General features: G+C 34.1%; 1 protein-coding gene across 1 annotated transcript; it reads left to right on the top strand.

The window, feature by feature from the left end:
• The first annotated feature begins 24,970 nt into the window (after positions 1 to 24,970).
• LOC137223022 (UDP-glucuronosyltransferase 2A2-like) lies at positions 24,971 to 71,309 on the top strand. The gene is given in 8 exon segments (XM_067734633.1): positions 24,971 to 25,686; positions 36,297 to 36,557; positions 36,559 to 36,920; positions 42,777 to 42,981; positions 63,144 to 63,297; positions 65,796 to 65,883; positions 66,351 to 66,570; positions 71,030 to 71,309. Coding segments are annotated over 8 exon segments (2,286 nt in total).
• The last annotated feature ends 780 nt before the right edge of the window (positions 71,310 to 72,089 follow it).

Raw genomic sequence — 72,089 nt, 5'->3', positions numbered from 1 at the left:
TCTTTGTGTCATGCTAAATCCTATACTTCCTGCAAAATGCTAGAGCTAAGTTTGAGAAATAAAACTGGTTGATAAGAGATGAAGAAAGAAAGATGGTATATTTATATTTGGGAAATTTGCTGATCTGTTGGGCTAGTTACTTTTCAGGGCAATGTTAACTTGAAAAAGAAAGTCCTTATCTACACTGAAAGCAATGAGGAAAAATGTCTACTTCCACTATTGTTACAGGGCATAAGATGTAAGTTTTCACTTTTATAATGATTTTATTTTAACTAAATCTCTTTAGTACTCTGGAACTTATTCAAGGGGGTTGGGCTTGATATCTAATTTAGGGTTGCAACAAAGGTTACCCTCAACAGTCCCCCGGGAATGCTGAGTAAACTTGAACATCTGTACCTGCTACCAGGATGAGTGAGTAAGAACCTTAACCATAATGTTTATGCCTGGTTTTGTCCCTTGATGGATAAGAACTCTTACTTAAAGTCCTGACAAGCAGCCCTAAAGTGTACAGTCACTTTACATTATCATGAAGTCCTCACAAAATTGAATCTGGGTAGGCTCCACATAAAAGCCATATAAATATATTGGCCATATGTTTGAGTTGACTAAATACATCATTTAGTACACCACCCCCATCATACTCTGAATAATGGGGGTTAAAACATTTTTACAAAAAGAAAGACTAGGATGGGTGCTTAAACAATAAAAAGAGAAAGCAAAGGAAAACAGCAAAGAAGATATGAAATGGTTTTCTAGAAGAGGAGAGTGAAAGATAAGAAAATACAGAAAGACACCTGTGGGCATGGACATGGCCTTCAACTTGAAGTGAAACCAGGTACCATGGTAGTGTGGTTTTCTCAAGCCTTGTTTAGGCATAAAATAGGTGGAATGTTGAGTTTAATTATGGTTAGGATTGTGCAAAACAAGTAAGATGAAGGGTGAGAGAGGGAGCAAAGTTTAGTGAGTTAAAAAGTGGGTGATTAGAATGAGCTGTCATGAAGTGTTTACTGAGTAGTCTCTAGGATATGGCTATTAAAGTCATAAATTTAACAATGATAACTAGAATAGAATATGTTTTTGTACCAAGCAGTGGGCTGACCTTGTAACATTTCATTTAGCTCCATTTTATAAATGGAGAGACTGAGCAATTAAATACTCTAAATCAGCTCATTTACTTAGCTATTAAGTAAAACATAGCCATAAAACCTATAAGAAATAGAACTAGGGTGAAATCAAGGCTGTGTAAAATTTTTAATTAAATAAATAAATAAGTACATTATTTGCGGTTGGAAAGACAGATCTTGTAAAAAATGTAGAAAATTGGAACTTAACCAATGATTATTGAGAGGTGTAGAAGAAAATGGGCAACCTGACCAGCAAAAGTAAGTTGTTATGAAAGAACACTTTTGGAGATTTAACCTCTTCAAGCAGGAAGGTCACATGAAAACACACCAGTAGGAAGATCTTATTTAAGTAATACTGAGAGAAACAACAAAATAGGAAGATCCTACTTAAACAGACTTAATGAAAAAAAAAAAAAAGGAAAATTTTAAATAATGTTTTAAAATTCTTAGAAATGTAAGAATTTAAAGATTTCAAAGGAAAGATAATTTAAAAAATCATACTTTCTAAATTAAAATATTCAATAGTGAAACATAAATAGATAGTCATGAAAACTGAGTTATCCTGAAAGTTCAATGAAAGAGCTATTTTATAAAGAAAAATACCCCAAACTGAAAAATGTGTCAAGAGAAATGCAGGAAAGATCAGAGCACTCTGTAAAGAACAACAAGGGATTCAGAAACACAGAAAGAAATGAGACAATAAAACCAATAATCAAAAACTGATTTTAAGAAAAAGTGTTTTACTGTGCTAAAGAATCGATTGAAATTTAAGTTGAAATGTGCCCAATAAATTCAAGGTAGGATTTGAGAAACAAAATCTCACACTGGAAAGATTTCAGAATTTGAAGATAAAAAGTTTATGTTCTGTCAGATAGAATAAATTGGTTGATTTTATTTCAAAGGGAGAACAACCAGACCACTACTGGTTGGAAACTATAATGTCTACAGCTTTTTAGAGAGATAAATGTTTATTCCTTAAGAATCGTTTCCACTGTCAAAATATTATTCATGTAGTAAGACCAAAGCAAAATATTTTGGGAACATTTAATGGTTCAAACAGTATTCCATTCATTTACATTTTTGAGAAAATTATTAAAAGTGTTTATAACCAAAAATAACTCAACCAGTGCAAAGATCTCGAAATAGAATGAAATGAGCCTGAAACAGTGCTGAGCAGAAACTAATGAAAAAGTAGTAAAATATACACAATGTTAATGTGCCTGGAAACTGCTTGAATAGGATTCTTAAAATAGGAAAGGTAAGTATTGTGTATTAATAAAAATATTTGTAACACATATGAGTGACAAGATACTATTACTCAAAATATAAAAATTGACAAAACAATCTTCTTAAAAATGTGTGAAGATTAGGGGTAGAAAATTTTTCAGGAGATGTCGGAATGTCCATTAAACTCATTATTTCTAGTATTACAATTCAACAATCTTTCAACACATTGGTATAAACAATCCACTGACTTTGCCACTTGTCACTATCATGCATTTTCTCTCATATCCTTATTACATCTTTACCCAGCAGAGATTTTATGATGCATTACATGAATCACTCTTTTGTATCAACCATATACCCATTAGCTCCTTTACCCCATTGCAGGGAAAGGTGGCTGGAGAAATCCACACAATCATGCTGAATAGTACCATTTATATTCGTAATCATGATTATGTTGACACAACATTTTGGTTTCATTCACTTTTCCATTCTTCTAGAAGACTGTTCCATTCTTCCTCTGCTGTTCTCAAACCTCCAAAACCACCTCTGATTTCTGACAAAGGCAGTCAGAAGAGAACATCCAAGTTTCTATATACCAGTTTGTGTGTGTCTGATCCCTTATGATTTTCTCACCTTTTTCTGTGGATGTACTGTCCAGGTTGTCATACAATGCCAACCCTTCCAGAACTGCACTAGATCCCATGCCCTCTTACTCTCTAGACTCTTCGATTCTCTTCTTCCTCCTCAAATCTACTCTAGTGCAGCTTTCACCTCCACCACCTCACACGTCTGCTCTTTCCAAGTTCACCAAAAGCCTCCATATTGCTAAATTGTATGGCAAACATTCACTAGTTTATTATCAACATTGGACACAGTTAATTATTTTCTGCTTGAAAACTGACATTTGGCTTTTGGAACACTACTCCCAATTGGTTCTCCTTTTACCACATCAGCTGCTCTTCCTCAGTCTCCTTTGCTGCTTTCCCCTCATCATGACAACCTCTAAATATTGGAGTCTTCTAGGACTTAGCTTTAGGACCTCTTCTCTACCCACATTACACCATAGATGATCTCATCCAGTCTCACTGCTTTAAAAATCATCTGCAAGCTGATGACTTCACAGTTTATATTTGCGTTCCGGACTTTTCATCAGAACTCAAAACTTCTGTCTCCAAAAGTATACTCAGTACATGTACCTGAATGTCTAACAAGCATTTCAAATACAGTGTGTCTCAAATTGAACTCTCTATTTCAACCTCCAAACCTGCTCCCACCACATCCTTCTTCATTTCAGTAAATATCAACTCTATCATGTCAACATAATCTTAAAATCATTTCCAACCCCCTTTTCTCTGAGATTTGCAGAGCTACCTTCAAAATATATCCAAAATTAACCTCTTCTTACCACATCTTCTACTGTTACTTTTTCCCAAACTTCTGGTACCAATTGCTTTGATTATTGCAACAATTTCCTAACTGGTTTGCATATTTTCAGCCCTTGTCCTCTGCAGCCAGTCATCTTATTGAAAGGCTTCTCTGACCACCCTATAGAATCTAATAATCCCCAATTCATTCCTTCTTGCTTACCTTTTCTTTTTCTCCACATTACTTATCACCATCTATCATATTATATAATAATTTTATCATTTTTTTAGAGACAATCTTTACCCAAACAATGTAAACTCCATGAAGGAAGGAACTTGATCTGTTTGTATACCACTGTGTGTTCAGCATGTAGAATAGTAAGTAGCAAGTACTCAATTATATACACTAAATGAATGAATGGACACATGAAAAGATGCTCAACCACACTAATAAGAGACTGACTACTAAGATAGTAAATTTCACCTAGTAAAATGACAAGGAAAATTATTGAAGCATCTGCTGCTCGTGGTAGAAATATAACAACAGGCTTTTAAAAATGTTTATTATAACTAAAAATACCATATTTTAACCTAGTAATCTTATTATTGGGAAATCTCTTCGAAAGAAATAGAAGCAACAGTATTTGTTTGTAGTGGTAACAAAAGATGCTTTTCTATTGTCCACTGATATGGATTTGGTAGAATAAATTGTGGTAAATGTATACTACAGAATAGGTCAATATAATATCATATATAGGTCATGAGGATGCTCATGATACATAGCAAATTTAAAAAGCAGACTATGATATCATTTATGCGTAGAATCTGAAAAAAAGGATACAAAGGAACTAATTTACAAAACAGAAATAGACTCACAGACAGAGAAAAAAACTTCTGGTTACCAAAGGGGAGTGGGGGCAGAAGGATAAATTAAGAGTTTGGGATTAAAATATACACACTAATATATATATATTAAATAGATAGCAAACAAGGACCTACTGTATAGCACAAGGAACTATAGTCAATATCTTGTAATAACGTATAAAGGAAGAGAATGTAAAAAACATGTATATATATATATGTGTGTGTGTGTGTGTGTGTGCGTGTGTGTATAACTGAATCACTTTACTGTATACCTGAAACTGACACAACACTGTAAATCAACTATACTTCAATAAAAATTTTTTTTAAAAAGCAAACTGTAGAGTGTTAAAGGCCACCTGTCAAAAAGTTAATTATTTACTGAATCAAGAGAGTACCTGGATTTGTTTTAAGTGATTTGGGGAAGGGTTCAAGGAAGCTGGGATTTGTCCAATACTAGGCCAGTAAGAAAATGGAAACAATTCTATGATGAACATCTTAATATGTTATCTAGAAGGTGGGAGGAATAGAGTGAGGCTAAAACTGTCATTAGTAAAGAAATATCAGTCACTTATATTAGCAGAGAGATGTTTAATTACTTTCATGGTTCCACAGCGTTTTTGTTTTTGACTGGGCTTAGACATAATTACAGCATGATCTTGCTTTTGTTTCACTTATCCAGTCACAGAGTGATTTCATCTGATACTGGTGTTCTGTGAAATCTTTTATATTAAACAGGAAACATGGCCAAGGTGATATGCTCAGCCAGTTGCCAGTTGCCAGCTGTCAAAGCTACCTTTTTCTTTTTCAAGATTACCGTGCATAATGTGATATCTTTTTAATTAAAACATATCATAGACAATAATATCAATAAATCATAAATATATTGTATATATCTGTGTATATATATATGTACATATACATACCTGTATACATATAAAAGTGTATGTCAGTACATATGAGTAGGAGTATAGAAATAGGAAAACTACACAACAAGTGATTAACATTAGCTGAAGGAATGGGAGTAATAAAATTTTGAGAAGAGGAGAAGGAAAAATTATCAAATTTTTCGCTAAATAACTTTGATATCCTTTATTGGTTGCCATAATCATGTACATGTAATATTGTAAATCAGAATGAGAAAGCTAATAAAATTTAAAGGCAAAAGAAAAAGAACAATTTTTAGGTCTAAGGAACAATTTACTTATAACCTAGGACCAGGAATCCCAGAGTTTTCTAACAAAACCCAGGAATTGTGAGAGGGGTTAAAAGCGGGAAAGATTCTCAGGCACAGAAGTGACTCAAGAGCTTGGTACTTCCAGTTTAATATGTCCTGTAGTCACTGCTGTGCCCAGGTCAATGAATTTAGGTGAAAAATGAAGCCAGAACACTGTCTGTTTATCTTCTAACTGGGTCATGAAAGAGTTTATTAAAGGGGATAAGGAATGGAGAAGTGCAAGCCACAAATTCGTCCATTTAGCAGAGATGGTAGCTGCTGGTTAAAACAGAAGTAGTAGAAGGGCAGCATGTTACAGAGCAAAGATTACTGCACTTACCGTCAGACTTCAGAGGCCTGAAGTCTCTGTTAGTTTTGCCACCTTCCCTTGCTGTTTGCAGCATGATTTTATGTATATCACTTATCATGTCTCAGTTTTAAACTTTCCTTTGGTATTGAGGAAACTAGAAAAAGGGTGTTGATTTTACAACATACAATTCTCTAGCATCAACTGAATGCCCTACAATTCAATTCACTTCTCCAACTAATTATCCTCACAGAGGGTAGCTCAGGAATTAACTCAGACCTCACAGGTTAAGGGCTCAGTTCCACCAACCTGCCCCCACTTCAGATGCCAGCCACAAATGGGGCCCCCAGGCTACTTGAACTTCAGCCCAGCCAACTAGAAATCCAGAGGGGTTTCCAAAATCTCATAATACACCCCTTAGCTTCAAAATTTTGCTACAATGATTCACAAAACTCAGGAAAACACTATACTGACAATTACAGTTTTATTATAAAGTCTACAGCTCAGGAACAACCTAATGGAAGGGATGCATAGAGCAAGGAATTGGGGGAGTGCGGGTGTGCAGTTTCCATGCCCTCACCAGGCACACCTTTCTCCCAGCACATCAGTGTGTTCACCAATCTGGAAGTTCCCTTAGCCTTGTGGCTTCAGAGTTTTTATCAAAGTTCCATTACACAGACATGATTAATTAAATCATTGGTCATTGGTGATTAAACTCAATCTCCAGCTTCTTTCTCCTCCAGGGAGGTTGGTGGTGGGACTAAAAATTCTAATCCTCTAATCTGGTGGTTCATTTTTCTTCTAGCAATCAGCCCCATAATGAAGCTATCTAGGTGCCCACCAGGAGTCACTGCATATGCATAAACTCAGGTGTGGTCCAAAGGGACTCATTAAGAATAAGACATTCTTATCATCCTGAGAATCCCAAGGGTTTTAGGAGCTCTGTGTCAGCAACCAGGGACAAAGTCCAAATGCATATTTTTTATTATGTCAAAAAGGGCAATCAACTAGATTATTTCTAAGTCCCCTTCTAGTTCTAAATATTCTTCTATCGATTTTTATTTATACTCCAGTTTCTAAAGTCAGGTTCAGTACTACTGAGCACAAAACCACATAGCCATAGGTGTGTGAGGACTACATGAATCTTAACACAAAAACAGGATGAAAATGCTTAGCTCTGCATTCCTTACCACCGTCACAAAAAGACAAGATTCTCAATGCTAACAAAATTTCTCAAGATTAAGTAGAAATAAATAGAAATAGAAACAAAAATAACAATTTTGGGGGTGGAGAAAGAAAAGAAGTTCATACAATAAATCTCATTATATTGACTTCTCTGTGGATTTTGCTATATCTTAGACTCCAAATAATAGCAAACTTTTTTTCCCCACAGACAATTCAAATAAATAGAATAAATATATTTTCTGACACAGCTACTTAAAATGTATTTAAGATAATTAAACAATCAAAATTATATACATATTCATGAACAAAAATATATATATAATGATATACTGTTCACAAAAATTGTCATCAAAACGCAAATTCCCAGAGTCCCACATTAATCTATAACTTTACAAGTTTAACACAATAGGAGAATTTAGTTCTTATAGATTTCATCATTTCTTTTAAATTATAAAATTTGAAATTGTAAAAAAAAAACAAAGAAAAGAAGAGGAAAAAATAAACTGGGCTTAGTCCTGGTGAGTCAAACACAGTGAGAATTTTCTGTTCTCATGTTTTTGCTACACTATCATGTTTGTGGGAATTGTAACTAGAGATGTGCTGCTTTGGGATGCATAGACAGCTATATTAAGGATTTTACTCCTGACCTTGAGAGCAAAGTAGATGTTTTTTTCTCTAAATCATTTCCTGTACGTTCTCTCATGACAAGTAACAAGTAATCAGAAAGCCACTGACAAAGGCTTTACTGTTAACTGGCAAGTAACCACAAAACAGCTTGGCGGCTAAACTTCATTACTTCAAAATGTACTAAAGACGTCTTATATTTCAATCAATAAAGGGAAATCACATTTATAGCACCACCTTGTGAAAAAAATAAGGAACTGGAATGCTAAAGTAACAAGCAAAGGGCTTCCCTTCCCTGGTGGTGCAGTGGTTGAGAATCTGCCTGCCAGTTCAGGGGACACGGGTTCGAGCCCTGGTCTGAGGAGATTCCACATGCCGCGGAGCAACTAGGCCCGTGAGCCACAACTACTGAGCCTGCGCGTCTGGAGCCTGTGTTCCGCAGCCAGAGAGGCCACGACAGTGAGAGGCCCGCGCACCGCAAAGAAGAGTGGCTCCCGCTCGCTGCAACTAGAGAAAGCCCACGCACAGAAACGAAGACCCAACACAGCTAAAAATAAATAAATAAATAAATAAATAAATAAAATTTAAAGTAACAAGCAAAAAGCAAGCCCTTCCAAGCTCATTAAAGGAAATGTTTTAAAAATTATTTGTTCTTTCACTGTATATATATATATATATATATATATATATATGTTTATAAGCAATTCAATTTGGAAAACTTTTCTGCTTATTTTCAATGTTTTTCTCTAAGCATAGTTAAATCATTTTGATATTAATCACTAGAGCTGCATGAAATAAAACTGTGTTATGCTTAACAAATATGATTTTATATTCAGGAAAAATATTTATTCCTTTCCTGTCTCTCAGTATTCTCTTCTTTTAACCTCTTCTCTTTACCCCTCCATAGATATGAGGATACAATTTTTTTAAATAAATGAAAAAAATAGAGGTCAGGGAACTCATTTCTAAAGTTGCTCATAGCAGGGCATAAATTCGATCAATATAAATTGTGTGCTTCTTTTCCAGTATTCCAATCATTATTTGTTCTCCAAATTAAAAGTCAAAAATCTATGGTTGCTATGCTTCTTGTTATGAAGTTGGTTTTCTGAATTTTAGGAATAAGAATCAATTCTTTACTCATCAAATTCTATAAAATGTTATTTCTTTTTCTAGTTATTTGCAATGTGTACAGTTACCAAGTCCAGTGGTTTTTCAGACTTTAGTCTGCATAAGAAACATCTAGAGAAAAATAAAAGGCTAATGACACCTTGGAACTTCTTTGGATTTTTTTTTAATAGTGGTTTCTAAATTTAATTTTCCCCTGAAAACTGCTTTCCATATAGGTGGCATCTCTAATTAATGACAATGAAGTAGAGAAAAATCTACACAAGTTTTAGCCATGATTTTATCACTATTATTTTGTAACCAAAATGTAATTGAATAAGAAATATGCAATCGTTGGAATTGAGATGTAATTCCAGCTTCCAATTGTCAGGAAATTCTCTACTTCTCTTGAAAGTGAGGCTGGTCATCAGTTAGATCTCTTAAACTATAACTTGCTTAATAAATAATATGTTGTAACCTGCCTTCACTGACCAACCTTGCTTTAATTGTTCTTAAAAATCGCATAACCTGCAAGCTTCACATAGCTTAGACAATGTATTACAAGATTCCTTTAATGCCCCCTATATTAGTAGATAACACTGTGTGTATGGGTCACTATAGCGACTGTCTCTTAAGTTTTTTTTTCTGGAACATAGAGTTAGTCTTGCCCAATGCAAACCGGTTGAGACCACTGACCATTCATTTGGGCCTGAGTGAGTGTCTGATCTTTCTATGTCAAAGGGCCAAAAACTCCACCCAAAATCATGCCAGTCCCGTTGTTTTCTGATCAAGCATCCCGTGAGGAAGCAAGTAACTCAGATCTAAGTCTGCGCAGAGCAGCTATTACCTTACATTTTTCCTGCCTCCAACCACCATGCTTCTCCATCGCATAAAAATCCTGAGCTCCTCGCCTTGGGGGAGGCTGATTTGAGACTTCTTCTCCTATCTTCTCGAATGGCTGCCTCAGGAAAAACCCTTTCTGGGCTGCATACCGTGGTGGCTGAGCATTTGGCTTGCTGCACATTGGGCAAACAAACCTGCTTCAGTAACAATCTGATGTTGATTTCTTCATCTGTAAAATAAAGGTCTCAAAACTTTTGTGAGGATATACAAATGTGTATCATCTGAAAGATGTGAGTATTAAGGCTTAAGTTAAAGCCAATCTCAGGTATGGCTTCTTTTCCAAGCAGTTTATCTGGCTTTAGGATATGCTGCCCTCAAGCGGATGGTAGCTGATAACACTGACTAGGTATTATGAGTCCAAAACATTAGGATTTTCATAATTTTGTTGATGGAGTAAAAATTAAGTTCATCTAGATGTGTATATTAGATACCTTTTCGTATTTATATAAATATAGAACATAAATATACAGATATATAACATAAAACAAAAATATGAAGCAAATGATATATGTGTACCTGTATACATAGACATAAAAAACCAGTATAAACTCACACAGCATATTTAATAGGAAATGTCATGGCTATTCTCCAATCACTAGAAAAGCCTTTTCAGGTTAGGACTACTGCTATTTAGAAGTTAAAATAATAATATATTAAATGTCTAAGAAGATTTTGTTAGCAACATACAGGGTCCATTTACATGTTGCTTAAAATAATTTGAGCCAGGAATGATATGAATTGTTGCTTATTTTTGCCTATTAACACTTCTAAAAATACTAACAACTTAACTAAGATTGTGTAATGTAATTTTTCAAGACCAATGAAATAAAATATAACTGGGTTACAAAATACAGCTGAAAAATAGTTCTTTCTCACCAAAAAATTTCACTCCCTGGTTCCATGAGAAATTAACAAAATCAACAACAATAATGAAAACAAAACATCAATGATAAACAAGATATCATTATCCTAATGGTATTGTGTTTTGATATGTTTTTCACATTTCACATTCACATTTGCAATTTAATAACAGAGACATTTTTCCAGGTCTTAGGAATTTGTTATTTCAGAACTGTTGAATTAGGAGTCTAAATAGACTCAAATTGTAGAAAAACTGGATTGGATGATTTTATATATAAATTTAACATACATTTCATGTAATCTTCACAATTCTATGAGAAAAATATTATTGCACATGTAAGAAAACTACAGTTCACATGTTAAGACCTCATCCAACTGTGTCTATATGTGTGTGTATGGTGGGGGAAGGTAGTAAAGCTAAAATTGGAGCATTTATCAACGGACTACAACACACTTTTCTTTGCATCCCATTGTGATGCTGCCAGAATTAAAGGCAAGATTCTATCTTTATACTGGACAGCTACATAGATAGAGAAATGCGCAGGGGAGGAAATGTGTGTGTGTGTGTGTGTGTGTGTGTGTGTGTGTGTGTGTGTGTATCCTACAGTTGGCATGCACTGAATTTGAATTTGATGAGAGTGTTTATAGTTCTTTTGAAAAGATTTTTGGGTCATAAAAATAAATAGAGCCTGAAACTCCAGGAATTCAAATTAATCAATCTAATGGGAGATCTCACTGTAAAAGCAGGCAAATGGCATTGCCACATGAGAACAGACTTTAAAAGATCAAAAATTTCTCCAACATTTTAAATAATTTAGTATACATCATTCCTTGTTTCAGAACTAGACTGCTTCAAGTAATTAAAAGACCCCTTAATCACCAATCATTTCCCCTCCTTTTCTTTCTGAGGTGACCACTATCCTCATTTTTTTATAATGAATCTTTTTGGTCTTTTTTCATAATTTTACCAGATATATATACATCACTAAACAATGTAGTTTAATGTTGTTTGTTTTTACATCTTTAAGTGGTTTTTTTTTTAACAAAAGTTTCTTTTTTATAGATACCCTTTATCAGGTTAAGAAATCCTTTATTCTATAGTTTTTAAAAATCATGAAGAGATGTTGAATTTCCCTAAAGACTTTTTTACGTCTAATAAAATTATCATATAATTTTTCCTCCTTTAATCTGTTAATATTGTAGATTATATTAATTGATTTCCAACATTAAATCTGAATTCCTGGGATAATTCTGACTTGTACTTAAAGCTTATTATACATTACTGAAAAGGTTTTTCATTACTGAAAATGTATTGCTAACATTTGTTTTATTATTTGCCTCTATACTTATGACTGTGATTTTTCTGTAATTTCCCTTTTTGTAGCTTTCGAATCATGATTACCTACCCTCTTAGGAGAAATTTTTAAATTACCTGTTCTTTGAATATTTGGTAAAACTTGCCCAGGAATCCATCTGGTCTGGACCCGGAGTGTTTTTGTGGGAATTTATTTAACCATTGATTCAATTTCTTATACGGATATGGGGACAAAGAGATTTATTATTTCTTCTTGCATCAGTTTTGGTAACTTTTTTTTTTTTTTTTTTTTTTTGCGGCACGCGGGCCTCTCACTGTTGTGGTCTCTCCCGTTGCGCAGCACAGGCTCCGGACGTGCAGGCTCAGCGGCCATGGCTCACAGGCCTAGTCGCTCCGCGGCATGTGGGATCTTCCCGGACCGGGGCACAAACCCGTGTCCCCTGCATCGGCAGGCGGACTCTCAACCACTGCGCCACCAGGGAAGCCCAATCTTGGTAACATTTTTACACTTCTTATTTAACTTCATTATTTAACTTATAAATGCTTAAAATTAATCAGTATTTTAACATTTCTCCTGCACAATAAATTATCCTGTGGTACTTTAAATCCATTTGCCCCTCATGACTTACATTCTAGTATTATCAAAAGTTTTATTTCTTTCTCTTTTATGTTTTTCAATTTCATGAGTTTTTTGTGTTGTATTTAATTAATGGTTAGATTGAACCAGTTTCTTTGCTCTCTCTATAAAATATATATAATATATTGTGATCTATAGAAGATTAATTCTCTTGGCTCTTGTAGCTATGGAACAAAGTTTTTGATTGGCCTTTGTTTTTAAAATTACATTTACAGGTTATATAATTTGCTGGGTGTATATATATATTAATTAGAAGAATTTTCTTTTAGTACTTTATAGATGTCACTCCACTGTTTTATAACTTGTATGGCTTATAATAAGTCTGTTTTTATTCTTTAATTTGTTCCTTTGTTGCTAATATGCTTTTCTAACTTTTCCTCTTTTTTAAAGATTTTCTCTTTTTCTCTGATGTTCAGCATATTGATTATGACATGCTAGGGGTGATTTTGTTTGTATGTTTCTTTTTTCTATTTGGTTAATTGAGTTTCTTGGATATCTGTGTATGTGGAATTCATTACATTTGAAAATAGTTTAGCTATTGTGCCTCTCAGTACATGTTTCTGTCTACCCTCCTTTCATCAGGGACTCTTATTCATGTATGGTAAGCTGCTTTGTTCATTTTCTTTCTTTTTTTCTTTTTAAGGGGGGAGTTGGCTAATTTTCTCTGTGTTTCATTTCGTGTAGCTTCTATTACTATGTCTTCAAGTTCGTTAATTTCTTTCTCTATACTATGCCTTATTTTCTGCTAATCCTATCCAATATATTTTTAATTTTAGATGATAGTCTTTATCTCTATGGAGTTTAATATGGATCTCTTTTTATTTCTCTCCTCACATACTTATGCTTACCTCTATCTTTTTTGACCATAATGTATTTATAATAGCTGTTTTAAAGTTCTTATCAATTAATTTTATCCTCTGTGTCATTACTGTGACTTTGTCTAGTGAAAGAGATATATATCATATGTTAAAAGTCATATATTTATAGTTTTTTTTAAATGTCTCATAGCTTTTTATTGTGAGTTTACCTTGTTGAGTGCTGGATTTTTTTGTACTCTTTTAAATATTTGGGATTTCTGTTCTAGTAGAGATAAATTTTGAATTTGATACATTAGAAACTTGCTATTAAGTTAATTAAATCATACTCAGATGATACTTTATTTTCAAATAAATTTCATCCCACCACTGAAGCAATACAGTTTTAAGGACTCTACTTAGAGTGTTCGAGGATCTTTCTACTATGGTGGAGGAAAATATAATCCATCCCTAAACTACCCACTCTTTCTGATGGTTCCTTCCCCAGTCTCAGTGGCATCCTCACATGCATGTGCAGGCTACTATTCATACAAAGACTTGAGGGAACTCTGATTGTTATTATTACTTTTAATTTTAAGAGGCTTTTTCAGAAGCAATATGACATATTTCTCAGAAAAAAGTGAAGTTAATTGAACGCCCTATCAAATTATACTGTTCTTCCTTGAAAGGAAGAACAAGGAAACTATTCTTGAAATAGTTGAACTGGACTTGAAACTATTTTTATAGACTTGTTTTTATTTATAGTTTAATTATTTTTTGTTTGGTCAAATGTTCCTATGGAAAGAAGATAAAGAGTTTTGAAACAGCATTTTATATTATTACATAGTATATAATTATCATGGCTTTAGTATCTTTCTTAAGTTTTGAAAACTAAATCCCGCTCTCTCTCTGTCTCTCTCTCTCTTTCTCTCTCAACTTTAAACCAATAAGAAAGTAAAAGATTACCTTGTGATTCCTCCCCCTTTATATCAAGGAACCGCTTCTACATTGTTACAAGTACCCAGGAAAAGAGATCCTCCAGTGATCCTCTTGTTGTAGGCCATTAAGAGAAATAATGTTGTTCAGTTTTATTTTGTTTTGTTTTTTGCTAAGATTAAGAGATTGTCACATCTATGATTATAGGAAAAGAAGATTCAGACATATTTTTATTACACATTAAATGTGCTATTATTTGAGTTATAAAATATGTCTCCACATGTATGCACCAAATTTTAATAGCTATTGATTAAAACCCATTTCAATGTTCTAATGCTATGATTTTTCTCTCTTTATTCTACATATGTTTCATTTTATATTTTTATCTTTAGTAATGTTTCCTTGAGTTTGTTTCCATTGTTCATGTAATTACCTTTAAATTGATATCATGGTTCTGTATTTGTACTACTATCCTGCTACAGAGATAAGTATGGGTCTTGTTATATTTTTAGCAATTGTTAAATTATTCTAGCAGAATATTTATGTTTTAAACTGAAGCTGATTCAGGTGCAAGTTAATAGGATCTTACAATATAATCTTATTAATATGGAGAGTTGTTCAATGTTTATAAAGTTTGTTATGCTAGATGATAAATTCTAGAAATGTGCTGTACAACATAGTGCTTATAGTTAACCAAGTGGTATTGTGCACTTCAAAATGTGTTAGGAAGTTAGATCTTATGTTAATTGTTCTCTACACACACACACACACACACACACACACACACACACACCACATACACACAAAGGGACAAAGGAAACTTTGGGATGTGTTAGATATATCTATTACCTTGATTGTGGTGATAATATCACTGGTGTTTGTGTATGTCAAAACTCATCAGATTGTACACCTTACATATTTGCAATTCACTGCATATCAATTTTACCTCAATAAAGCTGTTAAAACTAGTGAGAATGGAGGGAAAAAAATGAATTTGAAGAATTTAAAGATAATGGGAAGCAAAAGCACCTATTTAATTTAATGAAATGTGACTATTTTTGTGTACTTCTGGAGTGTTTACAATTGTTCCTCATACAGGTTCTGTGTATTTCTTGTTAAATTTATGGCTACTAATTTTATGTTTTTGTTAGAATTATGAACAGCTTATTCATTTCATTGTTTTACTCACTTCAAACGTTCATTAAATATTTCATGTTTATTCTACTGGCTATTTTTGCATATATAAAATTCTACTCATATTTAAATTTAAATTATATATCTTGCTATTATCCTATACTCTCTTATATGTTGTACTAGTTTTCCAAATACATATTTATATAAACTGCAACTAAAAATAGATTATCTCTTCCTTTCCAATCTTTTTTAACTGGTTATCTTTTCTTGTTTAATTTTATTGTCTGTCTCCAAACACATGTTTCCAAACATGTCTCCAAACACATGTTTCATAGCAGTGGAGATATGGCCTTCATATTTTCTTTTTAAATATAGTGGAGTACCACAATGTTCACTGCAGCTTTATTTACAATAGCCAGGACATGGAAGCAACCTAAGTGTCCATCAACAGATGAATGGATAAAGAAGATGTGGCACATATATACAATGGAATATTACTCAGCCATAAAAAGAAATGAAATTGAGTTATTTGTAGTGAGGTGGATGGACCTAGAGACTGTCATACAGAGTGAAGTAAGTCAGAAAGATAAAAACAAATACTGTATGCTAACACATATATATGGAATCTAAAAAAAAAAAGGTTATGAAGAAGCTAGGGACAGGACAGGAATAATGATGAATGATGCAGATGTAGAGAATGGACTTGAGGACACGGGGAGGGGGAAGGGTAAGCAGGGATGAAGTGAGAGAGTAGCATGGACTACTATATACTACCAAATGTAAATCAGAGAGCTCTTGGGAAGCAGCCGCATAGCACAGGGAGATCAGCTTGGTGCTTTGTGACCACCTAGAGGGGTGGGATAGGGAGGGTGGGAGGGAGATGCAAGAGGGAGGAGATATGAGGATATATGTATATGTATAGCTGATTCACTTTGTTATACAGCAGAAACTAACACACCATTTTAAAGCAATTATACTCCAATAAAGATGTTTTAAAAGAAAATATTAATTGATTTCTCTTTTATTAAATGCATTCTTCGTAAGTTAGAATCGAGTGCCATATTTCATCAACTGCTTTTTTTCATAGAGAGGTAATTATATAAATTTCTCTTAGTTCTATTAATATATAAATTATATTAATGGATTTCATTTTAGTGAATCATTTCTGCAGCAAACCCCACTTAAGTGTGATGTATTTTTTTTTACAATGTTTTTGGAATGTATTTCTAACATTTTACTTGAGATATATTTATGAGCAGTTTACACTTCTGTTATTTATCAGCAACAGATAGATGTCATCTCATTCTGTCAATAAGAACAATATTTATTGCTGCATTCACAATTCACAGGGCATAAAAAGGACAAAAAGACTATGCTTTTTAAAAAGCTCCCTTTAATCATATTATGGTTAAGCACTTGGTCAGTCTCTGTAGTCAGATAGCCTACATTCAAATTGTGGCTGTGTCATTAAATCTCTGAATGACATGAGTAAGTTACATACTTTTCTATGCCTTGGATTTTTCATCTGAAAATAGAGATAATAACATTACCTTCCTCAAAGGGTTGTAAGAATTAAATGAGTTAAGGTACGTGAAGTACTTAGAATAGCACATGGCATATTGGAAATGCTCAATAGATGTTAACTTACAGAAAATTGAAAATGCAATAAGGGATAAAAACTCGTATAGAAATTACTAAATTGTAAAATTGATCACATGAAAAGAGACTCATTCACGAGGATGTTAAATTTGAGAATCTCTTCAATGATGTACCCTGTGGTAGACTGTTTGCAATATGGACACCATGATTCCCCTCTCTTTCTCGCTCTAGGCTTGGCCAGATAACTTGCTTGACCTTCAGAACTCTGCAGAAGTAAAACACGACTTTATAGCATAGGCCTTGAGAAGCACTGCAGGTATTGCCTTCACTCTCTTGGAACAGTACTCTGAAACTGTCATTCCAGTATGCCCTATCTGGCTGGATCCTGGAACCAAACAGTCAACAACCAGAACCAACCACTAGACATACAAGTGAGGCTATCTTACATAATCTAGCTAAAGTGGAGAATATTGGGGTTCTCCAGAGAAACAGAACTAACAGGAAGTGTAGATAGATAGATAGATAGATAGATAGATAGATAGATAATAGATAGACAGATATAGAGGTATATGTAGAGAGAAAGATTTACTTTAAGGACTTGGCTCATGCAATTGTGGTAGTTTGGTAGGTACAAAATCTTTAGGGTAGAACAGAAGACTGGAAAGCCAGGTAGAGTTGTAGTTCAAGTCCAAAGGCAGTCTGTTGGCAGAATTATTTCTTACTTAGGCAAGATCAGTCTCTGTTCTAATAAGGTTTTCAACTGATTGGATGAGGCCCACACATATTATGGAGGATAATCTGCTTTACTCAAAGTCCACCAGTTTAAATGTTGATCTCATCCAAAATACCACTTTACAGAAACAACCAGAATAATATTTGATCAAATATGTGGGCACTGTGGCCTAGTCAAGTTGACACATAAAATTAGCCATCACATAGAGTCACTAGATGACCTTAACAGAAGGAGGGATATCTAGTGAGATCAGCAGAACTGCCCAGCACAAATTGCTGACCCACAAAATTGGTAGAAAATAAAATGATTGTCATTTACTAAATTTTGGAGTAATGTTTTTCACAGCAATACATAAGTGATACACATAGGAAAACAATAACTCAGGTAAGAAAATGTTCAATACAAGTTTTACAATACTGAGATCCAATCGGAATAAGAAAGCATTTTTTTAAAAATCAAAGTTATCAAAGAAAAATTTTTGAGTTAAAAAGAATACACATATATTGAATGAGTTCATTACTGATGGAAGAAATTTTTACATATTAAAGTATGGAGAAGTCATTCTGGCTTACACATGATTTAACTTGAAATTTAGGCTAATCAAAACAGCCTGTTTGTAACCTGATTAAAAAATGGACAGAAGAACTGAATAGATATTTTTCCAAAGAGGAAATGCAGATGACCAACAGGCACATGAAAGTATGCTCAACATCACTATTCATCAGAGAAATGCAGATCAAAACCACAATGAGATATCGCCTTACACCTGTTAGAATGGCTATCATCAAAAAGAACACAAATAACAAATGTTGGCGAGGATGTGGAGAAAAGGGAACCCTTATACACTGTTGGTGGGGATGTAAATTGGTGCAGCAACTGGGGAAAACAGTATGGAAGTTTCTCAAAAAACTAAAAATAGAACTACCATATAACCCAGCAATTCCACTCCATGGTATACAGCCCAAAAAAACAAAAACACTGATTTGAAAAGATACATGCACCCCAAAGTTCAAGCAGCATTAGTTGCAATGGCCAAGATATGGAAGCAACCTAAGTGTCCATCAACAGATGAATAGATAACGAAGATGTGGTATATATAGACAATGGAATACTATTCAGCCATAAAAAATAATGAAGTTTTGCCATTTGCAGCAACATAGATGGACTTGGAAGGCATTATGCTAAGTGAAATAAGTCAGAAAAAGACAAGTACTGTATAATATCATTTATATGTAGAATCTAAAAAATACTACAAACTTGTGAATATAACAAAAAAGAAGTAGACTCACAAATACAGAGAAGAAAATAGTGGTTACCAGTGGGGAGAGGAAAGCAGGGAGGGGAATTATAAGGGTAGGGGAGTAAGAGATACAGACTATTAAGTATAAAATAAGCTACAAGGATATATTGTACGACACAGGGAATATAGCCAATATTTTATAATAACTATAAATGAAATATAACTTTAAAAATTGTGAATTGCTATATTATACACCTGTAACTTACTTAATATTGTACAGCAACTATACTTCAAAAAAACCCAAAAAAACCAAAACCAATAAACAACCTGTTTGTGCCCAATTAAGCATGCATTGTACATCTGATTTAACCATTAAAGAAAAGAATGCATTTAAAAAATCAAAATGTTATAAATATGGTTCAGGAATTCAAAATGGAGCTGCATGGCCATTGTGGACATGGGTTCAGACAATGTACCTGTGTCACTGAGAACTTACTTGAATTCTCTGAACTGTATTAGGCTCAAGGACATCATGAGTCATTCTCAAAATAATATCTACCGGAAGTTGCCAACTGCAACCTTCTAGTCTCAAGGTCTCCCCTTGTAACTATGCAATCATTTCAGACCACAACCAATCTTTGCTTAACAAGCACTCTTCTTGCCAGGTCTGGTTATAATCCTTGACAAACAACTTATGTAATTTTGCACTTTTTGCTTTTATAAGACTTCTCCATTTTGTAGTCTGACAGGACACAACTCAAGTCCTTCTTGAATCTGTGTCTCCTAGGCGATAGTACTCAGTTTGGCTCAAATAAAACGCTTTTCTATTCCTATTATGGATTTTTTATTGATTGTTTCCATCAACATTACCTAGACAAATTATGACAAAATAATTTATAGGAATAATGTAACTCACACACACACCAACAACTGCACACACATTGGCATTTTGGCAGAAAAAGTTGTCGATTTCATTGTTGTCTTTTGTAACAAGAGTTGGAAAACCACAATACAATATGATCTACTAGATATTTAGTGAAAAATGTCAGGGTCAAAGAAATCAGTTATCACCCATGCTGTCATACAGGTGTGAAGGTGAAAAATATATTACTAGGTGTAGAAAGATTCAGAAAAGTTTTTACCTATAGACTTACCTTGAAATATTTACTTAGACTTATTCTATTTAGTTGATAGGTAAATTATATTAGCAATTCAAAGATGGAGAATTATTCTATAAAACATGTACAGTACTGATTTTCTTTTATCTAGATTGAACTTGAACTCCACAAATTGAGAAAGAATACTGGCAGTCACGTGTATGCAATCTAAGGGAACTAAACTTGAAATGCTTTGTGGCACCTCCACTGTTCTCCTTATTTCCCCTCCATTGCCATCACATAAAATGCATCTCTGTGAGACTAATCCCTATTTACAATCCGTTTGAAATTTTTTGCCACATCTGTTTATCAATTACAACAATAAATGGTCCAACAATAAATGGTCATGTTCTATTCCAGTACTTATTTACTAAATGCCATATTTGGGACACTGCTAAAAGACATACTCAGGTATTATTTTTTCCCCTTCAAAATGGTTGCACAAAGAAATTTAATTGTAATTTTCACTCTCAAGGATATTGCATAATGAAAGTATGCAGCTTTAAAACACTTATTTAATGGTCTAAATTAGTACCTTTATTAAATATATAAATGCAAAGATAAGTAAAACCACCAGGATTTTCCAGAGATGGTTCTTCATTCTACAGAGCAATTCAGCTCTGCCGTGGTTCCTGTATTTGAATTAACATAAACTATTATCACCATTACAGGACTCAGCAGAAAAGAAGAAAGACACTTCAAATTTAAAAAATTATTCTCTTTATAAATAATAATAATAATTTTATGTTTCATGAACTTGAGAGATTAATTTTATCTACTTCTTATAATAACCCAATTATTAATCATTACTAGTAATTATTTCAGATACATCCAGAAATACTTGGTTGATGTGGAGGTGGGAGGCCGCAGAGACCATGATAGCAAAGGCAATATTCAATTCAAATAGTCTCCAGGGAACCAGTAGAAGGATACACCTTTAACAAAATGTTAATCTGCTTTATAATGTAATGGGGGGGAATGCAAAGAGTAAAATGATCTGTATAATATTTTCTCCACTTAAGATCATATTTCTCATCATTTATACTTACTCAACTAGCATTTATCTAAGTTCAACTTCTTCCTGGTGGCAAATGAGCACAATTAAAGTTCTGGCTGGAAACTTCAGGTAAGAAATTTTTAAATCTCATGACAAGCAGTACATAAGCAATGTGTAATGTACATGTAGACTTTATATTTTCTTCTAAAAGAAATATCAATCATTACAAGTTTGATGGTTAACTTCTGGTTTGTTTCATTGTTTCCCTTTGAAAAAGTTTTCAGGTTTCTGGAAATAACTTGAGGGTCCCTCCCCAGCTCCAGTTATACAATTCACAATAATTTTATAGATATTGAGGGAATTGTATTATAGAGCAGTAAATTGAGAGTTTTATCTAAACGTGAGCCTAAAGTTCTCTTTCAAACTTCACTTACCTCAGTTCCAACCAGTGGAAAACTTATTTCTTCCTGCATTAGCCAACACATAAAGTAACAAGTAAGATTTATACTGATGTATGGTGAAGGCAAAGGTGATTCTCACAAGTGACCACTATGGTCTTTACGATAGAACATGTATAAAGATCAAGATGACATCCTTCGATAGGTATTTTATTTTCTTAATATTGTGCAGTGGATTTTTTATATCTACATATTTTAAGTATACATATATCTCAAATAAATCTCAAATAAGTTTATGCAAAGTCAAATTTATTTATTAACAAAAGAAAATTTAAAGGTTCTCTAAACAAAATCCTGTTGTGCAACCAATTTCGTTATTGTAAATACTGTGCTTGCTTCCTTTGTGCAATTAGGTAAAGCACATTTTTTATTATCATCATCTATGATAAAAATATTCATATACACTAGCTTCTTTTCAAATATGTTAGCTTTTTCTTTGAATTCAATTGATTTCACAAATATATTAATCATGTTTTTAGCTGTAGTCTCTCAAAAATTTTCTGGAAAGAGTATATTAGCTTTTCAGTGCTCTTAAGGTCAGAATAATTAAAATCACATTTTCAGATCCTCACATTTCAAAAAAACGTTTTTTAACACCCTCTTTAAACGTCTATGGTCAATATAATTTCTTCATTTGGTTTTCTATTAAATTTAAGAACACAAACAAATCTAAAATTTAACCTCAATAGTTTGACAAATTTCTTAACACTTGTCATATTACTAAGATATTTTTTAAATCAAAAAGTTTACGATATAACTCTGGTTTCTTTTGTGCACATTACTCATCACTAATGTCCAGATACTTCAGACTCCAAGATGAGTGTCATATACCACATCTCTCAAAAAGACTCTTGTATCCTTATGCCCCACAAAAAGAAACCTGAAAGCAACTCTACTCTGTAGAGCTCTGAAACAGTTTTTTTAACCGTGTCATTTCATCTGATGGCACTTAGCATTTTCTCTAATTAAGAGAAGGAGAAGGAATTAAAAGAGAGAGAGAATAGATTTTAAACATGTCTTTTACTCCAGGTACTATACTTGTTGCTTAATCAATATTATTTTATTTATTTAAATATATATTTATCTTATATATTGTATATATAATTACATAATTTATAGTATTTATTGTAAGTTATTCATTTATTATATATTTTAATAAATATTATCTATTTTGTTGTATTATTTTATACTCACAGAAGCATCCTAAGTTGTTTTAATTTTCATTTTCCAGATGAAAAACCTAAGCTTTGTAAATATTAAGCAGCATAATGTTGAGCTAGGACTTCTTGGCCTGATTCTAAAAACTAAATTCTTTTTATAATATCACGCTGACTTTAATATGCTATGCCGATTTTTGTTACATTTATGTATGCAATTTTCTTATCTTCCTCTGATAGACTGTAAGATGAATATTAGTATCTCTTTGATTCATCTTTTGCCTAGTAGGGAGTTCTGTGCCTAGTAAGTACCCAGTCAACACATATAACCTGAATAAAGACTATATTTTAGTTGTTTAAACTGGATCTGATTCCCTGCTAGTAAATAAAATGAATAAAATAGTAGTACCCTGTGACCAGTTGTTCATCCTAGTGTATCAACTATTTGAAAGTCTCCTGGCAAGTAACTGTGGACCAGGGTGACAGCAGCAGACAGAAGTTTTGTGCATACCATAAAATCCTACTGCACAGAGGCTTGAATTGAAATCCACCCCATGAACTGTCTGATTACTCTGCTAAGCTTTGAATAGTACTTTGTAAAAGGTAGTAACTGTTTTAATGAAGCAGTTAATGTTTCACTACAGATTATCTTTGGTGATGGGGAGCTCAGAAGAGACATCACTAAAAAAAAAAAATAATAAGATTTCTGATTTCAACAGACATTAAAACAAAAAGATTCATCTCTGCTTACTCATAGACATATGCATGCACATACACAATTTTCATAGAGATTATGTTACTGGGATGACTTGATCCTACATTGTTCAGTGTGACTTACACAAATTTATATTGTGTCTTTTATATTGTCTCAGCATGTTTGGGGCAGTTTATGGTTCATATACATAGGTGTCTTATAGTTGATAAGCAGACATGATATATTCTCATGGGCTAATCTATCCTAGTGTTTGACACAGTAGGCTATGGGAGGCAAGGAACCTTAATTCTGTTAATACCAGTTCCTTCTTTATTTTGCTGTATGAACTTGTCAAGTTACTCAACTTCTCTGAGCAACGGTTCTTTCTTTATGTGGGAATAATTAGAGTAACTGCTTCACTGGATCTTTTCTTTAGTGTAGAAGTAAATGACATTAATGCATGTAAAACACTTTGCACGATGTCTGACAAATAGTGAACACTTAAATGCTAGTAACAATTTTAAAATCTGAGTCTAGATGTAAAATAATTTATTCACATAGGCTTAGCTAGCTTTTGAGCAGCACTTTCAAAAGAAGGATGTTTGAATTAGCAATTCTCTTCAAATAGCTCCTATTCACATGTAACATTACCCATCATCTCTTGTATATATTACTTGCACATAGTTTATTTATTTACTTGTAATTTTTTCTCAGTAATTCATTAACATAAAATATTTTCCTAAACATATTATTAAAGTAGTAATAAATATTGCACTCACTATATTTCTTTGTACTTTGCATTTTGTAAGTATTCTCTTTGCAATAATCTTATCTGTTAACAACTAAGAACTACTTAAAAAGTTTAATTGTTACTAATGACATTATATAAAATGTATTAAATCTTGGAAAATCTATAGCATTAGCAACTCTACATTTCTGAGTAAGTTCTAGCCCTCTCTGAGGTTTTGGTACCTAGGCCTGAGTGTAGAGTTGAGATACACAGTGGCTTTAAGCAGCTTAGTAGTAATAATTTAACAATTATAAGATGCAAAGGAAGGGTTGAAGGATCAACTTCAAGAAAAGGATCAGAGAGCCAGAATCATCACCAAAGCTAAAGCAACAGGTTGAGAGACAAGACACATGATACCCCTAAATCTCCAATTATCACAAAACTATGATTATAGAGCTACCATGACTAATATCATTTTGTAGAGAGAAGGCTCTTAAGAGTATCAGTGGTTTGAATCAAAACTTAGAAATAATCTGTCTCTCCTTTTTTGCTTAACAAGCAGAGAAATTCATTTGTGCCACACCTCATTGAATCTTCTACATCAAGCGACATCATGTTGAAGAAGAACATTCTGCTGTTGGCTCTTCAGATAAGTCTCTTAGGAACCACTCTTGGTGGGAATGTTTTGATTTGGCCAATAGAAGGTAGTCATTGGCTAAATGTTAAGACAATTATAGATGAGCTAATTAAAAAAGAGCATAATGTGACTGTCTTAGTTGCTTCTGGTGCACTTTTCATCACACCGACCTCTAACCCATCTCTGATATTTGAAATATCTAAAGTGCCCTTTGGCAAAGAAAGAATAGAAGGATTGACCAAGGACTTTGTTTTGACATGGATGGAAAATAGACCATCTCCTTTAACCATTTGGAGATTCTATCAGGAGATGGCCAAAGTCATCAAGGACTTCCATATGGTGGCTAGAGAAGTCTGTGATGGTGTTCTCAAAAACCAAAATCTAAAGGAAAAGCTGAAGAAAAGCAAATTTGAGGTCTTGGTATCAGATCCAGTATTTCCTTGTGGTGATATAATAGCTTTAAAACTGGGAATTCCATTTATATACTCTTTGAGGTTTTCTCCAGCCTCAACAGTGGAAAAACACTGCGGGAAGGTACCATACCCTCCTTCCTATGTTCCTGCTATTTTATCAGAACTTACTGACCAGATGTCTTTCACCGACAGAATAAGAAATTTCATTTCCTACCATCTACAGGACTACATGTTTAATATGCTTTGGAAATCATGGGATTCCTACTATAGTAAATCTTTGGGTATGTTACATTTTTTATTATTTAAGTTTGAACAAACAGAGCTTTGTATCACTTCTTCTCTATTTCCCTATGGCTATTCTTCTTCAATCCTACATATTGATTACTGTCTATTACTATCATTTGACAGCAGGAAAGAACATAAAAGACACTATGATTTGCAGCTACAGTGTGTTGTTTTCTAATTTTATGGACTTGAAGGTACCAAATAAGTTCTTTTATGGATAACATTCTGGTGACAAATACCTAAGTTTAAAAATAGGACTAAATTCTCATTTAGATATTGCACTGAAAATAGAAATTGCCTAGAAACTTCAGTGGGGTATGCAAAAAGCTGGAAGAAATTAAGCTGTCTACAAGCCCATTATTGTAAACATTTGTGCGTGTGTATTTAAAAACATACATGTTTATGGAAAATGTTTGATTATTGCACATAGATTTCTTACTGTTTACTAGGCTCTCCCTTAGATAGAGAGGTTACAACAAAGACTGAGACCAAGTTCTTGGATTCAAGGATTTCACAGTCAAGCAGAAGAGATGTCAGACATGAAAAGGAATACTTACAGTATGAATGAGGTGAGTAATGGAAATATGTATAAAGGACAGAGATAGTATAAAGGAGACAGGCAGTATGTGACGAGAGAGAGTGGTATTCTGAAAAACTTCAGAGTTGAGGTGTTGCACCTCAAAAGGAAATTTTTAAACAGTGAATATAAATTTTCCTGCAAATTAAGTGTGGGGAAGGAAACAGTGTGCCCAATATTGTGGAGTCTTAAAATAGCATGTGTGTGCTGTGTATTACTGATGATTCAGTATTTATGAAGGTCAAATTGATTTGCATTTCTTGGATGATTAGTGTTGTTGAACACATTTTCATGTATCTGTTGGCCATCTGTATGTCTTTGGAAAAATGTCATTTCAGATCCTCTGCCCATTTTCAGTCATATTGTTTGTATATTTGCTACTAAGTTGTATAAGTTTTCATATATTTTGGATATTAGCCCCTTATCAGATATATGATTTGCAGATATTTTCTCCCATATGATAGGTTGTCTTTTTATTTTGTTGATAGTTTCCTTTTTTGTGCAGAAGCTTTTAAGTTTGAGGTAGTCCTACTTGTTTATTTTTTCTTTTGTTGCTTTTGCTTTTGGTAGTAAATCCAAAAAACATCATCAAGACCTATGTCAAGGAGCTTAGCACCTATATTTTCTTCTAGGAGTTTTGTGGTTTCAGTTCAAACCACAAAAGTCTTTAAACCATTTCAAGTTAATTTTTGTACATGATGTAAGATAGGGGTCCAGTTTCATTGTTTCACATGTGGTTGTGCAGTTTTTCCAACATGATTTATTGAAGAGTCTGTCTTCTCCACTGTATATTCTTGGCTCCTTTGTTATAAATTAATTGACAGTATATGAGTGGGTTTATGGGTGAGGAGTATGAAGAGGGATGTAAGTTACAACTGGCTGATCATATTCTCTGGATATATTAAATAGTTGCTCCCAAACTCAAAAACAGATATTTATCTCCTGGAATCCAAACAAAAGTCTACCTGTTCTGATTCTTAGAGAGAATAAGCTCAGCTACTATGACAATCGTGAACTACCCTACGAAGATAAAAGTGAATGGTCAACATCATAGGGCTAAAACTGGACCTTAAAAATTAAGAAAGAGGACAAAGAAATGGCAATTTTATAAGGTAACAAAGCTGTCAAGATTTTGAAAACTCTTTAATCTCCTCATGCATGTAGTAAACTAACAGTGACATCTGAACATGTGCAGAATCTCAGTTAATGAACTAGAGGAATGTACATGGAGAGTTCCTTGGTCACAGTATGTGTCTACATTTTCATCTCATCACTTATGTTTTTATCAACTACTTGTTCTCAACTTGAGATAATAATTATCAGGATTATGATGTTCTTTATTTATATTGGTGAAATTATCCCTAGATAATTTCTCCATGCTGGCAATCTCAAAATCACGTTTCATTGTATTTTGCTTGTAAGTTAATACTGGTAATAAAACCACACTATTTCCCCATCTTAAGATATTAGAATAATATTTCTTAACAATTTTTTCATGGGAATGTAATGAAGATTTCTAGAAAGGTTCTTACTCTCTGATTTTGATAATCTCATGTTTCTAATCAAATTATACTCTTCCGGCTTAGAATGGCTATTTAAACTTTGTTGTACTAAAACACAATATTCTTATTGATGTCCAGGGACTTGAGCACTCATATTCCAAAGGTCAGGTAAGAAATGAAAGTACTGACATGACAGAGTAATTTATTTTTTTGCAAGACTTTGTACATGTGGAATGATAAATGAGGATGATGAACGGAACTGACTTGGAAAAATAACTTATTTCCAATTTGTAATTTGAATTTACCTTTTAATTTAGCTTGACTGCTCTAATCAAAGTCATTGCAACAAATCCATATCTACTCAGTTCTCAAATTGTCACACCTGAGTAAATAAATAGAGGACAACTTTCTTTCTATAACATTATTTTTCTGCAGTGGTATGCTATAAGACCTCAGAGTGAGTCCATCTCTGCTAATTGCTAGGAATTGGATATTATCATGTGAAAATTACTTCTTTTATTTCAGGTAACAGGTATTTGGTTGAAACTCCTGGATATCATTATAGTAAGAGCAGGCAATATTTGTTGATAAGTGCTTCACATGTAATATATACCTTAATCCTTGCAATGAACTTGTGAAGAAAAATCTACTATCACAAATGAGAATATTGAGGCTTAGAAATAGTGAACATGTTAAAATCAAATCATATAGCTATTAGGTTGAGAGAATTTTCAAACAATTCTTTCTGACACCAAAGCGTCTAGAACAATTTTTCTCTCCTTTAAAATCTTCAGGTACAAATTCATCAATTATTCAGAATATTTTAGGTTTAAACTTTCTTGGGTACTTTTCTTCTTCCTTTCAATATATTTAGTTTTTACAATCTGCTATTCTATTTCTCACGTATTTAATTTGCTGAATTGAATTTAATTGGGCCATGTTATCACTAGGCACCTTGTTATTCCTTTAGGCATAGCAATTATGTTGCCTGGGATAATTTGCCTGAGGATAGCTTTCTGGTCTTAAGAGAGCTTCACTTTAACTGAAAGTTAGAAACGGCTTCTGCAGATTTCAAATATATTTGTCTAAAGTTGATCCAGGTAAATTTTATTTTTGTTTATATTAACAACAAAAAAGCTGCCACCAAAATTGGGGAAACATTTAGGGAAATGATAATGTAGCATTTTAATGCCAGTAAAAATATTTATAATCCATAAATATTACCTCTTGCTACCAACAGTTTTACCTTGTGGCCACTATAAAAACAAATATTTTTTGTGAGTAACTTTTACATATTAGATTTATATAAATATACAATGTATTTTTATATATGAATAATCTCTAAAAATGAATGCCATCTATAATAACAATAGATAATCATGCAAATATATTAAGTTCAATAGGAAAAACAGTAGACCTTCATAAAAGAAAAAAGCTTGACCATAGTATTCAGATCTTCACATGAACGAGGTACTCACTAAGCACAGGTAATTAATGTAAAATAAAGTGCTAGAAATTAGACATATTTGAGTGTGTATATCTGCACAGTGCTTGATTTCCAGTTGTCATTTTAAAAGAGAAAAAGTATATTGGGATATACTCTTCTTTTCCCTGAAGAGTAATACATTTTGGTTTGGAACATTCTTTTTCTTTCTTTTATTCTCTTCCTGTCTTTCCTTTGCTTCCCTCTCTCCTTCCTTCCTTTCTTCTTCTATTTCAAAATTTAAGTTAACCTTGATTGGTTAGAATTTTTCAAATCACCACTGGTAGCATTCCCTTTTACACAATTACCCATCAGCCAGATGATAGCCATAGGCGGCATGACAACAAAGATGGAACTTGCTGTGGGACATGCACAATTCCCAGAAAGAGCTTTCACTCTTTTTTGCTCCCACTCAATGAAAGGGAATGAAGGTTTTAATCTTTGTAGGTATAATCTTGAGCTTTATATCTGTGTATTTCTTAAATCATTTTTGAACTTTGCAACTGCATATATTGTTAGTGATAGATCATTTGTGATGTGCCTGGAGATTGAGCATGACTGACACTTGTGGGGAAAATTGCAAGTGTTTGGGAACATCTGCACTGAAGCTCAGGTGCCCCAGGGGGCCATTGTCTGAGTAGTGGAAGAGGGGAGGTGGGTCCAAGTGATGAGATCTAGGTGATCTGATCTGGTTAAATTGATCATTTTAAAGTCAGATTCTCTCCCTACAATATCAAATATAGCTAACATTTATTGAGTGCAAATGCTATTCTGAATAATTTACATGCATTGCTTCGTTTAGTACTCATAACTACAGAAAATAGGCACCGTCATTCTCCCCTGGTTGTAATGAGGCTGAGTAACTTGCCTGAGGTTACAATCAAGGAAGTGGTGAAGGATTTAATGCCAGACCCAGGGCTAAAAAGAAAGCTTTAGACAATATTCAGTGTATACAGGATAAAACAAAGGGAAAAAAGGAAAGTTCACCTAAGTTTAAAATTTCAAATTAGATTTCTGTGCATTAATTTTATACCTGGCTACTTTACCAAATTCATTGATTAGCTCTAGTAGTTTTCTGGTAGAATTAATGCACAGAAATCTTTTGCATTCCTATACACTAAAGCTGAAAAATATGAAAGAGAAATTAAGGAAACACTCCCATTTACCATTGCAACAAAAATAACAAAATACCTAGGAATAAACATACCTCAGGAGACAAAAGACCTGTATGCAGAAAATTATAAGACACTGATAAAAGAAATTAAACATGATACAAACAGATGGAGACAAATACCATGTTCTTGGATTGGAAGAATCAGCATTGTGAAAATGATTATACTACTCAAAGCAATCTACAGATTCAATGCAATCTCTACCAAACTTCCAATGGCACTTTTCACAGAACTAGAACCAAAAATTTCACAATTTGTATGGAAACACAAAAGACCTCCAATAGCCAAAGCAAACTTGAAAAAGAAAAATGGAGCTGGAGGAATCAGGCTCCCTGACTTCAGACTATACTACAAAGCTACAGTAATCAAGACAGTATGGTACTGGCCAAAAAAAAGAAATATAAATCAATGGAACAGAATAGAAAGCCCAGAGATAAACCCATGCACATATGGTCACCTTACCTTTGATAAAAGAGGCAATAATATACAATGGAGAAACGATAGCCTCTTCAATAAGTGGTACTGGGAAAACTGGGCAGCTACATGTAAAATAATGAAATTACAACACTCCCTAACACCATACACAAAAATAAACTCAAAATGGATTTAAGACCTAAATATAAGGCCAGACACTGTAAAACTCTTAGAGGAAAACATAGGCAGAACACTCTATGACATAAATCACAGCAAGATCCTTTTTGACCCACCTCCTAGAGAAATGGAAATAAAAACAAAAAAAAAAAACAAATGGGGCCTAGTGAAACTTAGAAACTTTTGCACAGCAAAAGAAACCATAAACAAGACCAAAATACAACCCTCAGAATGGGAGAAAATATTTGCAAATGAAGCAACTGACAAAGGATTAATCTCAAAATTTACAATCAGCCCATGCAGCTCAATATCAAAACAACAAAGAGCCCAATCCAAAAATGGGCAGAAGACCTGAATAGACATTTCTCCAAAGAAGATGTACAGATTGCCAGCAAACACATGAAAGAATGCTCAACATCTCTAATCACTAGAGAAATGCAAATTAAAGCTACAATGAGGTATCACCTCACCCTGTCCATCCTCAAAAAATCTACAAACAATAAATTCTGGAAAGGGTGTGGAGAAAAGGGAACCCTCTTGCACTGTTGGTGGGAATGTAAATTGATACAGCCACTATGGAGAACACTATGGAGGTTCCTTAAAAATTTAAAAATAAAACTACCATACAACCCATCAATCCCACTACGGGGCATATAACCTGAAAAAACGATAATTCAAAAAAAGTCATGTGCCACAATGTTCATTGAAGCTCTATTTACAATAGCCAGGACATGGAAGCAATCTAAGTGTCCATCGACAGATGAATGGATAAAGAAGATGTGGCACATATATACAATGGACTATTACTCAGCCATAGAAAGAAACAAACTGTGTTATTTCTAGTGAGGTGGATGGACCTAGAGTCTGTCATACAAGTGAAGGAAGTCAGAAAGAGAAAAGCAAGTACTGTATGCTAACACATATATATGGAATCTAAAAATATTTAAAATGGTTCTGAAGAACCTAGGGGAAGGACAGGAATGAAGAGCAGACATAGAGAATGGACTTGAGGACATGGGGAGGGGGAAGGGTAAGCTGGGACAAAGTGAGAGAGTGGCATGGACATATATACACTACCAAATGTAAAATAGATAGCTAGTGGGAAGGAGCTGCATAGCACAGGTAGATCAGTTCGGTGCTTTGTGTCCACCTAGAGGGATGGGATTGGGAGAGTGGGAGGGAGACACAAGAGGGAGGAGATATGGGGATATTTGTATATGTATAGCTGATTCACTTTGTTATACAGCAGAAACTAACACACCATTATAAAGCAATTATACTCCAAAAAAGTTGTTTAAAAAAAAGAGACAATCCATCATATTAAAAATGTATAAATGAAGAAAATAAAAACAAATACAATTTCAAATGAATTAACTAAATGCCAATCAAGGAACTCAAATAAAATTGAACTACTAACGTAAGGCTAAAACTTTAAAGTTACTAAAGAGTTGATTACTCAGGTTCCTAAAACAGTGTGAAGACTGGTTTGTAGGCTTTTGTGGCCTCTGGAGCCACCTCCAAATCTGAGTGACAATGAGAAATGATCAGCACAATTAAATCCTAGCATCCAGGGCAATGCACAGAAAGAGGAAAGCTTCAAGGCAGGGCATGTGTTTGGGGAAAAAATTTGTAAGAAAAACTCCTGTACAAAAGTGTTGTTTTAAACATTCTCAATTCAAACTAATAGCATTATACATTTTAAGATACTTTAACTCTAATTTAGTTTTATACAGATGACTAACATTCTCCAACAAAACCTCATTAAATCTTATTCTGAAAAATTTATGTCTGTTTTATTATCCTTTGGAGTCCTCTCTTTCAAAATAGAGAATGAAAAGGAGCAATTGATTCTGAGGGGAACAAAATCTTCCACCCCAAAATGTGTCTCTTTGGCTTGAGGATTATCTGAGGCTGATTGCTTTTAAGAGACAAAGACTCAGGAAGTCTTTCTTTTTACCTTCCCTTTAACTGCTTAAAGGAGTTTAGATACGAGGCCCTGTCCAGGAAGAGCCCTCTCACCAGAGAAATCTACAGAGAACAACACCTACTGTGGTAGGGAAACTCAACAGGGCCTGGAGACCAAAGTCCAATCTGTGTCTCATTGTCTCTATGGCACAGCAAATATTCATTTACCAAATATTTGTTTTTCCATCTCTATGTGAATTGCCTTCCCCCAATGTAAAGCCCCAAACACTTACCCCGTTCTCCTTCCCTCAGGTGGCATATAGGCCTCAGTTGCCTAACTTGTTCTTGGGCCTCATAGTCTTGAGGAGACCCTGCATGTCACTAAATTTGGTTTTTCTCCTGTTCATCTGTGTCACATCGATTTAATTTTTAGATGAGCCAAAATAACCTAGAAAAGGTAGAGGGAAAGTTTTTTTCCTCTCCAACAATTCAAAGTACAAGAACAATATCATAATTGGTGCAAATTTTCTATGACTAATCTATTTTTCACTCATGGTACTTATGTATTGTTTCACAGGCATATGTTTTTAAAATTATTTTCTGAGCTCTTTAGTTATGTTTAAGATGTCATCATCAAATATTCACCATTGTGAAATGTAATATTTTCTAATTTTTACTGTTATAAAATATATCTCAACTATTCAATTTAAAAAGTAGATTATAGAAGAAGGAACATTGGACTGGGAACCAGAATACTTATGCATTTCCAGCATTGTGACTTTCAGATTATTTAAACCTCTCTTAGTCTATTTTCTTACATACAAAATGATGGAGATGGGCAAACTGGACTTATGTTGGCTATAGAATGACAATCCCACATGCTATTACTGAAACCGTATTCAGAAGAGCTATAAGTAAACTCATAAAGCAAACAAATATGTGATTGTTTTAAATTACAGAACTTCATTATTTCATGAAATTATGCATATTTAGCATATTATTTTTTCACTGATGGAATTTTAAATCTAAGCTTATACTGCATATGTCCCCAAACATAATTTATTTTTTAACCTCTTCATCATTTTTGAATTTGCAAATTATGAAGCATTTCAGGTATACAGGAAACCATAGAATAAATGGAACAGAACTCTACATTGATGGTAGTGAGATTAAACATTTTAACATCCAAGAATAATTTTAAAACAAAAATAATATATATATATATATCAGCTACTAATTAATTCTATTATCTCTTATTGTCTTTATTAAATTATATAATTTTATTATTGTCCTGAAAAGACCACCTAACAGTGGAAAGTTAACTCCTTGAACGCTTGAATTTTTTTTTAAATGCAGGGTAATTTAGGGCTGCCTACCTGCATTTGATTCTTGGGTATATTTTGATAAGCTTTTAAATGTTATCATAGCTGTTGCTAGTGAGTAATGGCTAATTAATTATTATACTTACAAGGACTTCAATAACTGAACAAATCTCAGTATTTTATAAATGAACTTTCAGTTATCCTTTATATGTTGTTGTGTTTTGTCTCCTTTTTATAATAAGGTCATGACAGCAACAGATTTCTTTATGAAGCTATTTTAAATTCTCTTCACTAGGCCATTTTAATGGCCATCAAGATTAGTCATACTCTTCTCCTGCTGTTTTGTTTCAAAATGTAATTAATTTTAAAATTACTGCCCCTATAACCAAATTGAGGCTAGCTCTTGAAAGGACACAAATACAATCATTCTAAAAGCATAACTTCTCTCTCTCCTCTTTCCCTTTCTCTGCCTTCCTGGTCCTTTTGTTCCTTAAGGTCCTGAAATGACAATTCAAGGGCAAAAGATCATAAAGAGAAAACCCAGCACTTAATTTCCAATCTCAGTTCCCGGTTTCTATCCTTTTAGTCACTTTATTTGTTCTTATTTTCTCTTTTTAATGGCAGCTTTCAAAGATTTTAACTTTTAAAATAGCACCAGTATATATTTGCCCTTGTTCAGTTTGGCATTCACTAAGAACCTCAACATGTATCATTACATCCATGTCTAGCCAGTAATTCTGTAGCTAACCCACTGATTTACTGGTCAATCTTTAGGCAAATTTATTAAACTGCTAACATTACTAAACTCTTGCTCTGAACCAAGCAGTCTGCAAAGCAGCTTTGCAGATATTATTGCTAATTTACAAGTTAATATAACAAATTAGCATCATCTCTCATTTACACATGAGAAAACTAAGGCTGAGAGGATCTAGGTAATTCATCAGGGTCACAAATCTTGTTAAAGGTCAGTTTTTGAATCCGGGGCTGTTGAAATCTAGAGTTCACCTAATTTAAGCTACTAAACAGCTCTGAGTAAAAAGCGTATGTTTTCTCAGCGTGCTGGTTGCTATCTCCTTGATTGTGTATAAAGATATCATAGGGAAGAAAATTAAAATTTCTCTGTAACAAGGAGACAGTGATCAATTTGCTTTATCAGAGAAGAAAACAGTCCTCTATCAAATGTGTAGTAATTAACTCTATTACCCAATTAATCTAAAACTTCTTGAAGTGTTTGAGCAAACATCCTCTAAGGGAAGCTTGTTTTTAATATTTTCCTAAATATGAGCCATGGGGAAATGATAATAATGCTGGTCACTGGGCATTGCCAAAGTTCCTGAAACTTAACAAAGATGAGACATGACATTGTAAAAAGCCAGAAATGAGTGAAATAGTGTTATGATTGTTGTCCCAATTGTACTACTCTGTCAAATATGCTTCTGGATATGCAATTCAACATTAGTTTCATTATCCATGAAATGGAGTAAATCACTTCTGCTAAACAAGATTATGAAAAGGATTGAGTCAGACAATGCATGTAGAAATGCCTTATAATAAAGATATCCAGCTTGAAAGTTCTGCAACTTTTGGCAAAGTGACTTTAGCAGTGAGAAATATTATTTTTCATTTAACAATTTGGGGAAAGGTATACTAAATTGAAGGCACATTTTATAAATTATGGTTATTTTCACAGAGAACACAGATATCAGGTTTATAACCTGCCTGCTTCTTTTTCTTTAAAATAGGGCCAGATTTCATTTCTTTTGTTGGACTAATCATATTAATATATTCAAGAATTTGAGTTATATTGTTTTCCTTTTAGTCTATAGATCAATTGACTTATGAATGAGTGTAGCCATCGCATTAAATATTATTTTGTTTGAAAAAGTAATCTACCTAAATATACTTTGAAAGTTTCTTTTCGTCTTAAAAGATCTGCAGTAGTATGGTTTCCATAATGGATATCACCATGCCTAAGAAGTTTTCCCATCTTCTGATTTTTAATTTGACTCCGATTGAAATTGTTCTAAGTGGGAATGTGCTAATTTAGCCAACGGATGGTAGCCATCGGTTAAACATTAAGATCATTTTGGAAGAGTTGAATCAAAGAAATCACAATGTGACTGTACAGGCTTCATCAGCGACTCTATTCGTCAACTCCAGTGATGATTCTCTTATGAATTTTGAGGTGATATCTGTTTCCTACAAGAAAAGCAACATTGGCTCCTTAATTGAACATCTGATAATGCTGTGGATAGATCATAGACTGACTCCTCTCATGCTCTGGACTTTTTACAAAGAACTAGGAAAACTACTACCTACAGATTAATATACAAATCTGTGATTGAGTATTAAAGAACCCCAAGTTAATGGCAAGACTTCAGAAAGGAGGCTTTGATGTGCTGCTAGCTGACCCAGTAACAATCTGTGGAGACCTGGTTGCTCTGAAATCAGGAATTCCATTTATGTACACGTTGAAGTTCTCTCCAGCCTCAGCAGTAGAGAGACACTGTGGAAAAATCCCAGCACCTGCCTCCTATGTACCTGCAACACTTTCAGAGCTCACTGACCAGATGACCTTTGGCGAAAGGGTTAAAAATACCATATCTTATCCACTGCAAGATTATATATTTCAGTCCTACTGGGGACAATGGAATTCATACTATAGCAAAATCCTAGGTAAGTCTCTAAAATATTATCTTACTATTGATTCTAGATATCTTATTTATTGTTAATACAGCAGAAGGTTTCCATACCACCGCCTATGCCAAGCTGAAGTAAATACACTTATTATGCCTTTGTACACATCCTTGAACATTATTTCTGGATAAATTCCTAGAAAATAGAGTGGTGGTATTAATACGTATGTTGTTGTCTCAAAGCAAATAATGTTGTGCTTATTTAGGTAATAGCTTTTCAATGTGTAAATCAATCTTCAAATATAAATGAAAATACCTTTACTAGGATGAATTATGACACTGCTAAAAAATACCTTGACACACATTTTGAAGTGATACCTGATTTACTTTCCCTCTTCATTCTTCATTTTTTCTTTGTCTGAGGAAGCTTTAAAAAGCCTAGGGAGAAAAAAAAAAAAAGCCTAGGGTTAGGCATTGGAAACTTGAATTTATACTCTGCTCTGCCTCTCACTATCTCTCCATCCTTAGGTTCCCCTGGGTGCTTGCGGCAGCACTGCCTCCAACTTAATTGCTCAGGGACCTTTGGCAAACCTCAAGGTTCCTTGTCTCACAGATTCCTTTATGAGCATCAAACAAAATAAAACAAACTGTCAAGGCCAGTTCTGGTTCATTGTATATATTATTTCTTTTTCTCATCTTCATGAGTCTTCCTTTCTTTATTTTTCTGTTTTCTTTTCTAATTAATGCTTTTTTCTCTAGGTCTCTTAGTAGTAGCAGGGATACTAATTAAAAGCAAAAATTAATAGTTGATGTTACCAATGGTACTTTCTTATAAAGGTAATATGCAAAATACTATTCTTTCACTCAACTTTTGGCTTTCCTCTGTCCCTCCCTTTATTTCTTTTCTTCTTTCTTCCATCTCTCCCTAACTCCCTTCATTTATTTTACTTTCTTCTTTCCCTCTTCCTTCCTTCCCTCCTCTTTGCCTCCCTCCCTCCTTCCTTCCTTCCTTCCTTCCTTCCTTCCTTCCTTCCATCCATCTCGCTTTCTTTGTGTAGAAAAGTTACCAAATACCAGGCCAGTACCTACCTCTTTTCTAGGTACTGGGAATACAACAGTTAGCAAAACAGATCAAAATCTCTACTCTACCCTTATGGAGCTCACACTAGTAAAAGGAGACAGTCAACAAATAAAATGAATCTATAAAATATACAGGGTGTTAGACTGTGATATATGCTATGTAGTAAAACATGAAGACTAGACAGTTCTGCAAGTAGTGTTATACTTTTAAATAAGGTGGCAAAGGAAGGTCTGAACTGAAAGGATGACATTCAGACAAAGACCTCAGAGCAGTGAGAATGAGAACCAGTAGGATCCCTGGAGAAAAAGCATTTCAGGCATAGGTAAAAACAAGTGCAAAAACCCATGGCAGGCCATAGATGCAGGACTTACATAAGGATTTACAATAAAGATTTAATGTATCTTGACCTTAAATCTTACTTTTCACAAGTAGAATCTGTAAAATTTTTTTCTTTCCTTGATTTTGGAAAACTCTATCCTGTTTTCCATCACTTTTAAACTTCTTTGTGGAATTAGTCTAGAAGAAAGATATTGAACATATCATACACATATAAATAAAACATATGCAAGGTAATTAAATTTTGCATATACTTTTGTAGATATGGTAGAATTTTGAAAGTAAAATTCTGTGTATTTATATCTTTTATAATGTAACATAACTATATTTTCTTTTTTTCTGGGTTCCAAATTTCATATGCTTCAGAAACATATTTCACTTTAAATTTAGGTGTTATTCACATGATTATTTTCCAAGACATTTGAAATGTGTGCTATAATAGTTATCACTGCGCATATATGTATCACATACTAACAACTACTGTGGGTTTTGAATAAGGTAACTGTCTATAAATAAGGAGATGTAAAAAGTAAAATGGTGAAGGGCCTTGCAAAGCACAGGAGATTCTGGGTTCAAGTTCCATTTGCTAAATGTGTGATCTCAGGCAGGTAAACTCGAGTCACAGCACATCCTTCTCTTTAAAATGGGGAAATTATTTCACAGTACTCTTTAGGATGATCATATGACACTTTATGGATGGAAATGTTATGTCAATTATGAAGGTTTATACTTATGATGAATATTATTTACACCAAACTACACAAGAACTCTGTAATGACAATGCCCTAATTATACTATCATGGGGCTATGTACATAGAAAGTAGTCAGTAAATATTTGTAGAAAATAAACGGCCTCTGGGATATACTAAATCTCCCTTCTCAAAGGAAACCATGACAAATTATATAACGTGTGAAAAAGCTTTTGTGAAACAGAATGTTTCCAACTTCTCATTTGCACAGTATACTAATCTAGCTTCAGAAATCCCACATATTAAGAAATTAAATATTTTATTTACTTAAATCCTTTATGCTCTTCATGTTACTAAATGTAGTTGAACAACAAATAACTACCTTGAATATTTTATTTCAAATCAAGCTATATTTCCAAGAAGAACTGGTAAAATCTAATTTGTCTTTTGTTTTCAATTACATTCTTAAAGTATTAGAGACGCCTGTTAACTGTAAACTGACACTGAAATAGGGCAGGTACCTTATATTTGATATTATCTTTGAATACGAGATTTCATAATGTCAAATTTCTGAGAAGTTTCCATTTCAATGACTGTTCTTCAGTTCTGTGAGAAAAATAGACTAGAAAAATAGCATGCTTAAATGTGGTTAGAAAACAAACAAAAACCCTCAAAAATCTATTTTGAAAGAAATAGAAGTAAGTAACAAGGAAATATCTAACTGCATTGGTTAAAAATCCTGTTTTATCAGTGAAGAAATATTTTGTGAATGAAGTAAATTAAAATGATCATCAATTCAATTTTGAATATGTTTCTAACACCTAATGGAACAGGCATATCTGGGAATATGCCGATATTGTTATTCACATTAAGGAGTGAATCTATTAATAAATCTTGCCCTGGCTAATTGTTCTGCAAGGCATCATCCAATTGCACTGAGCCTGATCTCTCCCCCCAACCTCAGAGAGATTTGCTGTACATATAGTACATAGGTAGTTCTCATGTGGGAAGGATTTGAGACTAGCCTTTGCTACAGCTATAGGAAGGCCAAGGACTTGAATGTTGTAATGAAAATAGTTAAACCGGTAAAGAAACTGAATAGTCCCATTTTGCCTGTGTCTTTTGGTTTCCTGATCTGTCTCCATTTTTCCCAGCACACTGCAGACAGGAGAGAGGAAAGCTCAGTACTAATCTGTGTAACACTCAACCAGTGTAGCCTGCTTTTACCTCTAAGTACCATGTGGGTTCCATGTTGGTCCCTCTTTCCCTGCTGCTAAATTTTAGATGGATTCCCTAGAACTAACCCTACCTTTTCCCAGACGATTAAAATAAATTAATTAATTAAATAAATAAGCCTCATAACATTTCCCATCTACCCCACTTGACTGAAACTGGGCTAGGTTACTCACTACATTTTTTACATTTGGTTTCTGGCTCCCTTTCTGGGCCCAATATTTTTAAATTTGTTTTTCTGTAACTCACTCCCATTCTAATCCTCATTGCCAACATCTCATCCTTTCCCTGGAAAAGGTGGATCTCTGTTATTCTGCTCTCACGTAGGCTTTTATTTATTTATTTTGCGGTACGTGGGCCTCTCACTGTTGTGGCCTCTCCCATTGCGGAGCACAGGCTCCGGACACGCAGGCTCAGCGGCCATGGCTCATGGGCCCAGGCGCTCCGCGACATGTGGAGTCTTCCCGGACCGGGACACGAACCCGTTTCCCCTGCATCGGCAGGCGGACTCTCAACCACTGCGCCACCAGGGAAGCCCTCACGTTGGCTCTTAATTCCTTCTCACATACGGTTTTCCTGTGGCCAGTGCTGTGAGATTTTAAAAATTCTCTGTAACTTTTCTTTGGAGGTAAAACATAAATCATAAATTGTACAGCTCATTGCAGTTTCGCAATATAAAGCCACCGATGCAACCAGCACCCAAGCCAGTACGCAAAACATTATTATACCCATAACGTCTTACCCCTCCTCGCATCAGTCCCTACAACTCCCATCTAAGGGTAACGACTTTCTTGACCTCGAACACCACAGATTAAATTTGCCTGATTTTAAACTGTATAACTGAACCACACATTATGACCCTTTTGTATTTTGCTCCTTTTATTTAACATCATGTTTTTTTGTCCAAGTCGTTGTACGTATAGTATGTTCATTCTCAAATCTGTCTATTGAATTAATATACATTTTACTTATCTATTCTACTGTTGACGGTCATGTAGGCTATCTTGGTTTTGGCTATGTATGATAAACATTGCTATGAACATTCTTGTACATGTCTTTTGGTGAATACATGTATGTCATAGTATGGGGTATATACATAAGAGTGGAATTGCTAAGTCATAGGTTATGCATCTGTTTAGGTTTAGAAGATACTGCTGAAGTCTAGATTCTCAAGCACTTGTACGGATTGATAATCTCATCAGCCATTTACTAGGATTCCGATTGTTCTCCATTGTTTTTTTTCTTTTCATTTTCATCTCACTGGGCATTTTCTTTTTTTCTTTTATTTTAATTGTAACCATATTGTTGATGTGCTCATTATTATTTTTTTTATTAATGGTTAATTTGCATGTTGTTTTTCAAAAAGTACATAAAGCATACAGTGCTTTGTTTTATCAGATGTATATACCTTTGTAACCAACACGTCAATCTCTAAGATCCCTTTCTAACATGGCAGCTCTCCAGAACTTTTTAGACACTTATCAGACTGAATAACTCCTACCATTTAGTTCAGTTTTCTTATTTACTTCCATTTTTCTTTTTTTATTGAACTATAATTGATTTACAATATTATAACATATTTGTTTCAGGTGTATGACATAGTGATTCAATATTTTTATAGATGATACCCCATTTAAAGTTGTAAAACACTGGCTATATTCTCTGTGCTGTACAATATATCCTTATTGCTTATTTATTTTACATATAGTAGTTTGTATCTCTTAATCCCACTTCCACCTCCCCACTGGTAACCACTGGTTTATTCTCTATATCTGTGAGTCTGTTTCTGATTTGTTATGTACATTCATTTGTTTTATTTTTTAGATTTCAAATATAAGTGATAACTTAGAGCATTTGTCTTTCTCTGTCCAACTTATTTTACTAAGCATAATATCCTCTAGGTCCATCCACATTGTTGCAAATGGCAGATTTCACTCTTTTTTATGGCTGAGAAATATTCCATTGTGTGTATTATGTATATATATATTATATATATATATATATATATATACACACACACATCACATCTTCTTTATCCATTCTTCTGTTGGTGAACACTTAGATTACTTCCATAACTTGGCTATTGTAAATAATGCTGCTATGAACATTGGGGTGCATATATCTTTTTGAATTAGTGTTTTTGTTTTCTTTGGACTTCCATTTTTCTAATCATTTTAACTGTAAAAGTAACATCATTACATTGTCACTCATGTTCAATTTGTGATCCATCAAGCATCTCTGGTCTAATTTTCTATTCAGTGATTTGGCAGCTAATGCCCTTCCTAGATGTACCAAGTGTACATCTAAATGTGAGTGGACTAGAATACCTAGAGAAGGTGTAACCAAGGGAACAGCAGAGGTGATGCTTGTAATCCCAGCAACTCAGCCCCAGAGAACATGGTTACAGCAGGGAAGGCAGTGCACACAACTCAGGCCTCCTGGCTGCAATGGTGCTCGCAGCCACAGGTAACCGGGCAGCAGTGGGAGCAATGTCTATGACTCTGTCCTTCTAACCATGGAGACACCCACAACTCCAGGCCCTTGCCCCTGCCTCCAGTGGTAGTGCCTGTGAACCCAATAACTCCGAACACAGCAGAGGAACCTGTGACCCCCACTTCCCTCCATCTTTCCCCACCCCCTGTGGAGAACAAGCCTATGCGTGACTCAGGAGATGGCAGACAGAGCAGGAGCACCCACTATCCTGGAGCTTCAGGCAGCAATGCCAGTGACATCAGCAGCAGCAAGGCACCAAGGACTCCAAAGTAGTGACAATGCCAGCACTAGGCAACACCCATGACAGAGTTAGCAGAGGGTGGAAAGTGCCTACTCTCAAATATAACCAGTCAGCGCAGGTAAGAGAAACGAAAAACCTTTGCTATAGTGCCATGTACTGGAAAACAATAGAAAGACATTCACTACTTCGAATGTGCCAGCAGAGGAACAACTCATCAAGCTCCATGAAGATCCACAGTAACATTGTACCACAAAAAGAAAATGACAGTTGTCCAGAAACCAATCTTAAAATCACTGAATATCACAATCTGATAGAGAATTCAAAATAGCTATCATGAAGAAACCCCAACAAGCTACAAGAGAACTCCGAAAGTCAATTCAATGAGCTCAGGAATAAAATTAATGAATTAATTAACAGAAAAAATAATTTACCAAGGAGATTTAAACTCTTAAAAGAATCAAACAGAAATTCTGGAGCTGAAGAACTCAAAACACTGGAGGTACCACACTCTCTGATTTCAAACTATAAAAAGCTATAATAGTCAAGACAGCATGGAATTGACTGAAAAACAGATACATAAATCAACGGAACAGAATTGAGAGGCCAGAAATAAACCCACATATATGGAGAATTAATTTACGACAAAGGAGCAAAGAACATACAATCTAGAAAGGATTCTCTCTTCAATAAATGGGTACAGGAAAAACATTTTACACAGAAATTTACATTGCAATATTGAATTACACTTTGTTTTATTGAATTATCCATAATGTTTTATTATTCTTACTGTTTTTTTAATTCCAAAATTATCAATATTATATATATGTGTGTGTGTCTATTTGATATTGATGTTGTAGATATTGTTTAAAGTTGAACATATGCATCTATCTATATAAAGTGGTATTATATATTATATAATATTATATATAGTGTATATTATAAGAGCTATCAACTTTTTTTCAGTTTATCAAAGCATTTTTATTAATTTTTTCTTTTACTTTTTAAAAAATTTATTGAGGTATAGTTAATTTACAATATTATATAGGTTTCAAGTGTACAACATAGCAATTCACAATTTTTAAAGCTTATACTCAATTTATAGTTATTATAAAATATTAGCTATATTTTCTGTGCTGTACAATATATCCTTGTAGCTTAGTTATTTTATACATAGTAGATTGTATCTCTTAATCCCCTACCCCATCTTGCCACTCCTCCCTTCCCTCTCCCTAAAAAGAATTTTATTTTTAACAGTCTGCACTGACTCCCTGAGCATTAATATGGAAGTTGGCTTATCAAATGATGAACTCAATCTTCCCATTCAATGTAGGAACTGCTCATATTTAAACAATAAGTGGACCAGTTTTTTTTTTGGCCCTGTTAAAGCTAAACGTTATACCTGAAGGACCAGGAGATTCGTAATTCTTTGCATAGGGAGTCAAAGTTGAGCTAATTCTTTTTTTTTTTTTTCATAAGATGACATTTATTACTGTCAGTAAAATATAACACTAAAGACACTAAGTACAAAATAGGTTAAATATGTCACCTCCCCACACAATTAAGAGCTGACCCCCAAGATCCAAGTGGACGATAGCTCTGAGGAAGCAGAAGGGCCATTCATTCTGCAAGAACCAAACTAGACATATCAACTTAAAAACATTACATATGTATAATATATATGTTTGTGTATGCAATATTATACTATGGATATGTTCAAGTTTGTAAAACATTACATATGCAGAACATCTCTCTATACATTATATATAATATTAAATATATATATATATATATATATATATATATGTATAAGTTGAAAGTTTGTCTCCCCAGGTGCAGAGCTGTAACTTGGCAGTGGCTATATGTTTCTTTGAATTTCAATATAGATAACTATAGCATTTGAAAGTTATGGCAGTTTTATTTTCTTTTTTTTTCCCTTAGTGCATCCTTTTTTAAATACAATTTTTAAAAGTTACTTCCCATTTGCAGTTATTACAAAATATTGGGTACATTCCCCATGCTGTTATGTGAGTATTAGTATGTGCAAGTATATTTACTAGCTTTGTCTTCTGAATAAGACTAAAAACCCCAGTAGCACTGAACACACCTAACATACCTTGATTTTTAAGTGCCATTCTCTAATAAAATGAACCAGCATTCATTGAAGAAATGGTTGATTTTAAGGTTGGGGCTGTGAAAATAGTAGAGGTTCCTGAAACATTTTGTGGTATCAGAAAGTAAAGAGTGCTTGAAAATGATGGGGTCATATCAAAAGGACATAGGAACTAATATATGAAAAAGTTTCCAAAATCTGTGACAATTTGAGCAATAAAATGAATAATAATAAATTAAATAGAATCTATAAAAATAAATTTTTGAGTTATAGTGATATAAGTAAATAAATAATTAAGTAGGAAATTCTTTAAATTCTAACTAATAAATATAGAAGGAACAATTAAATTTTTTAATTGACTGGGTTTTTAACATTACATTTACACAACCATAATAAAGTTATCAAAACTAGGAATTCTTATTAAAACATTGTCAATTATCCTGATGATACCCTTTTTTCTTTCCAATATATAATCCAGGTTTCCCCCTTATATTTACTTGTCCAGTATCCCTACTCTTCAATTTGTGACAGTTCCCAGTCTTTCTTTGTTTTTTCCTTTATGAAGAGTACTGGCTAGTTATTTTTCAGAATATCCCTCAATTTTTTTTTCTGGTATTCTCTTGTGATTAGGGTGAGATGATGCATTTGGGGTAAGAATACTACCAAAGCAATCTTGTGTCCTTCACAGTGTGACATAGCAGAGGTACATCATAGAGATAGGTTATTACTAGTGACCATATTTTGATCACTTAGTTAAGATGGTGTCTGCCAGGATTCTCCCTATTTCACCCTTTGTAATTAATAAGTATCTTGAAGGGAGATACTGTGAGACTATGCAAATCATGCTATTCATATGTTTGCACATATTTTTACGATCCTTTACAGTAAATTTCCAATTAATAGTTACAGAAGGAGTAATGGAAATAGAAAATCACTATTAGGCAAACACATAGTAATAACTACTGCAGGGTATACAGAAATTTCTATACTTAATTTGAAACCTTTTATGTCTAAAATGATTATTTATTTAAAAAGTTAAAGTAATTGGAAGATTTGGTTAAAGGAACATTAATGTAGGGCTTAGTTGTGCAGACTGGTTGCATGAAAAATGCACAAGCTTTAAAGAGTGAAAAAAGACTTGAGAGAGGAGGCACCAAGTAGGCAAAACCACTAACTAGATTCAAGTCTTAAGTCTATTCTCCATGCCTCTTCACCATTCTATCATATTTCCTATTTCATTTTTTTAAATTCAGAACTTAATTCCACATAACATCTTCTGATTTCTCTTTTGGGTCACTGTTCATTTGTACAGTTGCATTTAATCTGCTCCTCAGTCAAAATAGACTTTTAAATTTTATTTGTTGAATTCTTAATTTCCAGAAATTCACTTTATTTCTTTAGCAAACTTTCACAATTATTCTTTTTAATCTCTTGTTCCTTGCCCATATTTTCGGACTTCACTTTCATAGCCTTAAATCTATTGTACAAAATAATTTTACTTTTCATTCAAACAATAATAATACTTCAAATCATTGCGCTAATATTTCTGGTCTCTGTTGCTTTTTCTGGTTCTCAGTCCTGAAGCCTTGTTTCCTTGTGAAAAGGAGCTGTTTATTTCCCTTGAAATTTTATCTGTGGGAACCTTTGAAGCTGGGGTCAGTTTCTTCAAAGAGCCTTTTCTAGTTTGAGCTGCAAATCCATACAAAAGCTGACTGTGTTAATTCTAAGGGAAGATTTTTTTCATCCATACAATGCCAAGTCAAAAATAGCAATTTTCCTTGCTGTAAACTTCTGTGTAAAGGAATTATTCATAAAAGTGAGGCCATATCTCGAGAATCTAACATTACATGAACATACACAGGGTGTGGGGTCTTAGGCAAACCTTCAGACTTTCCTTCTCCCTACTCCTGCCCTATACTGTGTATTCTTCAAAGAAATGACAAGCTTGAACATCAGAATTCCTGCTTTGACTTTGTTTAGGGATTCTGCTGCCTTTTTACTTTCTTGCCAAATCAAAAATGAATTTTAATGGGGCAATTTTATATTTTATCTAGAATTTTAAATGTTTCAGTTTGACATAAGTGAAAAAAGGCCTATATTTTTAAATTTATGCAAATAAATCCTTCAAAATCTGAGTTCTACCTTAGTTTTCTCATATAATAAAAGAATTTAGAAATATTTCTCTACCAAATTACACATGTATGTTGTGGTCAATTTCTGAACTGTATTATATATCTCTACTCTCTCTTTGACTTTGTTTAAGCTGTTTACAGCATATGAATTTTGTCATAGTGAGTAGATAAATTTATGTCTTTTTTTTCAAATCACTTCTGGGTTACTTATCCTGTATAAAAGGACCTTCCTCCTTTAAGATTATAATGTTATCTCAATTTTTCTTTTCGTGGATTTATGGTTCTGTCCTATCTTCTTGTTTTCTGACTCTCTTTTGGATTCTACTTTTTACCAATTACTACCAGAACTTAGCCTAACTATGCAACATAGCACAACCCTCAATCCTTGGTCCTGGATTTATCTTGGCATCTTCTAAGCAAACCTACTCTGTGTTTTCATTTTAGCAAAACAGATAATCTCTCAAGGGATTTGAAATTTCAATATATCTCTTTCAAATTATTGAAATCAGTATAATTTTGTAACTGAATATAATAACCCTTGATATAACTATGCCACACGTCTTAGAACACAAATACATTAATATTATCTTTTACTTCTAAGTGATACTTTTCAACCTGCTAAATAGACTCTTAAAGACTTAGCTAACTCATAATTCCATCATTCCCTTCCTCCACTAAGCAACCTCCTTCATGGGCTTTGCCCTTCCTCAATTCATCTCTGCCTCATATGATCCATCTCCCTTATACTTGCAGAATAAGTATTAGTTAACTGGTTAACTTAGTTTCTCCAATAATCTGTGAGATCATTTTGAATTAGAACTGTATCTGACTTGTCTCTTTATGCCCTGCAAATAATATAGAATCTGGTATATAATAAGTGCTAAAAATTGCTTGTTGAAGGTATGAAATATCAAGAATTTGGAGAAGAATTGGAATTGGATTGAAATATGGATGGATGACTAGACATAAAATCTGTACTTCTAAATTTTACCCCTCTCTTGGATTCACAGACATGTCCAGTCTTTAACTTACACACTGCAGGTCAAAAATTCTTCTGATAGCCACTCTTCCTTTAGTGTTTCATGATTTTGCTAGTGTCATTATCACACTCTGGTTGCTCAGAGTATAAACCAAGCACTTCCTTGTTAACTACTGGTCACCTTTCACTTCCCATCAGTCATTAAGACTTTCATTCTATGTTCTCCATTCACAAATCAATATTATATTCTCCCTGATACTCAAATCAAATCTTGCTTTCTTAATATTTAATTTTTAACCAGTTACATATACTTTTTTCTCTACAACTCAAATCCTATTTAGAGGCCAGAATAGTTTTATTAAAGGATATATATGATCATTTTCTGAACCTGATTCGAAAATTTGAGTAGACATATTTTTATGGAGATTAAAACTGAACCCAGGGGCTTCCCTGGTGGCGCAGTGGTTGAGAGTCCACCTGCCAATGCAGGGGACACGGGCTTGTGCCCCGGTCCGGGAGAATCCCACATGCCGCGGAGCGGCTGGGCCCGTGGGCCGTGGCCACTGAGCCTGCGCGTCCGGAGCCTGTGCTCCACAACGGGAGAAGCCATAACGGTGAGAGGCCCGCGTACTGAAAAAAAAAAAAAAAAAAAAACTGAACCCAGAGTATAGCATTCAAGGCTCTCCACAGTGTCTTATTTTAACTAATATTTTCCTTTTCTGCACAGTTCTTTTGTGATAGCCTCTGCTCCATACATACTGAACTAATAACTGTATACTTAAATGACCATGACTTACATATTCATCTTTTTCTCCTGCTCTTCTACTTACCTTCAGAACCCTTCTCCTGTAATCTTTGCTTCTGGGCTCAGCTGAAATGTCCCCTCCATCTTGAAGCTTTGTCTGTTTTTCTTCACATTACAGTGACAGCATTTTCTGCGGCCCTGAAACTCTGTACCTTTGAACAGTATTTAGTATATTCCTTCTATATTATGTGATGTATGTGTTTTATCCACATACTAGCATGTGACCAACCTTATGACAAGACCTACATTTTATGTTTACCCAAATTATTAATCATCATGTTCCAAAAGATACACCATATTATTTACTAGACTTACTTAAATGGCTTCTTCTATCACATTTTAAAATTTTCATTTAAAAATATCTTTTCTATTTTAACATATTTAAAACAAACTCCTAGATGTGGCAATCATTTCCTCCAAAATATATAAATATTTCATACCTCCTCCTGAACAAATTTCATATAGTACTGTGCACAGTTAAAAACACTGGCAAAGTTCTCTGCATGTAAGTGCCATTTCCTAACTCTAGAAATTAATTTTTAACTTGATCTATGTCTAAATTGCCACTTCATTTCTGTGCCCAGCAAATATTCAACCTCTGTAGAGCAGTGAGTGAGGCAGCTGCTGTCATGGTGTCTGAGAAATGGGTTTCAGCAATTCTACTGCTGCAGCTCAGCTTCACTGGCTGTGGATTCTGTGAGACTGTCCTGGTGTGGCCCTGTGACATGAGTCATTGGCTCAATCTAAAGGTTATTTTGGAGAAACTCACAAAAAGGTGCTACGAAGTAACTGTGTGGGTGTCTCCACAAAATCTCATCACTGATCACAACAAGCCTTCCACACTGAACTTTGAGGTGGTCCCTGTGCCACAGGACAGAAAGACTGCTGAAAATACACTAAATGACTTTTCAGACCTGTCTGTTAACGTCATGCCATCATTGTCACCCTAACAATCAGCAAAACAACTGCAAGAATTTTTTCTTCAAATAAGTAGACACTTAACACTTCTGTGTGAGAGTGTTGTCTACAACCAGTCAATCATAAAGAAACTCCAGGAAACCAACTATAATGTTATGATTATAGACCCTGTGATGCCCTGTGGAGAGCTGATTGCTGAGTTTCTGGGAGTCCCTTTTGTGTACACGCTAAGGCTCTCCTTGGGTAGCACAAGGGAGGAATACTGTGGGAAACTTCCAGCTCTGCCTTCCTATGTGCCTGTTGCCATGGTAGGACTAACAGACAAAATGACATTTCCAGATAGGGTAAAAAAATTAATGCTTTCCATTTTCTTTGACTTCTGGCTCCAACAATATGACTGACACTCAGCTTTGGGACCAGTTTTACAGTAAAGTATTAGGTAAGAGACTCTGCTCTTCATTCTAAAGTAGTTATCAGAAGAAGCTAAGGAGGTTTAAGAAAAGTCTAGAAAGATGAAAGGAATATATTTTTAAAACTTTCACTTCCACATAAAATTCCACAACTGATAGCAATGAACTGTTATTCAATAAAAAATTGGGAAGGGGAGGCAAGAAATATCTTGCTATAGTTACTCTTTCTTTCCAGTCATCTATTTTGTAGGATACTTCAATACTTAAAAGATTGTTACCAAAACAAAATGAAATATAAAACATGCTATTAAATGTCAATCCAGTGGAAGATGTATTTTTGTCAGATGCAGTATATCACAAATAGGTCTAGTACACTGAGTTTTCATAAAGGAGGACGTTTGACTTCTTATTGGTAAAGAGAGTGTAATGTTTGTTGAAAGAGGAAGATAATCTTCTTGCCTGGTTCCAGTAATAAACTGAAACCTAAGCTATATTAACAATGGGATTAAATTTGTTATTTAACTTTCTTTGAATTTTGCTCTACAAATTTAGAATATCATAGATTATTAGATTTAAAATTTATACCATTCTCTTGTTGGACCAGAGTACCTTCTATTCCTATCTCTCTCATAAATTTGGGATGAAACTTCAGTAAGTCCTATGTGAACTGCTTCATCATAGCTGGTCATACTGAAAAGTTTCCTAGTATGTTTTATGTTTCTTGGAGGAGCATGATACAGAAACCTGGAAAATTAAATAGAAACTTAAAAGAGTTTACAGCTTGAGGTGTTAAAAACAGCATATTTTTCACTTCACTAGTTACATACGTTCTATTTTTAATCACTTGCTTTTTCTAATAAAGAATTGTTTTGCTTTACAATTTTCACATATCTAGCTCTTATCTGATCCCATCAGCTGAGGCTGGCTTTCTCTTCAAATATTTTTTTTTTAACTGAAGTATAGTTGATTTACAATGTTGTGTTAATTTCTGCTGTATAGCAAAGTTATTCAGTTATATATATGTATACATTCTTTTTTATATTCTTTTTCCATTATGGTTTATTTCAGGATATTGAATATAGTTCTCGTGCTATACAGTAGGACCTTGTTGTTTATCCATTCTATATATAATAGTGCATCTGTTAACCCAGAATTCCCACTCTATCCCTTCCCCCACCTCCCTCCCTCTTGGCAACCACAAGTCTGTTCTCTATATCTGTGAATCTGTTTCCATTTCATAGATAGGCTCATATGTGTCATATTTTAGATTCCACATATAAGTGATATCATATGGTACTTGTCTTTCTCTTTCTGACTTACTTAGGATGATAATCTCTAGTTCCAGCCATGTTGCTGCAAATGGCATTATTTCATTCCTTTTTATGGCTGAGTAATATTCCATTGTATATATATACTACATCTTCTTTATCCATTCACCTGTCGATGGACATTTAGGTTGTTTCCATGTCTTGGCTATTGTGAATAGTGCTGCTATGAACATTGGGATTCATGTATCTTTTTGAATTACGGTTTTCTTTGGATATATGCCCAGGAGTGGAATTGCTGGACCATATGGTTCTAATTTTCATTTTCTGAGGAACCTTCATACTGTTTTCCATAGTGGCTACACCAACTTACATTGCCACCAACAGTGTAGGAGGGTTCCCTTTTCTCCACACCCTCTCCAGCATTTGTTATCACTCCAAATATTTTTGAGAGTCATGAAGAAATATGAACTAACAAACAAAAGATCATACTGGGTATTATAAATATTAACTAATTTAACTTCCTTAATGTAGTAGTTTTCTAGGGATGCTATAACTAAATCTAAAAGACTAGTTGGCATAAAAAAACAGAAGTATATTTTCTCACAGTTCTGGAAGCTAGAAGTCCAAGACCAAGGTGTTGTCAAGGCTGGTTTCCCTTGAGGCCTATCTCTCTGGCTTGTAGATGGTCACCTTCTTGCTATGTCCTCTCATGGTCTTTCCTCTGTATATGTAAATTCATAGTGTCTCTTCCTCTTCTTGTAAGGTGATCTGTCATGTTAGATTAGGGCCCCACTCTTATAACCTCATTTAATTTTAATTACCTCTTTAAAGGACCTATGTTCAAATACAGTCAGATTTCAATATATTAATGTTAGAGGAACATAGTTCAGTCCATAACACTGATTTTTAATAGACACATTGTTTCACAGAAATAATAGTCAAAATAACCCACTTTAAAAATCCTTAGATTTACACACGATTTTGAATTTACACTGAATTGATTTCACAGTAAATAATTTAACAACTGATAAGAACTTCCTGGGTATAGGCAGTGTGTGGATTTAAGGTAAATAAGACTAGGGCCTTGGCCTCAATACTTCCCTCACAAATAAACACAAAACACAGAATTAGAAAAATACTCTGATTATTAGAGATGCTGCCCTAGTTCTAATCAATAACTTTCTAGGACATTTGTCATATTATACATAAATAGAGGAAAGGTATAGGATTCTGTATGTATACATATTATGAAACAAATACAGTCCTTAGGATCAATGGCAAAATTTTAACTCTAACATCTTTAATAGGTTTTTCTTTTACTGTAAGTACTGTCATTGATTTTCATTGCTGTACTCTCATGTTCTTTATTAAGCAATTCTGAATGCACTATGAGTATAATTTCATTCCTGATGTCATGATAAAAATAACTAATACAAATTGCTAAAAAATTTGAATGGAACAAAAGTATATATAATGAATGTTAATTAGCTTCATGTTTCTCCTACATAAGCACTATTAACTTTTCTTATTTTTACATCAAGATATTGTCTATGTATTATTAAACATAAATATACATTTTTTTCTTTCTTTTACCAGTAGGAATAATGAGTAAATATTCATGTTTACCTACTTTTTCACTTAATATATATTTGACATCTTTCCACACAACATTTTAAAATCTACATTATCCTTTATATTGATTTAGTAATATTCATATGAATAGGTATAACAAATCATTGAACTGGTCTAGTGTGAAAGCTATACTTCGATTGTTCCAGCTCTGGTGTTACAAAAAAACATATATATATTGCCCTAAACTTTGGTACTTATATCTCTGCCACAATGTCCTCTAAAATTTTTGAAACATTTAACCTTTATCTTCAGACCTTTTCTTAGGTGGCCAGCAATTATTCCATTTTCTTATGGGCTGTTTATTCTATTGATCTCTAACTGGTCTGGAATTTTAGGGAATCTAAAGCCTTTCTTTCTATGACATGCATTACAAACATCTTTTTAAACTCATCAATTGACTTAGGAATTTTAAACCAATTTACATCAACATAAAAATATTTTTATATAGTTTAAAAGATTACACATGAAGTTTCAGATTTTAGAAAATATCATACCAATAAAAAGTGAAAAAATGTAAGTATACAGTTGATGTAAATAATAAAATAAACTTCTGTGTGCCATACAAGCAAGTTAAGAAATAAATAGTCGTCAGTTTCTTAGAAACATGCTTCTTCCAGTAAAAACCACAAGTCTGATTTTGGTGAACATTTTCTTGGAAATTTGATGTCTACCATTATATGTGATTTCCTCAACACTCTATTGTTTAGTTTATTTAAATATTATACAAATACAAGCATAGATGGGCTACTTATGCTCAGTACTCTTAAAGATGCAATCATGTTTTTTTTTTAAGCTCTATAGATAGTGTTCTGTTGTGTGACTACATCATGACATTTTGTGGGTGGACAACTATCTATTTACAATTTTTTTTTATATAATGCTGCTATTATGAACATTTTTGTATATGTCCTCTGTTGTAATAACAGAGCAATAGTATCAATAGGATGTAAATTGTATATATATATATAATATATTTCCCCTACTAGGTAATTTCAGACTGTTCTCAAAAAATTATACTCCAACCAAGACTATACAAAATTTTACCTTAACCAACACAGCATTTTAGTCCTCACAGTACCACATCCTTACTTAGCATATGATTGAATGACTTTTATTAACAGTCATCAGCAACTGTCGCCATGTTCTAATTTTATAATTCCTCAAAATAATGATTTTTTTTTAAGTTTGGTCAATATGGTAGGTCTGAAATTGCATCTTAGGTTTTATTTAGATTTCTATTACTAAGATTAAGTAACTTTTCATATTTTATGGGCCGTTTTTATTTCTTTTTCAGTGAATATCTTTCTCATGTCTTTTGCCCATTTTTTCTAATGGGTTTGCTTGTGCTTTCATTATGGATTCAATAAATTCCTTGTATACTCTATATAAGCCTTTGTTAGTTTCATGTATTGCAAACATCTTCTTGGCAGTTTATAATGTGCTTCTCATTGTCCTAAATATCATATGAAGACCTTCAGGTTTTAAACTTAATGGAGTCAAATTAATTAACCATTTTCTTTATGCACTTGAGGAAATCCTTTCTTACTCTGAAAGCATAAAGATTGTCTTTTGTATTGTCTCCAAAGAAGCTATGGTCTTGCTTTGCTTTTGAAGATTTTAATCTACTTACTAATTTATTTTTGTGTATTTTGTAGGTTGGACTCAATTTCTTTTCTTTTCACCTTCCTTCCTTTGCTGTTCCTCCTTCTTCCTTCTTTCATGCCTCCTTCCCTCTCTTCTTCTCTCCTCTCCTTTCTTTCTTCTTACCCTTGCCCAGGGATAAGGAGTTGTACCATTACTATTTATTCAAGGCTTCTTCTTTTCCCTAGTTAACTACAATGTTTGCTTTATCATTCAGAAATTTCACTACTTAAGTTGTTTTTCTTCTATTCATTATCTTTCTTTCTTGTACTTGTTCTTTTTTGTAGCTTTATTAAGACATAATTGACATATAACATTCTGTAAGTTTACAGTGCACAACATGATGACTTGATACACACAGAAGTATAGCGAAATGTTTACTACAGTAATGTTAGTTAGCACATCCATCACCCCACCTATTTACTATTTTTGTGGTGAGAACATTTAACGTCTACTCTCTTAGCAGCTTTCAAGTATATAGTACAGTATTGTTAACCATAGTCATCATACTGAATATTAGATCCCCAGAACTTATTCATCTTATAACTGAAAGTTCGTACCCTTTGACCAACATCTCCCTAAGTCTCCCCCGCCCATCCCTGAAAATCACCAATCCACTCCCCATTTCTTTGAATTTGGCCTTTTTTTTTTTAAGATTCCACATTTCAGTGAGATCATATAGTATTTGTTTTTCTCTGTCTGACTTATTTCACTTAGAATGTTTCATTCATTTTGTCACAAATGTCAAGATTTTCTTCTTTTTCACGGCTGAATAATATTCCATTATGTGTGTGTGTGTGTGTGTGTGTGTGTGTGTGTACCACATCCTCTACCCATCCATCAAAAATTAGACTTATGGACTGTGGCTGGGAGGAGCTGGAACTAAGTGTATGGCCATTTCAGTATCTCTGAGAGCACAGACAGGAGTGTCTCCTACTGGGTCCCTGTGTGGCAGATCTGCTAATGGACTGTAGCTGTGATGAAGTTGCAGCTAAGTAGGGAACTCTTCAGGATCTCTGGGGACACAGCCTTGAGTGTATTTTGCTGGGTCTGTAAGTTAGCAGGATTTCCACAGACTGTGGCTAGAAGGGGCTAGAGCCAAGTTAGGGCCCTTTCAGAATCTCCAGGTTGTAGGTCAAAGTGTCTCCCTCTGGGACCCTGAACCCTCAGGACAGCAGGCAGACTGTGGCAGTGAGCAAGCTGGAGTTAAGTATAGGAGCCTTTCAGGATCTCCTGGGGTGCAGACAGGAGTGCCTCCTGCCTGGTTGCTGTGTCAGCAAGGCTACTTGAGGACTGTGGCTGGGAGGGGCTGCAGCCCAGTTACAGGGTCTTTTCAGAATCTACAGTCTGACCAAGTTTAGCAAACTTGCTTCCAGGGATCCCATAGGTGCTCGAGCCAGTTCATGGGCCACTTCAGGGCCCACAGCTGAGACTGAAGTTTGTGTGTTTATTACTCGACATGCAGGTGGGCATGACTCTTCTTGGGTTCCTTGGCATATGGTGTTGGTGACAGAACCAAAGAGAAACAGGCTGTAGCTGAGTTCTCAGGGGTACAGAGCTTTTTTCCACGTCTGCAACCAGGATCACACTCTATGGGTCAGTCATCTGATTGCAAACTTGCCTTCTCAAAAGGTCTTTTTCTGTCTTGTACTGCACCCGGATTTCACAGTCTCCTATCTGTATTCTGAATCTCCAGCAAAGGCACATTTGTCTGTGGATAAATGCCAAATCATTGTTGTTGAGGGGTAGGAGGATACATGAGAGACATCTTATTTGGTCATCCTGCTCAAAATACCTAGAAGGGTAATACCCTATCCCCTTGTATCTCTTCTAGAGCACCTTGGTTATCCTTAGCTCTTTGCTCTTCTATTGTAGATTTTTTAAATTAAATATAAAATTCTACAAAAATCATCAAGTTTCATGAACCTTGGGATTTTGAGATTTTAATAAGAATTACAAGGAATCTGTAGATTGATTTGGAGAGAATGGACATCTTTATGAATTTTGATTTTCCTATCAATGCACATGATAGCTCTATTTATTTTTCTACAATTTTTTTTATTGGAGTATAATTGCTTTACAATGGTGTGTTAGTTTCTGCTTTATAACAAAGTGAATCAGTTATACATATACATATGTTCCCATATCTCTTCCCTCTTGTGTCTCCTTCCCCCCCACCCTCCCTATCCCACCCCTCTAGGTGGTCACAAAGCACCGAGCTGATCTCCCTGTGCTATGCAGCTGCTTCCCACTAGCTATCTACCTTACGTTTGGTAGTGTATATATGTCCATGCCTCTCTCTCGCTTTGTCACAGCTTACCCTTCCCCCTCCCCATATCCTCAAGTCCATTCTTTAGCAGATCTGTGTCTTTATTCCTGTCTTACCCCTAGGTTCTTCATGACATACAATGGGTTTTAATAAGACTTTACAATTCTAATCAGACATAGTTTACACAACTCTTATACAATTATTCAACAATTAGAAGTTGAAGTATATATTTTACTTATATTTTCTTTTATTCATACACACAAATTTCAGTTGCCATTTCACAATATTTTGTATCCACTGAAATTATCAAACTCTATTCTAATAATGTATCTGTATATTCTTTTGGAATATACAGAGAGTTTCAGCTTATCTGAACACTCAAGAGCAGAGACTCAGGATTGGAAATCACCACAGGAACCAGTCCCTGGGTAGGAACACCTAAACTATAATTGGTGAATTGCTGGAGGTTCAGTGTGGACAAATCTGAGGGTTAAAAAATCCAGTGGGACTCAATCATAAGGGAGTCCCCACAATATTGTGAGATTTATTTCCAGGAGCACAGCCAATTTTCCATAGTGAATATCAAAGAAAAATCCCTTACTTCCAGTTAGGGGAGGGGAAAAGGAATCATTTTGAAAGAAGCTAGAGCACTCTGTTCTTCCTAAAAAGGTCTGTCCTCAGGGTAAACTAGTTAACCAGTACACAATGTGTTGGGGTATTATCAGAGCCTAACTGACCTGCAGAAGAAAAATACCCAACTCCAGGTCCCTCTAGACTACCACATGGAAAAGGGATATACCCAACTCTAGACCATCCTGCCCCAAGTAAAGTGGGAGAAAAAATTGAGAAAGAGTTGTGATGAGTCCAGAGGCATAGACTCAGTAAAATACTGAGACCAATCTTAGGGCTGTAGACTGCCTCTCTACCCACAGTTCATGACCACATTTAAAAGGCCTATTTACAATAGTTTATTTTACCCAGTACATCATGACTGGCTATGAAGAAAAAATTACAAGGCATACCAAAAGGCAAAAACACATTTCGAGTAGTCAGAACAATCATCACCAGAGATGGCAAGAATGTTGTAATTTTCAAAACAAGGACCTGAAACAATTCTGATTAATATGCTAAAGGCTCTAAATGGAAAAAGTGGACAACATGTAAAAACAGATGAACTGTGTAAGCAGTGAGATGCAAATCCTAAGAAAAACCAAAAAAGGAGAGATAAAAAAATTGTAACAAAAATGAATTCAAAGATGAAATTATACTAATTCTTTATAGTCATTTTTAGAGGATAAAAGCTGAGAGAATAAGTTCTACCTCATTTTATGAGGATAGCATTACCTAAATGTCAAAACCAGACAAAGACATTACAAGGGAAGAAAGCCACAGATCAATATTTCTCATAAACATAGAGTCAGAAGTCCTCAACAAAATGTTAGAAAATTCTGCTCTGTGAAATAAAATGTCAAGAGAATGAAAAGACAAGGCACAGACTGGGAGACAATATTTGCAAAAGACAGGTCTGATAAAGAACTGTTATCCAAAATGTTTTTTAAAAACACAAAACTCCACAAGAAGAAATCATGAAACCTGATTAAAAAGTAGACGAAAGACCATAACAGATACTGCACAAAGGAGATATATAGTTGGCAAATAGCATATAAAAAGATGCTCCATGTCATTTGTTTTGAGGGAAATGCAAATTAAAATAATAATGAGATACCACTTCAAATCTATTAAAATGGCCAAAATGCAAAACACTGACAACACCAAAAGCTGGAAAGTTGTGGAACAGGAACTCTCCTTATTGCTAGTGGGAATATAAAGTGGTACAGCCACTTGGGAAACACTTAGGTGGTTTCTTATAAAAGTAAACATACTCTTACCATACTACCACACTCCTTGGTATTTAACTAAAGGAGTTAAAAACATGTTTACAAGAAAATGTGCACGTGGATATTTATAGAAGTTTTATTCGTAATTGGCAAAACTTGGAAGCAATCACATTGCCTTTCAGTTGGTGAATGGATAAACTTGGAAGCAACCAAGTTGCAGATCCAAACAAAGGAATATTATTCAGCTCTAAAAAATGAGTTATTGAGCCACAAAGAGACATGGAACAATGGAACAACCTTAAGTCCCTATTATTAAGGAAAAAATCCAATCTGAAAAGTTTACCTACTGTACGATTCAAACTCTGACATTCTGGGAAAGGTAAAACTGTGGAGACCATAAAAAAAAAAAATCAATGGTTGCTAGGGGGTTAGATGGGGATGGGGGATTTATAGGCAGAGCACGAAAGAATATTGGGGCAGTGAAAATACTCTGTATGATACCATAATGATTGATCATGTCTTTATTATTTGTCCAAAACCACAGAATTTATAATACTAGGAGTTAATTATAATGTAAACAACAGACTTTGGATGATTATAATGTTTCAGTGTGGGTTCATCAATTGCAACAAACGTACGATTCTCTTGGGGGATGTTGATACTGAAGGAGTCTATGCATGTGTGAAGACAAGGGTACATGGGAGATATCTCCACTTTCCCCTCAGTTTTGATGTGATCCAAAAATTGCTCTAAAAAAGTAAAGTATTAATTTTTTAAAAGTGATACAGAAATTATGCATATTAGTTTTCTCACATGCCTTTGAAAGGAATGAATAAGCTAAAGAGCCTAGAAAAGTTATTTCTAGGTTGATATCTGCGGCTTGCCTGACTTACCGCCGAGAGATTGGTAACTGTCCTCTGCTCAATTCCCTCCATCCAACTCACCTACATTAAGGCTTTTGCCATACATTCAGGCTACCTCTAAGAATTCTTTGAAATTGAAAGGCATCTCAGTAAACTCACCATGTAGGATTACAGTAATAGATTCAAACAATAACAATATTTACATGGTAATTCAAATTTAATGGCCATTTATCAATTATTTATATAATTTTCCACTGTGTTCATAACTCATTTTGTGTAATAATATAACTATAGGAAAAAGATTGGTGGTAAAGTTTAATTCCATATTTTTGTTTTGCAAGTCCTCAGCATAACATTTAGAATGTCTTATGAAAGTATTTAACAACTTTTGCATACTTTTGCTCAGTTTTGTTCTCACATTTTATTGGCTTTGTATTTCATACTGCGCATAACTGTTTCAAATATAGAAGCTTAGTGAATACTTTAAGCTAGGTCTTTCTTAAAATGTGGTCTACAGGTTTACACAATAATTTCACCTAAGTACTTAGTAATCAAGGCAGGATGTCACACGCATGGAACAAGACATCTAAAGAACAATAACATATTGGTGGGAAAATGTGAGGCAGTGTTCTCATCCAGTCTCTGGCAATTTCAAGCTGAGTGTCCTTGGAAATTGCTTCTTTATTATCAAATTAAATCATTGCCTATATAACTTCAGACATATATCCAAGCACTACAAAGTAGTAATGATTCTAAAAGGAGGCTATCCAACCTGCAGTATACATGATCACCAATTCTGAATAGAATCCTTAAGAAAGGAACATTCTCATCTGAATTCTTCTTTACTTGGATGCAAAACACGTTTTCTGTGTATACGAATGATTGACTTGGTAATTTGCAAATACTCATTCTTCTCCACAGTGTCAATAACAGAGCTATGCTGCTGGATGTCTTCAGTTTGCTACACCAAATCTATTTTCAAAATCATAGGGGTCTTTTGTGAATGATATTACTTTTTTTTTTTTACTTTACTTTGATATTTAAGCAGAGAATGAAGTCTGCCATGTGACATGTTAAAAATATCATTGTGTCCATAGTATAGATATTGGATTGAAGAACAGGAAGCTAGAGCCTTGGAAATCATTAAGAAGACTGCTGTAGTCTTCCTAACAAGTATGATAGAGTTATGAATAGGGACATTTACTATGATCATTTGAGTGATAAAGATGCTTTCGTGAGTCTTGGGCAGACTCTTACTGACAGGCTTTGGTCAGTAAGAAGAAGTTAAGTGTTGATGGAAGACATGGAATCAGACAGGGCCTCTTGGAGAGCAATGAGATTTACTGAGCCAGGAAACAGTTAGTTGAAAAAGCTTTTTTGAGATAGCAATGATGAGTTCCATTTCAAATTCACTTTAAGAAGTCTAAAGAGTTTTCAGGTGGAGATTTCTAGAAGTCATCTGTTAATACAAGGTTTAGTCTCAGCAGAGAGCATTAGAAATAAATTGGGAGTCATCAACATAAAGTAGAAATCATAAAACTGAGAAACCCAAACACTGAATTGGTTCTTTATGACCATGATATCAGGGGTTTTTTTGGAGTAAAAGAGAAAATCATATACCCATATTCCAATGTTATTAAAGAATAAATATGGACTGCCAGAAATATTAGAAGCAAACAATATTGAGAAACAAAGGAAAATAATAGGTAAATACAGTAAGAATATTGTATTTAACTATCTTTATCAATAGGCAGTGAAGAGACAGATATTCATTTGCTTGGGTTGTGGGTAAACAAACATAATCTCTGTAGAAGATAGCAGGTTAAATGGTGTTCCCAGGTGAGTTCTTGATTTCTGTTTAGGGTAAGATGAATATTGAAGTTTAAAACTTTACTTCAGGATTCTGAATATGCTTTTCACACCAACTAAGGTATAGCTGAAGACAAGCTCTATTGAGTGTTATTACTGGAGATAGTAAACCAATATCTAAAATAAATAAAGGTACAGAAAGAAATAAGACATATCCCATGGCTCATTAGGTAATACCTTGCCACACTATTATGTTTATCCTTCCAACCCCACTTTTCACATGCAATTTCACAAAAATGACTCAGACATGTTTCACAAGGTAGAAAAATTATTCCATCCCAAACCCAATTATTAATATAGATATTTGGGCAATACCAATCTTGGCTTATATCTCTGATGAAAGAATTATGCCAGTCACTGGATACACAGAATAGAAAAGAAATGACAGTTAAATCAAGAATCCAAATCAAACAGGTAAGTGTGTAAATCTTAATATACCTGTGTGTATATGTGCCTGCATATGTGCTTGTGTGTGTGTAATGTTTCTTTATTCAATCACTATCTGTTTAGGGAGTTGAATCAAAATGGTAAAATACCAATTCCTGGGACATCAGATATTCTCTTAACATTAACTAAGTAAAAATAGCAGTCTAATTTCATTTATGGCATTGTCCTTCCCATTGTAATTTTACTAGCCTTAAACTGAGAAACATAGTGATTGCAGGGTGACCACATATAGTTACAAAGAGATGACATATCTCTAGAGGGTGACATTACATAGATTATGTGAAACACCCCAATCCCAGACTTTGCTATGCCTAGTTTGCACAACTGTAAGTGATGATCAGGAGAATTTTATTTGCAGAGAATCTGTGCTAAGGCTCAAATTTTGGGCACGCAGTTAGTGTCACACTCTTGTGGGAAGGCAGAGAAACACTGTCTCATAAGTGTTATCATGATTGTAGCAGGAATTTAACTGCATTATCATCTTTTCAAATGTATTACTATATATACCATTTCTTAAAAAATATTTTTTAGCCCTATTAATCAGGGAAATAATAAACATGAGAAAAATATTCTGAACGCCCAACAGGAAGTTAGATCAAGTTATTCATAATTTATTGGATGTAAACTGGCATGCTAAAAATTTTCAAAGCCTCATTCAGAACCCTTCTTTGGGCTTCCTTCCAAGGAATATTTTTACAAGTTTGCCACCAGCTCTGTTGGTTCATAAAATTAAGCCTTGGGAGTAATAGTTCCATGTACTATGAGAACATCGGCCTCTTATCGCCTATTCATTTTGTATAATGGTTTGGTTCCATTGCTTTATGTGTAATCACTCATTATATATTTAAGCCATAGTTTTCAGAAATACATTTCCTCTTAAAGAGACTAGATGGTTCTATGTGGCAGAAGACAGAATCAGTCTAACAATGTCCCTGACACTTCTCTTGAGTCTGCCTATTTAGAAATGTAGGAGAGCCTTTTTCCCCCTGTAATTCTGCACTTGTTTAAGAGAAAGAATTTTATCTCTGCAGGAAAGGGAAGAATTTGTCCAAAGTTCAGGCGAAGATGGTATTGTGGTATTTTCTCTGGGGTCAATGGTCAAAATCCTCACAGAAGGAAAAGCCAATCTCATTGCCTCAGCCTTTGCCCAGATTCCACAGAAGGTTAGTACAAACTCCAGTCATGGTGGGCAGCCGCTCTGCCAACTGGAGAGAGTGTGTGGCTAATAGTACTCTTTCTAGGTGAAAGTTGTAACTCATCATACACTGAGAAGAACTGGCACCACCTTCAAGTAAAAATGTCTCAAAACATTAAAATGTATTTGGGGCACATTTTACCATTTGCCTACTGAGCCTTCGCATTACTATGAAAATACATCTTTTTATGAAGTCACTTATTTTCAATGAAATAGAGATGAAAATGTTAAGATTCTAATAACTTTTTACTCTTTGAAACCTTATGACTTGCACTGACTCTTCCCAAAAGTTCTAAAGTGTGTTAGCTTCAAGGTCCAGGAAAAGAGAGATTACACATAGAGTAGAGTAGAATCATGTTCAAGAATATACTTTATATTGCTAGGCTTTAGTAGGATTCAATTAAAGTATAGTTGGTTTAGAAATAGAAGCCTAATCTTTCTAAGATAAATTTTCTTCAGTTAAAACAATTAAAGATCCTAGTGTTATTGTCAAACAGTATATATTTTCTAATTTATGACATTCAATTAACTTTAATTTTGTTAATTCTAGATTTCTACTCTTTATATACTTCCATTCACAAAACACCCTGTCTCTTTATATTTTTATATTAAAGTAAATAAAACTCTATAATTGTAAGTGTACTATTTAGGCCTGTTAAAACTCTGGATTTTTATTTTTAAACTTTTCTGTTAAAGAGTTTGCCACCTATTAGTATTTAATCTGAAAATTGTCATACAGAAAAGAAAAAAAAAAGAAAGAAAAAAATTATGTAACAAAAGGTTAGCATCCTAACAAGATACTTCATTAAATAATAGAGTATAAAGAAATCCTCTATCTCATTCCCCCTCAAAAACAAAAAAGGGAAAAAGAGAGAAAAAGAGAGAGAGAAAGGAAGGAAGGCAGGCAGGAAGGAAGGAAGAAAAGAAAGAGAAACAAAGGGAGGAAGGAAGGGAGGGAGGGCAGAAAGGCAACAAATCATCCAAAAAGCAGCCAAAAAAATTTTAAAGCTAATTATATTTTTGGAAAACATTACATTTGAAACTTAAGAACTAGGATGGCCTCATGACAAGTAAAGTTACGTAGTATTCATGTTCGTTTTAATGCTTTTTAACCCTCATATTCTGCCTAAACTAGTCCTATTTATTTTCTGTTTCTTCACTCACAATCTCACTTCCAAAAGCTTTTAAGTGATAATACTATATTTAATAGACTATTAGTATAAGCCCTTTCAAAAAAGGTAAAGGCAAGCAGTTTTACCTTATCTATCAATGTTTGCAAACTACCTCTTTTGTATGTTCCTCTCAACTATCACATAAAGGAGGATGGGCTAAGAAAGGGCGGGTTTGTGCACCACCTGCTGGCCATTGAGGGCAGAACAGGATGCTTAGAACTCAGAATTTGGAGGACATGTGCACCCCTCACACCTGCCTGGCTGGGATGTTAAGTCATTCAATATGTCAATGTCCCAGACTCTTTGCTGATGACACTGGTGATGCTCTGCTCCAGTCATGCCTGGTTTCCTGCCTGAGACGTGCCTCACTCCTTGGAGCCATAGCCTGGGGAACAAGAGAGTCAGCCTTTTATGCTACCTGAAAAAAAAAAACCCTCTCTCCTGTCCCTAGAAACGAGCTTCTGGTTTCCACCATCAGATTCTCCACTGGATCTTCAGCCTGTTAGGCACAGAGGACTGCAGCTCTGCTTAGAATAAAATCTTCCTTGATAAACTACTATGCAACCTAGATCAGTTTCACAAATAACTGAAACAGAAGATGAAAGTGAAAAGTGTTTGGACTTGTCTCCATTTGGGAATTAAGGCCCAGAGTTGATTCCAAGAAAGCAGGAGCTATTTGAAGCATGTGGAATACAACTGTCATGCCTTGGAGCTTGTCAGGGAGGGAAGCAAACTGCACTTTTCTCTCATTTATCAATTCCTCTCAAAATACAAAGAAATAAGGAAGAACATTATGCTCATGACCCTCTCTATTCAATTATATTTTTATGCAAGAAAAGTAATCTGCACTCAGTTATAAAATATCTGAAAACAAAATAATGGTTATAGATTTAAACATGATATATTATATCTTGAATATCCAACAAATTATTTAGAACACAATCTGTGTTTCTTAAATTAATAAAACTTACAAATTATAATTTTTATCCTTTCAGAACATCAAGTGGTATTTGCTGTTTTCAGATTTTAGTATACTTTTTCTTGAAAAACTTTCTTCGCAATATTCTTTTGTTTATGACTTAAAGTTAACTGCTGTAACAGATATACATGAACATCAGTTGTTTGAACTTTTTATGAACTTTTGTATACTTCATGTAATACCTCAACACAGGCTTTCAAATAGTCAAAAAAAAAAAACCTAAGATGCACTATATGATTTATAAATAACTCTATGGCCTTAAAATGCCTTAATTTTGTGTTTTTACTTACAAAATTAAAGCACTGTCTTCCACAGGTTTTATGGAGATACAAAGGAAAGAAACCGACCACGTTAGGAGCCAATACTCGGCTCTATGATTGGATACCACAGAATGGTCTTCTTGGTAAGACCAAGAAAAAAAAGCTGTACAGTTGGATGATGGGCAAGTAGCTGCTTAACAGCAAGTAAATTCAATAAACATTTTAAATATTTAAATTTCCACATTTTACTTGCAGTTTTAAAGCAGATATAATTAAAGAATGGGCCATTAATTTTATAGATTGATGCTTACTCTGGCTCATAAAAGAGAATCTTCAGTTAAGACTCTCACCGCTCTCCAAGTTTCAATTTCAGTTCTGATATGGCCTCCTCAGTAAGTCTTTCTAGACAATGCAGAGGAAGTTAATTCCACCTTTTTCGGGGATCATGATTATCTGAGATAGCAATTCCCCATGTTCTTGGCTTTTGTAGAAAACACTGCCTTCTTCATTGAGTTATCCAACAGTTTTTTCCCCATCTCTCTCTGAAATTCTATTAATGTATTATGTATCATGAAATCCTCACCTGCTTCTCATCCAATCCCCAAACTAGGTCATCCCAAAGCAAAAGGTTTTATCACTCATGGTGGAACCAATGGGATCTATGAAGCTATCTATCATGGGGTGCCTATGGTGGGAGTTCCCATGTTTGCTCATCAGCCTGACAACATTGCTCACATGAAGGCCAAAGGAGCAGCTGTGGAGGTGAACATAAACACAATGACAAGTGCAGATTTACTCAATGCCTTGAGAACAATCATTAATGAAACTTTGTAAGTACTACTACTTTTAAAGGCTTGTCATTAATTATGCTACCCATCATACTCAAAAATGTCCAATGTTTCATGCATTTCTAACTAGTGTATTTTCAAATAACAACTATAACATGACCATTTAAAAACCATTTTATTATTTCATTTCCCAAATTGCTGAAGTGATTGTCTGAGATGATAAAACAAACTAAGATTTCAAATATTATATTAATGTTTTTTCAAAATAAATAATGTTGGTGATTACATAAATTCTTAGATAATTTTCTGGATAATCTGCTTTTTTTATAAACAAATATATATGTTTATTTAAATATTATAACCATTCAGTAAGTACAAAAATGGAAGTGATAATTCACCCAATATTGATCATTCAAAAATAATCATTGTTAACACTTGGTGTATATCATTAATCAGTATATGCATATATACAGGGAGGAGTAGTTAGAGTAGTTAATAATTTTATAAATATCAATTGATACTATATATGCATTTTTAAACAAAATTTTAAATTTTATCTGATTTAGCTAAAGATAAAATAAATTTGTAAACTACATTTATAAACTATATGAACTTTAGATACAGATGATTATATCTTAATATTTTTCTCTGAAAGGTCTCACCAAGGTTAAGAATTAATATATGTATACATAGTGTTTATTTTTAACAATGTGTTTTAATTTTAGCCACTAATAGTTGAAATTGGAAGTTATTTCATCTCTAATATATATTACTTAAATTTTTAATTTGTCAATATTTATGGCACTTATTTTCCTCACAGTAATTTAATCTTTTCACATATTTTAAGAGAATCAATAATCACCATTGAATCAGAGATTCTACAAAATATTTTGAATTCATTCTTAACTGAATGCTTCATATGGAATTTTCTTTCATCAAAGAGTCATGGACTCCCTGAAATCACAATTAACAATATTTGCTCATTGACTTGATGGGAGAATGACACCTATCTGAATATAACATACTTAGATCTCACTTTCTTTCCTTTTGAACTGTGCAGGGTTACTTATGATCTTCTGGCTTTAAATGCTGCTGTAGGGTTTTGAGGACTTTCTGATCAGTATTACTTTTTAAGAGTTTCTTGTTCAGCCTGGAAATAGATAGTATTTTTTAAATTCAGAAACTTAAACATGGCATATCCTTATCATTTGTTTTCTACATTTTCCTGGGATTATAGTGTATTCTTTTACCACTGTTAATCTAGGATGAAAATTATTCAATTTTCCTTTTCAGAAATTAATTTTTTTTGTTTATTAAAATGTCTTTTAGTTCCATTTTTTATCTCTATTTCAGGGACATCAGATTTTAATATTCCCTATGTTAAAATATTTGAGCTTGTTTTCTTTCTCTATTATTTTCTAATTGTTCTAATCATTTTTTGCTTTCTTAATTTACTGAGATTCCTTCAAATAGTCCATAAATTAGTAAATTCACTTTTTCATGAACATTACTTACTGTTTGTAATTTTCTTATTAATCCCTTAAAGTGCTATTTTTAACAACTAATTTCAATAACTCATCTTGTCTTTTGTTACCTCCTCTTGTTTCATAATCTGATCCTCGAGCTTTTGTTCATAACTCTCACATTCTTACTCTACTCAAACTTTCCTCTTCTTTTGAATTATGTATTATGCCTAATTACATTCTAAGTCTGTCATTTTTATGTTTTTTCCCCAGTATTGTGTAAGTTGCTGTCATGTGTTTCATCTTGCTTTCACTATTTGCTCCACATTTGTATAGATACCTTATTTTAAATTTTGTTTCTGGGCTTCCCTGGTGGCGCAGTGGTTGGGAGTCTGCCTGCCGATGCAGGGGACACGGGTTCGTGCCCCGGTCCCACATGCCGCGGAGCGGCTGGGCCTGTGACCCATGGCCGCTGGGCCTGCGCGTCTGGAGCCTGTGCTCCGCAATGGGAGAGGCCCGTGTACTGCAAAAAAAAAAATAAATAAATAAATTTGTTTCCAGTTTATCTCAGACTCAATTATTTTTATTCAGAGGCAAAACTTGAAGGATAGTTGTAATATTCCATTCACATTACTGAAACCTGCAATTTAGGAGTTAGGAGAGAAGGTCAACATAAATGGAATTTTTTGCAGCTTTTTTTAGTGGAACTAGTCTATGAAAAACCATCTGTTAAAGCCCTAGCAGCAACGTTTTCTAGACAAAGTGGTCAATGTATTCATTTCCAAAAGGGAAGACACTCAATATCTGCCTTGAACTCATCCTAAAAAGTCAGCCCTGGTGGTCCATTTTCCCCTTCCACTCACATTGCAGTCAAAAGATTTTTGTTAAGATGCATATATATTCAAATCATATATTTCAGAATATTATATATATCATCAGGATCTGGAAAGGGAGGTTAGGAGTTTCAGCAAGGCTTACTATGATCTTTTGTTTCTCATAAATGATGATCTTGATGTCTAATCTATTAGGCTATTACCAAATTGTTAATTGCTGATAATTTGGTTCATTTTACTAAATATCAGAGTAGGTAAATTCTGTAATTTTTAAAAATTCTACTTCATTTTATAGAAGGCTTACTAAATTTTCTTGTTGATTTGAAAACTATTGATGTGAAAAAATTATACTCTTAGAATTTCCCAGGAAAATACCTGAAATTATTTATTTTAAAAATACCTTAACTGGGCTTCCCTGGTGGCGCAGTGGTTGAGGGTCCGCCTGCCGATGCAGGGGACGTGGGTTCGTGCCCCGGTCTGGGAGGATCCCACGTGCCGCGGAGCGGCTGGGCCCGTGAGCCATGGCCGCTGAGCCTGCGCGTCCGGAGCCTGTGCTCCGCAATGGGAGAGGCCACAACAGTGAGAGGCTTGGGTACTGAAAAAGAAAAAAAACAAAAAAAAGAAACAAAAATAACAAACAAAAAAATACCTTAACTTTAACCCTAAACTTAATTCTAAGTCTGAAATTATCTGGAAACAAAAGTGTTTAGTGTAGAGTATATATATAATGTATTTGTATTCCATTTTCTTATTCCTTAAAGGAGTTAAGGAGCACGAAGTTTATATTTAAATACATAAACCATAGCAATTTCATAATATTTTAACATAACTGTCATAAAACAGTGTACAACAAATATTAAGTAATCATCTTAATGAGCATAGATTATCCTATCTCATTTGTAGGAAGGCTTACTGTATTTTTATTTGTATTCACATGTACAAGTGTATCTGTCAAGTATATGCATATTTCAAATTTTAAATCTCTATCTATAAATGGAGAAAACCTTGAATAAAAATATGATTTGAACAGATAGTCTCTTATCACCACTGTAGTTTGCCTAAAATGTATTAGGATGAAACTTGTGTAACTACTCTTCTAGTTCTACCTATATTTCAATCTGGTTGAAAGAGAGTATGAAAACAACGAAAAACAAAACAAACAAAACAACAAAACAAAAAGAGAGAGTATGACTATTCTTTCTCACTGTGCACAAAAAAAAGAACACAAGTAAATTACCTCTTGCTGCTGGATGTTGTGTATCATGTTCACTGGTGAATGATGATTACATTTCTTCTTCTCTGATCCCAACAATGTCCAACTTGCACCAGGACATCTCTTCACATCTCTACCTTCTGTCATCTTCATGTCTGCAAGCTGGAACTTTTATCTCTAACACAAAACCAAAGGTAAACATACTAATTCTTGTCTCAGCCATCAAGAAATCTCCAGTGAATTCAGAACATGCCTTTTGAAGACATACCTATAACCATTGGTGTTTGAGAGACTATTAGAGTTGTTAACTATTGCTCTTGTGATGCCACATTGATTATGGGCTTTATGCTAGTGAGACATTTCTATTTACCTCAAAAACTCAAAACCCATGTCCTTGCCATTTCCAAAATTACCTTAGTATCTTCATTCAATCTTGACACTGCCAATATATAGACACTGTCTTTTGCATCACAAAGGCACAGGTGTGTGCAATGGAGGCATTATCACAGTGTCGATCTCAGGCATTGCAGAAATGTCTCACTACTGTTGACTATCAGTTTCTATGTCTGTCATCATTAATTAGTCTGACATTAGAGGCCATGCTTATGGACTCTCTAATGGGTATTTTCTCTCAAAATAGGGTTATTCAGAGTCTTGGTCTGGAACAGTCCTGGAAACTATAATTCACACAATACCAAAATTCCTTTTTGGAAAAATGAGGCTATACATTTACAACTGATTTATTCCATCTTTTTTATATGTTTGCATTTTACCACACTCCATTAAGAATATATTTCTTCCACACCCCTCTTTCACAACTCTTAACATGCTATGTGACCAGCAAAGTTCATGTCACAGCAAGAATTAAAATGTTTTTCTCAACACACCTATGGATTTTGGCTTGCATAACACATATCATGTATTGTATGCTTACTTTTAATGAAAACAAAAGCTCTATAATTTCTATGTTTTTGTTTGTTTTTGCCTACCAGTTATAAAGAGAATGCTATGAGGTTATCACGGCTTCACCATGATCAGCCTGTAAAGCCCCTGGACCAAGCAGTCTTCTGGATCGACTTTGTCATGCACCACAAAGGAGCCATGCACCTGCGGCCAGCTGCCCACGACCTCACCTGGTTCCAGTACCACTCTTTGGATGTGATTGGGTTCTTGCTGGCCTGTGTGGCAACTGCTGTATTCTTGGTCACAAAATGTTGTTTGTTTTCTTGTCTAAAATTTGTTAAAACAGGAAAGAAGAAAAAGAGAGAATAGATCTTTCTAAGTTTGGTAAAGACTTGTATGGGCAATTCTGTTCATTCTAGCCACAATGGCCTTAATGAAAACATAACATCTTCATTCTGTTTTCAAAATTCCCATTCCTCTCTGCCTTAAGCTAGAGATAAAGTCTAGAATTCAACAATAGCATTAACTGGTGGGCATGTCCCCTTCTTCTTTTGTCTTTTCCCAGGTGGCTTTACCCTCTTCCTCAAACATTCCTGACAAAGGTTCACTAATAATTTTACGTTTATTCTATTAATAATATCAATTTTTCCTTTACTTTTAACCTTAAGTGATATGCTGACTGACAATATGCTGAATCCTGGGAACACACAAAATGTAAGCCAAAGTTGATAGATGCAGGGACCACAGAGAAAAAAAATTCACATGTTCCTCTAGAACATACAAATTAGGAAACCATCACAGGAGACTAGTATATCATAAGAGTAATGATTTCATTTGTCATAAAAATAAGTCTTTCTGTTTGCCCAGTGTTACTGGGGTCAGAGCACGAATTGATAATAATTGTGATGGCACATCACACCAGGGAAGGTCTACAAATTTCCATTAAACACATAGATAATCATACCCACATTTCTGCCTTTAGTCAGCAAGTATTCTTGTGTGCCCTTTAGTGCAAGAGACTGAGCACTGCCTTCAAACAAGAGATCGATTGAATCATTGATTTTTTTGTCAGGGACAGAGAATGTAAGCAATATTTTAAGGGGAACAGATAATTTTTAGAAAAAAATAAAAAATATAGGAAAATTTTAA

The sequence above is a fragment of the Pseudorca crassidens genome, chromosome 4, assembly GCF_039906515.1.
Source record: "Pseudorca crassidens isolate mPseCra1 chromosome 4, mPseCra1.hap1, whole genome shotgun sequence".
NCBI classification, from domain to species: Eukaryota; Metazoa; Chordata; class Mammalia; order Artiodactyla; family Delphinidae; genus Pseudorca; species Pseudorca crassidens.
The sequence above is the reverse complement of the archived record's forward strand: the minus strand, read 5'-3'. Positions and strand labels throughout refer to the sequence as shown.